Source organism: Aquarana catesbeiana, linkage group LG01 (assembly GCF_042186555.1).
Source record: "Aquarana catesbeiana isolate 2022-GZ linkage group LG01, ASM4218655v1, whole genome shotgun sequence".
Classification (NCBI taxonomy): domain Eukaryota; kingdom Metazoa; phylum Chordata; class Amphibia; order Anura; family Ranidae; genus Aquarana; species Aquarana catesbeiana.
This window is the reverse complement of record NC_133324.1, coordinates 842,248,973-842,320,496: the sequence shown is the minus strand read 5'-3', so window position 1 is coordinate 842,320,496 and position 71,524 is coordinate 842,248,973.

Below are 71,524 nucleotides of genomic sequence, written 5' to 3'. Positions count from 1 at the left end.
CAGGTGCCTATTTAACTTGTTGTAGGACTCAGTCTGAGCGTGCTCAGTTTGAAGCTGTGGAGCTTGGTGTAAGTGGAGCTGGATTAAGTGGGAGTTAAAAACAAGAGTTAGAGTATACAAGTCTTGCTGTCTGTTGGTGTGTGTTGCTGTCTGTTGGTGTGTGTTGCTGTCTGTTGGTGTGTGTTGCTGTCTGTTGCTGTGTGTTGCTGTCTGTTGCTGTGTGTTTGCTGTCTGTTGGTGTTTGCTGGGTTGCATTTTGGGGACTTTTCCTTTTAGTTTTTAATTTGCCTTTTGCTGTCACTTTTTAAATAGCTTTTTTTTTTTTTTTTCTTGTTTCATCAGTCTATCAATTAAGGGGTGTGGTTAATTGCTCACAGGTGCCTATTTAACTTGTTGTAGGACTCAGTCTGAGCGTGCTCATTTTGAAGCTGTGGAGCTTGGTGTAAGTGGAGCTGGATTAAGTGGGAGTTAAAAACAAGAGTTAGAGTATACAAGTCTTGCTGTCTGTTGGTGTGTGTTGCTGTCTGTTGGTGTGTGTTGCTGTCTGTTGGTGTGTGTTGCTGTCTGTTGGTGTGTGTTTGCTGTCTGTTGGTGTTTGCTGGGTTGCATTTTGGGGACTTTTCCTTTTAGTTTTTAATTTGCCTTTTGCTGTCACTTTTTAAATAGCTTTTTTTTTTTTTTTCTTGTTTCATCAGTCTATCAATTAAGGGGTGTGGTTAATTGCTCACAGGTGCCTATTTAACTTGTTGTAGGACTCAGTCTGAGCGTGCTCAGTTTGAAGCTGTGGAGCTTGGTGTAAGTGGAGCTGGATTAAGTGGGAGTTAAAAACAAGAGTTAGAGTATACAAGTCTTGCAGTCTGTTGGTGTGTGTTGCTGTCTGTTGGTGTGTGTTGCTGTCTGTTGGTGTGTGTTGCTGTCTGTTGGTGTTTGCTGGGTTGCATTTTGGGGACTTTTCCTTTTAGTTTATAATTTGCCTTTTGCTGTCACTTTTTAAATAGCTTTTCTTTTTCTTTTTTTTTTTTCTTGTTTCATCAGTCTATCAATTAAGGGGTGTGGTTAATTGCTCACAGGTGCCTATTTAACTTGTTGTAGGACTCAGTCTGAGCGTGCTCAGTTTGAAGCTGTGGAGCTTGGTGTAAGTGGAGCTGGATTAAGTGGGAGTTAAAAACAAGAGTTAGAGTATACAAGTCTTGCTGTCTTTTGGTGTGTGTTGCTGTCTGTTGGTGTGTGTTGCTGTCTGTTGGTGTGTGTTGCTGTCTGTTGGTGTGTGTTTGCTGTCTGTTGGTGTTTGCTGGGTTGCATTTTGGGGACTTTTCCTTTTAGTTTTTAATTTGCCTTTTGCTGTCACTTTTTAAATAGCTTTTTTTCTTTTTTTTTTTTCTTGTTTCATCAGTCTATCAATTAAGGGGTGTGGTTAATTGCTCACAGGTGCCTATTTAACTTGTTGTAGGACTCAGTCTGAGCGTGCTCAGTTTGAAGCTGTGGAGCTTGGTGTAAGTGGAGCTGGATTAAGTGGGAGTTAAAAACAAGAGTTAGAGTATACGAGTCTTGCTGTCTGTTGGTGTGTGTTGCTGTCTGTTGGTGTGTGTTGCTGTCTGTTGGTGTGTGTTGCTGTCTGTTGGTGTTGCTGACTGTTGGTGTGTGTTGCTGTCTGTTGGTGTTTGCTGGGTTGCATTTTGGGGACTTTTCCTTTTAGTTTTTAATTTGCCTTTTGCTGTCACTTTTTAAATAGCTTTTTTTTTTTTTTTTCTTGTTTCATCAGTCTATCAATTAAGGGGTGTGGTTAATTCCTCACAGGTGCCTATTTAACTTGTTGTAGGACTCAGTCTGAGCGTGCTCAGTTTGAAGCTGTGGAGCTTGGTGTAAGTGGAGCTGGATTAAGTGGGAGTTAAAAACAAGAGTTAGAGTTTACAAGTCTTGCTGTCTGTTGGTGTGTGTTGCTGTCTGTTGGTGTGTGTTGCTGTCTGTTGGTGTGTATTTGCTGTCTGTTGGTGTTTGCTGGGTTGCATTTTGGGAACTTTTCCTTTTAGTTTTTAATTTGCCTTTTGCTGTCACTTTTTAAATAGCTTTTTTTTTTTTTTTCTTGTTTCATCAGTCTATCAATTAAGGGGTGTGGTTAATTGCTCACAGTTGCCTATTTAACTTGTTGTAAGACTCAGTCTGAGCGTGCTCAGTTTGAAGCTGTGGAGCTTCGTGTAAGTGGAGCTGGATTAAGTGGGAGTTAAAAATAAGAGTTAGAGTATACAAGTCTTGCTGTCTGTTGGTGTGTGTTGCTGTCTGTTGGTGTGTGTTGCTGTCTGTTGGTGTGTGTTTGCTGTCTGTTGGTGTGTGTTGCTGTCTGTTGGTGTTTGCTGGGTTGCATTTTGGGGACTTTTCCTTTTAGTTTTTAATTTGCCTTTTGCTGTCACTTTTTAAATAGCTTTTTTTTTTTTTTTCTTGTTTCATCAGTCTATCAATTAAGGGGTGTGGTTAATTGCTCACAGGTGCCTATTTAACTTGTTGTAGGACTTAGTCTGAGCGTGCTCAGTTTGAAGCTGTGGAGCTTGGTGTAAGTGGAGCTGGATTAAGTGGGAGTTAAAAACAAGTGTTAGAGTATACAAGTCTTGCTGTCTGTTGGTGTGTGTTGCTGTCTGTTGGTGTGTGTTGCTGTCTGTTGGTGTGTGTTTGCTGTCTGTTGGTGTGTGTTTGCTGTCTGTTGGTGTGTGTCTGCTGTCTGTTGGTGTTTGCTGGGTTGCATTTTGGGGACTTTTCCTTTTAGTTTTTAATTTGCCCTTTGCTGTCACTTTTTAAATAGCTTTTTTTTTTTTTTTTCTTGTTTCATCAGTCTATCAATTAAGGGGTGTGGTTAATTGCTCACAGGTGCCTATTTAACTTGTTGTAGGACTCAGTCTGAGCGTGCTCAGTTTGAAGCTGTGGCGCTTGGTGTAAGTGGAGCTGGATTAAGTGGGAGTTAAAAACAAGTGTTAGAGCATACAAGTCTTGTTGTCTGTTGGTGTGTGTTGCTGTCTGTTGGTGTGTGTTGCTGTCTGTTGGTGTGTGTTTGCTGTCTGTTGGTGTTTGCTGGGTTGCATTTTGGGGACTTTTCCTTTTAGTTTTTAATTTGCCTTTTGCTGTCACTTTTTAAATAGCTTTTTTTTTTTCTTGTTTCATCAGTCTATCAATTAAGGGGTGTGGTTAATTGCTCACAGGTGCCTATTTAACTTGTTGTAGGACTCAGTCTGAGCGTGCTCAGTTTGAAGCTGTGGAGTTTGGTGTAAGTGGAGCTGGATTAAGTGGGAGTTAAAAATAAGTGTTAGTGTATACAAGTCTTGCTGTCTGTTGGTGTGTGTTGCTGTCTGTTGGTGTGTGTTGCTGTCTGTTGGTGTGTGTTGCTGTCTGTTGGTGTGTGTTTGCTGTCTGTTGGTGTTTGCTGGGTTGCATTTTGGGGACTTTTCCTTTTAGTTTTTAATTTGCCTTTTGCTGTCACTTTTTAAATAGCTTTTTTTTTTCTTGTTTCATCAGTCTATCAATTAAGGGGTGTGGTTAATTGCTCACAGGTGCCTATTTAACTTGTTGTAGGACTCAGTCTGAGCGTGCTCAGTTTGAAGCTGTGGAGCTTGGTGTAAGTGGAGCTGGATTAAGTGGGAGTTAAAAACAAGAGTTAGAGTAGACAAGTCTTGCTGTCTGTTGGTGTGTGTTGCTGTCTGTTGGTGTGTGTTGCTGTCTGTTGGTGTGTGTTGCTGTCTGTTGGTGTGTGTTTGCTGTCTGTTGGTGTTTGCTGGGTTGCATTTTGGGGACTTTTCCTTTTAGTTTTTAATTTGCCTTTTGCTGTCACTTTTTAAATAGCTTTTTTTTTTTTTTTTCTTGTTTCATCAGTCTATCAATTAAGGGGTGTGGTTAATTGCTCACAGGTGCCTATTTAACTTGTTGTAGGACTCAGTCTGAGCGTGCTCAGTTTGAAGCTGTGGAGCTTGGTGTAAGTGGAGCTGGATTAAGTGGGAGTTAAAAACAAGAGTTAGAGTATACAAGTCTTGCAGTCTGTTGGTGTGTGTTGCTGTCTGTTGGTGTGTGTTGCTGTCTGTTGGTGTGTGTTGCTGTCTGTTGGTGTTTGCTGGGTTGCATTTTGGGGACTTTTCCTTTTAGTTTATAATTTGCCTTTTGCTGTCACTTTTTAAATAGCTTTTCTTTTTCTTTTTTTTTTTCTTGTTTCATCAGTCTATCAATTAAGGGGTGTGGTTAATTGCTCACAGGTGCCTATTTAACTTGTTGTAGGACTCAGTCTGAGCGTGCTCAGTTTGAAGCTGTGGAGCTTGGTGTAAGTGGAGCTGGATTAAGTGGGAGTTAAAAACAAGAGTTAGAGTATACAAGTCTTGCTGTCTTTTGGTGTGTGTTGCTGTCTGTTGGTGTGTGTTGCTGTCTGTTGGTGTGTGTTGCTGTCTGTTGGTGTGTGTTTGCTGTCTGTTGGTGTTTGCTGGGTTGCATTTTGGGGACTTTTCCTTTTAGTTTTTAATTTGCCTTTTGCTGTCACTTTTTAAATAGCTTTTTTTCTTTTTTTTTTTTCTTGTTTCATCAGTCTATCAATTAAGGGGTGTGGTTAATTGCTCACAGGTGCCTATTTAACTTGTTGTAGGACTCAGTCTGAGCGTGCTCAGTTTGAAGCTGTGGAGCTTGGTGTAAGTGGAGCTGGATTAAGTGGGAGTTAAAAACAAGAGTTAGAGTATACGAGTCTTGCTGTCTGTTGGTGTGTGTTGCTGTCTGTTGGTGTGTGTTGCTGTCTGTTGGTGTGTGTTGCTGTCTGTTGGTGTTGCTGACTGTTGGTGTGTGTTGCTGTCTGTTGGTGTTTGCTGGGTTGCATTTTGGGGACTTTTCCTTTTAGTTTTTAATTTGCCTTTTGCTGTCACTTTTTAAATAGCTTTTTTTTTTTTTTTTCTTGTTTCATCAGTCTATCAATTAAGGGGTGTGGTTAATTCCTCACAGGTGCCTATTTAACTTGTTGTAGGACTCAGTCTGAGCGTGCTCAGTTTGAAGCTGTGGAGCTTGGTGTAAGTGGAGCTGGATTAAGTGGGAGTTAAAAACAAGAGTTAGAGTTTACAAGTCTTGCTGTCTGTTGGTGTGTGTTGCTGTCTGTTGGTGTGTGTTGCTGTCTGTTGGTGTGTATTTGCTGTCTGTTGGTGTTTGCTGGGTTGCATTTTGGGAACTTTTCCTTTTAGTTTTTAATTTGCCTTTTGCTGTCACTTTTTAAATAGCTTTTTTTTTTTTTTCTTGTTTCATCAGTCTATCAATTAAGGGGTGTGGTTAATTGCTCATAGTTGCCTATTTAACTTGTTGTAAGACTCAGTCTGAGCGTGCTCAGTTTGAAGCTGTGGAGCTTCGTGTAAGTGGAGCTGGATTAAGTGGGAGTTAAAAATAAGAGTTAGAGTATACAAGTCTTGCTGTCTGTTGGTGTGTGTTGCTGTCTGTTGGTGTGTGTTGCTGTCTGTTGGTGTGTGTTTGCTGTCTGTTGGTGTGTGTTGCTGTCTGTTGGTGTTTGCTGGGTTGCATTTTGGGGACTTTTCCTTTTAGTTTTTAATTTGCCTTTTGCTGTCACTTTTTAAATAGCTTTTTTTTTTTTTTTCTTGTTTCATCAGTCTATCAATTAAGGGGTGTGGTTAATTGCTCACAGGTGCCTATTTAACTTGTTGTAGGACTTAGTCTGAGCGTGCTCAGTTTGAAGCTGTGGAGCTTGGTGTAAGTGGAGCTGGATTAAGTGGGAGTTAAAAACAAGTGTTAGAGTATACAAGTCTTGCTGTCTGTTGGTGTGTGTTGCTGTCTGTTGGTGTGTGTTGCTGTCTGTTGGTGTGTGTTTGCTGTCTGTTGGTGTGTGTTTGCTGTCTGTTGGTGTGTGTCTGCTGTCTGTTGGTGTTTGCTGGGTTGCATTTTGGGGACTTTTCCTTTTAGTTTTTAATTTGCCTTTTGCTGTCACTTTTTAAATAGCTTTTTTTTTTTTTTTTCTTGTTTCATCAGTCTATCAATTAAGGGGTGTGGTTAATTGCTCACAGGTGCCTATTTAACTTGTTGTAGGACTCAGTCTGAGCGTGCTCAGTTTGAAGCTGTGGCGCTTGGTGTAAGTGGAGCTGGATTAAGTGGGAGTTAAAAACAAGTGTTAGAGCATACAAGTCTTGTTGTCTGTTGGTGTGTGTTGCTGTCTGTTGGTGTGTGTTGCTGTCTGTTGGTGTGTGTTTGCTGTCTGTTGGTGTTTGCTGGGTTGCATTTTGGGGACTTTTCCTTTTAGTTTTTAATTTGCCTTTTGCTGTCACTTTTTAAATAGCTTTTTTTTTTTCTTGTTTCATCAGTCTATCAATTAAGGGGTGTGGTTAATTGCTCACAGGTGCCTATTTAACTTGTTGTAGGACTCAGTCTGAGCGTGCTCAGTTTGAAGCTGTGGAGTTTGGTGTAAGTGGAGCTGGATTAAGTGGGAGTTAAAAATAAGTGTTAGTGTATACAAGTCTTGCTGTCTGTTGGTGTGTGTTGCTGTCTGTTGGTGTGTGTTGCTGTCTGTTGGTGTGTGTTGCTGTCTGTTGGTGTGTGTTTGCGGTCTGTTGGTGTTTGCTGGGTTGCATTTTGGGGACTTTTCCTTTTAGTTTTTAATTTGCCTTTTGCTGTCACTTTTTAAATAGCTTTTTTTTTTTCTTGTTTCATCAGTCTATCAATTAAGGGGTGTGGTTAATTGCTCACAGGTGCCTATTTAACTTGTTGTAGGACTCAGTCTGAGCGTGCTCAGTTTGAAGCTGTGGAGCTTGGTGTAAGTGGAGCTGGATTAAGTGGGAGTTAAAAACAAGAGTTAGAGTAGACAAGTCTTGCTGTCTGTTGGTGTGTGTTGCTGTCTGTTGGTGTGTGTTGCTGTCTGTTGCTGTGTGTTGCTGTCTGTTGGTGTGTGTTTGCTGTCTGTTGGTGTTTGCTGGGTTGCATTTTGGGGACTTTTCCTTTTAGTTTTTAATTTGCCTTTTGCTGTCACTTTTTAAATAGCTTTTTTTTTTTTTTTCTTGTTTCATCAGTCTATCAATTAAGGGGTGTGGTTAATTGCTCACAGGTGCCTATTTAACTTGTTGTAGGACTCAGTCTGAGCGTGCTCAGTTTGAAGCTGTGGAGCTTGGTGTAAGTGGAGCTGGATTAAGTGGGAGTTAAAAACAAGAGTTAGAGTATACAAGTCTTGCTGTCTTTTGGTGTGTGTTGCTGTCTGTTGGTGTGTGTTGCTGTCTGTTGGTGTTTGCTGGGTTGCATTTTGGGGACTTTTCCTTTTAGTTTTTAATTTGCCTTTTGCTGTCACTTTTTAAATAGCTTTTTTTTTTTTTCTTGTTTCATCAGTCTATCAATTAAGGGGTGTGGTTAATTCCTCACAGGTGCCTATTTAACTTGTTGTAGGACTCAGTCTGAGTGTGCTCAGTTTGAAGCTGTGGAGCTTGGTGTAAGTGGAGCTGGATTAAGTGGGAGTTAAAAACAAGTGTTAGAGTATACAAGTCTTGCTGTCTGTTGGTGTGTGTTGCTGTCTGTTGGTGTGTGTTGCTGTCTGTTGGTGTGTGTTGCTGTCTGTTGGTGTGTGTTTGCTGTCTGTTGGTGTTTGCTGGGTTGCATTTTGGGGACTTTTCCTTTTAGTTTTTAATTTGCCTTTTGCTGTCACTTTTTAAATAGCTTTTTTTTTTCTTGTTTCATCAGTCTATCAATTAAGGGGTGTGGTTAATTGCTCACAGGTGCCTATTTAACTTGTTGTAGGACTCAGTCTGAGTGAGCTCAGTTTGAAGCTGTGGAGCTTGGTGTAAGTGGAGCTGGATTAAGTGGGAGTTAAAAACAAGAGTTAGAGTACACAAGTCTTGCTGTCTGTTGGTGTGTGTTGCTGTCTGTTGGTGTGTGTTGCTGTCTGTTGGTGTGTGTTGCTGTCTGTTGGTGTGTGTTGCTGTCTGTTGGTGTTTGCTGGGTTGCATTTTGGGGACTTTTCCTTTTAGTTTTTAATTTGCCTTTTGCTGTCACTTTTTAAATAGCTTTTTTTCTTTTTTTTTTTTCTTGTTTCATCAGTCTATCAATTAAGGGGTGTGGTTAATTGCTCACAGGTGCCTATTTAACTTGTTGTAGGACTCAGTCTGAGCATGCTCAGTTTGAAGCTGTGGAGCTCGGTGTAAGTGGAGCTGGATTAAGTGGGAGTTAAAAACAAGAGTTAGAGTATACAAGTCTTGCTGTCTGTTGGTGTGTGTTGCTGTCTGTTGGTGTTTGCTGGGTTGCATTTTGGGGACTTTTCCTTTTAGTTTTTAATTTGCCTTTTGCTGTCACTTTTTAAATAGCTTTTTTTTTTTTTTTTTTTCTTGTTTCATCAGTCTATCAATTAAGGGGTGTGGTTAATTGCTCACAGGTGCCTATTTAACTTGTAGTAGGACTCAGTCTGAGCGTGCTCAGTTTGAAGCTGTGGAGCTTGGTGTAAGTGGAGCTGGATTAAGTGGGAGTTAAAAACACGAGTTAGAGTATACAAGAATTGCTGTCTGTTGGTGTGTGTTGCTGTCTGTTGGTGTGTGTTGCTGTCTGTTGGTGTGTGTTGCTGTCTGTTGCTGTGTGTTTGCTGTCTGTTGGTGTTTGCTGGGTTGCATTTTGGGGACTTTTCCTTTTAGTTTTTAATTTGCCTTTTGCTGTCACTTTTTAAATAGCTTTTTTTTTTTTTTTTTTTTCTTGTTTCATCAGTCTATCAATTAAGGGGTGTGGTTAATTGCTCACAGGTGCCTATTTAACTTGTTGTAGGACTCAGTCTGAGCGTGCTCAGTTTGAAGCTGTGGAGCTTGGTGTAAGTGGAGCTGGATTAAGTGGGAGTTAAAAACAAGAGTTAGAGTATACAATTCTTGCTGTCTGTTGGTGTGTGTTGCTGTCTGTTGGTGTGTGTTGCTGTCTGTTGGTGTGTGTTGCTGTCTGTTGGTGTTTGCTGGGTTGCATTTTGGGGACTTTTCCTTTTAGTTTTTAATTTGCCTTTTGCTGTCACTTTTTAAATAGCTTTTTTTTTTTTTTTTTTTCTTGTTTCATCAGTCTATCAATTAAGGGGTGTGGTTAATTGCTCACAGGTGCCTATTCAACTTGTTGTAGGACTAAGTCTGAGCGTGCTCAGTTTGAAGCTGTGGAGCTTGGTGTAAGTGGAGCTGGATTAAGTGGGAGTTAAAAACAAGTGTTAGAGTATACAAGTCTTGCTGTCTGTTGGTGTGTATTGCTGTCTGTTGGTGTGTGTTGCTGTCTGTTGGTGTGTGTTTGCTGTCTGTTGGTGTTTGCTGGGTTGCATTTTGGGGACTTTTCCTTTTAGTTTATAATTTGCCTTTTGCTGTCACTTTTTAAATAGCTTTTCTTTTTTTTTTTTTTTTTTCTTGTTTCATCAGTCTATCAATTAAGGGGTGTGGTTAATTGCTCACAGGTGCCTATTTAACTTGTTGTAGGACTCAGTCTGAGCGTGCTCAGTTTGAAGCTGTGGAGCTTGGTGTAAGTGGAGCTGGATTAAGTGGGAGTTAAAAACAAGAGTTAGAGTATACAAGTCTTGCTGTCTGTTGGTGTGTGTTGCTGTCTGTTGGTGTGTGTTTGCTGTCTGTTGGTGTGTGTTGCTGTCTGTTGGTGTTTGCTGGGTTGCATTTTGTGGACTTTTCCTTTTAGTTTTTAATTTGCCTTTTGCTGTCACTTTTTAAATAGCTTTTTTTTTTCTTGTTTCATCAGTCTATCAATTAAGGGGTGTGGTTAATTGCTCACAGGTGCCTATTTAACTTGTTGTAGGACTTAGTCTGCGCGTGCTCAGTTTGAAGCTGTGGAGCTTGGTGTAAGTGGAGCTGGATTAAGTGGGAGTTAAAAACAAGTGTTAGAGTATACAAGTCTTGCTGTCTGTTGGTGTGTGTTGCTGTCTGTTGGTGTGTGTTGCTGTCTGTTGGTGTGTGTTTGCTGTCTGTTGGTGTGTGTTTGCTGTCTGTTGGTGTGTGTCTGCTGTCTGTTGGTGTTTGCTGGGTTGCATTTTGGGGACTTTTCCTTTTAGTTTTTAATTTGCCTTTTGCTGTCATTTTTTAAATAGCTTTTTTTTTTTTTTTTCTTGTTTCATCAGTCTATCAATTAAGGGGTGTGGTTAATTGCTCACAGGTGCCTATTTAACTTGTTGTAGGACTCAGTCTGAGCGTGCTCAGTTTGAAGCTGTGGCGCTTGGTGTAAGTGGAGCTGGATTAAGTGGGAGTTAAAAACAAGTGTTAGAGCATACAAGTCTTGCTGTCTGTTGGTGTGTGTTGCTGTCTGTTGGTGTGTGTTTGCTGTCTGTTGGTGTTTGCTGGGTTGCATTTTGGGGACTTTTCCTTTTAGTTTTTAATTTGCCTTTTGCTGTCACTTTTTAAATAGCTTTTTTTTTTTTTTCTTGTTTCATCAGTCTATCAATTAAGGGGTGTGGTTAATTGCTCACAGGTGCCTATTTAACTTGTTGTAGGACTCAGTCTGAGCGTGCTCAGTTTGAAGCTGTGGAGCTTGGTGTAAGTGGAGCTGGATTAAGTGGGAGTTAAAAACAAGAGTTAGAGTATACAAGTCTTGCTGTCTTTTGGTGTGTGTTGCTGTCTGTTGGTGTGTGTTGCTGTCTGTTGGTGTTTGCTGGGTTGCATTTTGGGGACTTTTCCTTTTAGTTTTTAATTTGCCTTTTGCTGTCACTTTTTAAATAGCTTTTTTTTTTTTTCTTGTTTCATCAGTCTATCAATTAAGGGGTGTGGTTAATTCCTCACAGGTGCCTATTTAACTTGTTGTAGGACTCAGTCTGAGTGTGCTCAGTTTGAAGCTGTGGAGCTTGGTGTAAGTGGAGCTGGATTAAGTGGGAGTTAAAAACAAGTGTTAGAGTATACAAGTCTTGCTGTCTGTTGGTGTGTGTTGCTGTCTGTTGGTGTGTGTTGCTGTCTGTTGGTGTGTGTTGCTGTCTGTTGGTGTGTGTTTGCTGTCTGTTGGTGTTTGCTGGGTTGCATTTTGGGGACTTTTCCTTTTAGTTTTTAATTTGCCTTTTGCTGTCACTTTTTAAATAGCTTTTTTTTTTCTTGTTTCATCAGTCTATCAATTAAGGGGTGTGGTTAATTGCTCACAGGTGCCTATTTAACTTGTTGTAGGACTCAGTCTGAGTGAGCTCAGTTTGAAGCTGTGGAGCTTGGTGTAAGTGGAGCTGGATTAAGTGGGAGTTAAAAACAAGAGTTAGAGTACACAAGTCTTGCTGTCTGTTGGTGTGTGTTGCTGTCTGTTGGTGTGTGTTGCTGTCTGTTGGTGTGTGTTGCTGTCTGTTGGTGTGTGTTGCTGTCTGTTGGTGTTTGCTGGGTTGCATTTTGGGGACTTTTCCTTTTAGTTTTTAATTTGCCTTTTGCTGTCACTTTTTAAATAGCTTTTTTTCTTTTTTTTTTTTCTTGTTTCATCAGTCTATCAATTAAGGGGTGTGGTTAATTGCTCACAGGTGCCTATTTAACTTGTTGTAGGACTCAGTCTGAGCATGCTCAGTTTGAAGCTGTGGAGCTCGGTGTAAGTGGAGCTGGATTAAGTGGGAGTTAAAAACAAGAGTTAGAGTATACAAGTCTTGCTGTCTGTTGGTGTGTGTTGCTGTCTGTTGGTGTTTGCTGGGTTGCATTTTGGGGACTTTTCCTTTTAGTTTTTAATTTGCCTTTTGCTGTCACTTTTTAAATAGCTTTTTTTTTTTTTTTTTTTCTTGTTTCATCAGTCTATCAATTAAGGGGTGTGGTTAATTGCTCACAGGTGCCTATTTAACTTGTAGTAGGACTCAGTCTGAGCGTGCTCAGTTTGAAGCTGTGGAGCTTGGTGTAAGTGGAGCTGGATTAAGTGGGAGTTAAAAACACGAGTTAGAGTATACAAGAATTGCTGTCTGTTGGTGTGTGTTGCTGTCTGTTGGTGTGTGTTGCTGTCTGTTGGTGTGTGTTGCTGTCTGTTGCTGTGTGTTTGCTGTCTGTTGGTGTTTGCTGGGTTGCATTTTGGGGACTTTTCCTTTTAGTTTTTAATTTGCCTTTTGCTGTCACTTTTTAAATAGCTTTTTTTTTTTTTTCTTGTTTCATCAGTCTATCAATTAAGGGGTGTGGTTAATTGCTCACAGGTGCCTATTTAACTTGTTGTAGGACTCAGTCTGAGCGTGCTCAGTTTGAAGCTGTGGAGCTTGGTGTAAGTGGAGCTGGATTAAGTGGGAGTTAAAAACAAGAGTTAGAGTATACAATTCTTGCTGTCTGTTGGTGTGTGTTGCTGTCTGTTGGTGTGTGTTGCTGTCTGTTGGTGTGTGTTGCTGTCTGTTGGTGTTTGCTGGGTTGCATTTTGGGGACTTTTCCTTTTAGTTTTTAATTTGCCTTTTGCTGTCACTTTTTAAATAGCTTTTTTTTTTTTTTTTTTTCTTGTTTCATCAGTCTATCAATTAAGGGGTGTGGTTAATTGCTCACAGGTGCCTATTCAACTTGTTGTAGGACTAAGTCTGAGCGTGCTCAGTTTGAAGCTGTGGAGCTTGGTGTAAGTGGAGCTGGATTAAGTGGGAGTTAAAAACAAGTGTTAGAGTATACAAGTCTTGCTGTCTGTTGGTGTGTATTGCTGTCTGTTGGTGTGTGTTGCTGTCTGTTGGTGTGTGTTTGCTGTCTGTTGGTGTTTGCTGGGTTGCATTTTGGGGACTTTTCCTTTTAGTTTATAATTTGCCTTTTGCTGTCACTTTTTAAATAGCTTTTCTTTTTTTTTTTTTTTTTTCTTGTTTCATCAGTCTATCAATTAAGGGGTGTGGTTAATTGCTCACAGGTGCCTATTTAACTTGTTGTAGGACTCAGTCTGAGCGTGCTCAGTTTGAAGCTGTGGAGCTTGGTGTAAGTGGAGCTGGATTAAGTGGGAGTTAAAAACAAGAGTTAGAGTATACAAGTCTTGCTGTCTGTTGGTGTGTGTTGCTGTCTGTTGGTGTGTGTTTGCTGTCTGTTGGTGTGTGTTGCTGTCTGTTGGTGTTTGCTGGGTTGCATTTTGTGGACTTTTCCTTTTAGTTTTTAATTTGCCTTTTGCTGTCACTTTTTAAATAGCTTTTTTTTTTCTTGTTTCATCAGTCTATCAATTAAGGGGTGTGGTTAATTGCTCACAGGTGCCTATTTAACTTGTTGTAGGACTTAGTCTGCGCGTGCTCAGTTTGAAGCTGTGGAGCTTGGTGTAAGTGGAGCTGGATTAAGTGGGAGTTAAAAACAAGTGTTAGAGTATACAAGTCTTGCTGTCTGTTGGTGTGTGTTGCTGTCTGTTGGTGTGTGTTGCTGTCTGTTGGTGTGTGTTTGCTGTCTGTTGGTGTGTGTTTGCTGTCTGTTGGTGTGTGTCTGCTGTCTGTTGGTGTTTGCTGGGTTGCATTTTGGGGACTTTTCCTTTTAGTTTTTAATTTGCCTTTTGCTGTCATTTTTTAAATAGCTTTTTTTTTTTTTTTCTTGTTTCATCAGTCTATCAATTAAGGGGTGTGGTTAATTGCTCACAGGTGCCTATTTAACTTGTTGTAGGACTCAGTCTGAGCGTGCTCAGTTTGAAGCTGTGGCGCTTGGTGTAAGTGGAGCTGGATTAAGTGGGAGTTAAAAACAAGTGTTAGAGCATACAAGTCTTGCTGTCTGTTGGTGTGTGTTGCTGTCTGTTGGTGTGTGTTTGCTGTCTGTTGGTGTTTGCTGGGTTGCATTTTGGGGACTTTTCCTTTTAGTTTTTAATTTGCCTTTTGCTGTCACTTTTTAAATAGCTTTTTTTTTTCTTGTTTCATCAGTCTATCAATTAAGGGGTGTGGTTAATTGCTCACAGGTGCCTATTTAACTTGTTGTAGGACTCAGTCTGAGCGTGCTCAGTTTGAAGCTGTGGAGTTTGGTGTAAGTGGAGCTGGATTAAGTGGGAGTTAAAAATAAGTGTTAGTGTATACAAGTCTTGCTGTCTGTTGGTGTGTGTTGCTGTCTGTTGGTGTGTGTTGCTGTCTGTTGGTGTGTGTTGCTGTCTGTTGGTGTGTGTTGCTGTCTGTTGGTGTGTGTTTGCTGTCTGTTGGTGTTTGCTGGGTTGCATTTTGGGGACTTTTCCTTTTAGTTTTTAATTTGCCTTTTGCTGTCACTTTTTAAATAGCTTTTTTTTTTTCTTGTTTCATCAGTCTATCAAATAAGGGGTGTGGTTAATTGCTCACAGGTGCCTATTTAACTTGTTGTAGGACTCAGTCTGAGCGTGCTCAGTTTGAAGCTGTGGAGCTTGGTGTAAGTGGAGCTGGATTAAGTGGGAGTTAAAAACAAGAGTTAGAGTATACAAGTCTTGCTGTCTGTTGGTGTGTGTTGCTGTCTGTTGGTGTGTGTTGCTGTCTGTTGGTGTGTGTTGCTGTCTGTTGCTGTGTGTTGCTGTCTGTTGGTGTGTGTTTGCTGTCTGTTGGTGTTTGCTGGGTTGCATTTTGGGGACGTTTCCTTTTAGTTTTTAATTTGCCTTTTGCTGTCACTTTTTAAATAGCTTTTTTTTTTTTTTCTTGTTTCATCAGTCTATCAATTAAGGGGTGTGGTTAATTGCTCACAGGTGCCTATTTAACTTGTTGTAGGACTCAGTCTGAGCGTGCTCAGTTTGAAGCTGTGGAGCTTGGTGTAAGTGGAGCTGGATTAAGTGGGAGTTAAAAACAAGAGTTAGAGTATACAAGTCTTGCTGTCTTTGGGTGTGTGTTGCTGTCTGTTGGTGTGTGTTGCTGTCTGTTGGTGTTTGCTGGGTTGCATTTTGGGGACTTTTCCTTTTAGTTTATAATTTGCCTTTTGCTGTCACTTTTTAAATAGCTTTTTTTTTTTTTTTTTTTTTCTTGTTTCATCAGTCTATCAATTAAGGGGTGTGGTTAATTGCTCACAGGTGCCTATTTAACTTGTTGTAGGACTCAGTCTGAGCGTGCTCAGTTTGAAGCTGTGGAGCTTGGTGTAAGTGGAGCTGGATTAAGTGGGAGTTAAAAACAAGAGTTAGAGTATACAAGTCTTGCTGTCTGTTGGTGTGTGTTGCTGTCTGTTGGTGTGTGTTGCTGTCTGTTGGTGTGTGTTGCTCTCTGTTGCTGTGTGTTGCTGTCTGTTGGTGTGTGTTTGCTGTCTGTTGGTGTTTGCTGGGTTGCATTTTGGGGACTTTTCCTTTTAGTTTTTAATTTGCCTTTTGCTGTCACTTTTTAAATAGCTTTTTTTTTTTTTTTCTTGTTTCATCAGTCTATCAATTAAGGGGTGTGGTTAATTGCTCACAGGTGCCTATTTAACTTGTTGTAGGACTCAGTCTGAGCGTGCTCAGTTTGAAGCTGTGGAGCTTGGTGTAAGTGGAGCTGGATTAAGTGGGAGTTAAAAACAAGAGTTAGAGTATACAAGTCTTGCTGTCTGTTGGTGTGTGTTGCTGTCTGTTGGTGTGTGTTGCTGTCTGTTGGTGTGTGTTGCTGTCTGTTGCTGTGTGTTGCTGTCTGTTGCTGTGTGTTTGCTGTCTGTTGGTGTTTGCTGGGTTGCATTTTGGGGACTTTTCCTTTTAGTTTTTAATTTGCCTTTTGCTGTCACTTTTTAAATAGCTTTTTTTTTTTTTTTCTTGTTTCATCAGTCTATCAATTAAGGGGTGTGGTTAATTGCTCACAGGTGCCTATTTAACTTGTTGTAGGACTCAGTCTGAGCGTGCTCAGTTTGAAGCTGTGGAGCTTGGTGTAAGTGGAGCTGGATTAAGTGGGAGTTAAAAACAAGAGTTAGAGTATACAAGTCTTGCTGTCTGTTGGTGTGTGTTGCTGTCTGTTGGTGTGTGTTGCTGTCTGTTGGTGTTTGCTGGGTTGCATTTTGGGGACTTTTACTTTTAGTTTTTAATTTGCCTTTTGCTGTCACTTTTTAAATAGCTTTTTTTTTTTTTTCTTGTTTCATCAGTCTATCAATTAAGGGGTGTGGTTAATTGCTCACAGGTGCCTATTTAACTTGTTGTAGGACTCAGTCTGAGCGTGCTCAGTTTGAAGCTGTGGAGCTTGGTGTAAGTGGAGCTGGATTAAGTGGGAGTTAAAAACAAGAGTTAGAGTATACAAGTCTTGCTGTCTGTTGGTGTGTGTTGCTGTCTGTTGGTGTGTGTTGCTGTCTGTTGGTGTGTGTTTGCTGTCTGTTGGTGTTTGCTGGGTTGCATTTTGGGGACTTTTCCTTTTAGTTTTTAATTTGCCTTTTGCTGTCACTTTTTAAATAGCTTTTTTTTTTTTTTTCTTGTTTCATCAGTCTATCAATTAAGGGGTGTGGTTAATTGCTCACAGGTGCCTATTTAACTTGTTGTAGGACTCAGTCTGAGCGTGCTCAGTTTGAAGCTGTGGAGCTTGGTGTAAGTGGAGCTGGATTAAGTGGGAGTTAAAAACAAGAGTTAGAGTATACAAGTCTTGCTGTCTGTTGGTGTGTGTTGCTGTCTGTTGGTGTGTGTTGCTGTCTGTTGGTGTGTGTTTGCTGTCTGTTGGTGTTTGCTGGGTTGCATTTTGGGGACTTTTCCTTTTAGTTTTTAATTTGCCTTTTGCTGTCACTTTTTAAATAGCTTTTTTTTTTTCTTGTTTCATCAGTCAATCAATTAAGGGGTGTGGTTAATTGCTCACAGGTGCCTATTTAACTTGTTGTAGGACTCAGTCTGAGCGTGCTCAGTTTGAAGCTGTGGAGCTTGGTGTAAGTGGAGCTGGATTAAGTGGGAGTTAAAAACAAGAGTTAGAGTAGACAAGTCTTGCTGTCTGTTGGTGTGTGTTGCTGTCTGTTGGTGTGTGTTGCTGTCTGTTGGTGTGTGTTGCTGTCTGTTGCTGTGTGTTGCTGTCTGTTGGTGTGTGTTTGCTGTCTGTTGGTGTTTGCTGGGTTGCATTTTGGGGACTTTTCCTTTTAGTTTTTAATTTGCCTTTTGCTGTCACTTTTTAAATAGCTTTTTTTTTTTTTTTTTCTTGTTTCATCAGTCTATCAATTAAGGGGTGTGGTTAATTGCTCACAGGTGCCTATTTAACTTGTTGTAGGACTCAGTCTGAGCGTGCTCAGTTTGAAGCTGTGGAGCTTGGTGTAAGTGGAGCTGGATTAAGTGGGAGTTAAAAACAAGAGTTAGAGTATACAAGTCTTGCTGTCTTTTGGTGTGTGTTGCTGTCTGTTGGTGTGTGTTGCTGTCTGTTGGTGTTTGCTGGGTTGCATTTTGGGGACTTTTCCTTTTAGTTTATAATTTGCCTTTTGCTGTCACTTTTTAAATAGCTTTTTTTTTTTTCTTGTTTCATCAGTCTATCAATTAAGGGGTGTGGTTAATTGCTCACAGGTGCCTATTTAACTTGTTGTAGGACTCAGTCTGAGCGTGCTCAGTTTGAAGCTGTGGAGCTTGGTGTAAGTGGAGCTGGATTAAGTGGGAGTTAAAAACAAGAGTTAGAGTATACAAGTCTTGCTGTCTGTTGGTGTGTGTTGCTGTCTGTTGGTGTGTGTTGCTGTCTGTTGGTGTGTGTTGCTGTCTGTTGCTGTGTGTTGCTGTCTGTTGGTGTGTGTTTGCTGTCTGTTGGTGTTTGCTGGGTTGCATTTTGGGGACTTTTCCTTTTAGTTTTTAATTTGCCTTTTGCTGTCACTTTTTAAATAGCTTTTTTTTTTTTTTTCTTGTTTCATCAGTCTATCAATTAAGGGGTGTGGTTAATTGCTCACAGGTGCCTATTTAACTTGTTGTAGGACTCAGTCTGAGCCTGCTCAGTTTGAAGCTGTGGAGCTTGGTGTAAGTGGAGCTGGATTAAGTGGGAGTTAAAAACAAGAGTTAGAGTATACAAGTCTTGCTGTCTTTTGGTGTGTGTTGCTGTCTGTTGGTGTGTGTTGCTGTCTGTTGGTGTTTGCTGGGTTGCATTTTGGGGACTTTTCCTTTTAGTTTATAATTTGCCTTTTGCTGTCACTTTTTAAATAGCTTTTTTTTTTTTCTTGTTTCATCAGTCTATCAATTAAGGGGTGTGGTTAATTGCTCACAGGTGCCTATTTAACTTGTTGTAGGACTCAGTCTGAGCGTGCTCAGTTTGAAGCTGTGGAGCTTGGTGTAAGTGGAGCTGGATTAAGTGGGAGTTAAAAACAAGAGTTAGAGTATACAAGTCTTGCTGTCTGTTGGTGTGTGTTGCTGTCTGTTGGTGTGTGTTGCTGTCTGTTGCTGTGTGTTGCTGTCTGTTGGTGTGTGTTTGCTGTCTGTTGGTGTTTGCTGGGTTGCATTTTGGGGACTTTTCCTTTTAGTTTTTAATTTGCCTTTTGCTGTCACTTTTTAAATAGCTTTTTTTTTTTTTTTCTTGTTTCATCAGTCTATCAATTAAGGGGTGTGGTTAATTGCTCACAGGTGCCTATTTAACTTGTTGTAGGACTCAGTCTGAGCGTGCTCAGTTTGAAGCTGTGGAGCTTGGTGTAAGTGGAGCTGGATTAAGTGGGAGTTAAAAACAAGAGTTAGAGTATACAAGTCTTGCTGTCTGTTGGTGTGTGTTGCTGTCTGTTGGTGTGTGTTGCTGTCTGTTGCTGTGTGTTGCTGTCTGTTGCTGTGTGTTTGCTGTCTGTTGGTGTTTGCTGGGTTGCATTTGGGGACTTTTCCTTTTAGTTTTTAATTTGCCTTTTGCTGTCACTTTTTAAATAGCTTTTTTTTTTTTTCTTGTTTCATCAGTCTATCAATTAAGGGGTGTGGTTAATTGCTCACAGGTGCCTATTTAACTTGTTGTAGGACTCAGTCTGAGCGTGCTCAGTTTGAAGCTGTGGAGCTTGGTGTAAGTGGAGCTGGATTAAGTGGGAGTTAAAAACAAGAGTTAGAGTATACAAGTCTTGCTGTCTGTTGGTGTGTGTTGCTGTCTGTTGGTGTGTGTTGCTGTCTGTTGGTGTTTGCTGGGTTGCATTTTGGGGACTTTTCCTTTTAGTTTTTAATTTGCCTTTTGCTGTCACTTTTTAAATAGCTTTTTTTTTTTTTTCTTGTTTCATCAGTCTATCAATTAAGGGGTGTGGTTAATTCCTCACAGGTGCCTATTTAACTTGTTGTAGGACTCAGTCTGAGCGTGCTCAGTTTGAAGCTGTGGAGCTTGGTGTAAGTGGAGCTGGATTAAGTGGGAGTTAAAAACAAGTGTTAGAGTATACAAGTCTTGCTGTCTGTTGGTGTGTGTTGCTGTCTGTTGGTGTGTGTTGCTGTCTGTTGGTGTGTGTTTGCTGTCTGTTGGTGTTTGCTGGGTTGCATTTTGGGGACTTTTCCTTTTAGTTTTTAATTTGCCTTTTGCTGTCACTTTTTAAATAGCTTTTTTTTTTCTTGTTTCATCAGTCTATCAATTAAGGGGTGTGGTTAATTGCTCACAGGTGCCTATTTAACTTGTTGTAGGACTCAGTCTGAGCGAGCTCAGTTTGAAGCTGTGGAGCTTGGTGTAAGTGGAGCTGGATTAAGTGGGAGTTAAAAACAAGAGTTAGAGTACACAAGTCTTGCTGTCTGTTGGTGTGTGTTGCTGTCTGTTGGTGTGTGTTGCTGTCTGTTGGTGTGTGTTGCTGTCTGTTGGTGTGTGTTGCTGTCTGTTGGTGTTTGCTGGGTTGCATTTTGGGGACTTTTCCTTTTAGTTTTTAATTTGCCTTTTGCTGTCACTTTTTAAATAGCTTTTTTTTTTCTTGTTTCATCAGTCTATCAATTAAGGGGTGTGGTTAATTGCTCACAGGTGCCTATTTAACTTGTTGTAGGACTCAGTCTGAGCATGCTCAGTTTGAAGCTGTGGAGCTCGGTGTAAGTGGAGCTGGATTAAGTGGGAGTTAAAAACAAGAGTTAGAGTATACAAGTCTTGCTGTCTGTTGGTGTGTGTTGCTGTCTGTTGGTGTGTGTTGCTGTCTGTTGGTGTTTGCTGGGTTGCATTTTGGGGACTTTTCCTTTTAGTTTTTAATTTGCCTTTTGCTGTCACTTTTTAAATAGCTTTTTTTTTTTTTTTTTTCTTGTTTCATCAGTCTATCAATTAAGGGGTGTGGTTAATTGCTCACAGGTGCCTATTTAACTTGTAGTAGGACTCAGTCTGAGCGTGCTCAGTTTGAAGCTGTGGAGCTTGGTGTAAGTGGAGCTGGATTAAGTGGGAGTTAAAAACACGAGTTAGAGTATACAAGAATTGCTGTCTGTTGGTGTGTGTTGCTGTCTGTTGGTGTGTGTTGCTGTCTGTTGGTGTGTGTTGCTGTCTGTTGGTGTGTGTTGCTGTCTGTTGGTGTTTGCTGGGTTGCATTTTGGGGACTTTTCCTTTTAGTTTTTAATTTGCCTTTTGCTGTCACTTTTTAAATAGCTTTTTTTTTTTTTTTTTCTTGTTTCATCAGTCTATCAATTAAGGGGTGTGGTTAATTGCTCACAGGTGCCTATTTAACTTGTTGTAGGACTCAGTCTGAGCGAGCTCAGTTTGAAGCTGTGGAGCTTGGTGTAAGTGGAGCTGGATTAAGTGGGAGTTAAAAACAAGAGTTAGAGTACACAAGTCTTGCTGTCTGTTGGTGTGTGTTGCTGTCTGTTGGTGTGTGTTGCTGTCTGTTGGTGTGTGTTGCTGTCTGTTGGTGTGTGTTGCTGTCTGTTGGTGTTTGCTGGGTTGCATTTTGGGGACTTTTCCTTTTAGTTTTTAATTTGCCTTTTGCTGTCACTTTTTAAATAGCTTTTTTTCTTTTTTTTTTTCTTGTTTCATCAGTCTATCAATTAAGGGGTGTGGTTAATTGCTCACAGGTGCCTATTTAACTTGTTGTAGGACTCAGTCTGAGCATGCTCAGTTTGAAGCTGTGGAGCTCGGTGTAAGTGGAGCTTGATTAAGTGGGAGTTAAAAACAAGAGTTAGAGTATACAAGTCTTGCTGTCTGTTGGTGTGTGTTGCTGTCTGTTGGTGTGTGTTGCTGTCTGTTGGTGTTTGCTGGGTTGCATTTTGGGGACTTTTCCTTTTAGTTTTTAATTTGCCTTTTGCTGTCACTTTTTAAATAGCTTTTTTTTTTTTTTTTTTTTTCTTGTTTCATCAGTCTATCAATTAAGGGGTGTGGTTAATTGCTCACAGGTGCCTATTTAACTTGTAGTAGGACTCAGTCTGAGCGTGCTCAGTTTGAAGCTGTGGAGCTTGGTATAAGTGGAGCTGGATTAAGTGGGAGTTAAAAACACGAGTTAGAGTATACAAGAATTGCTGTCTGTTGGTGTGTGTTGCTGTCTGTTGGTGTGTGTTGCTGTCTGTTGGTGTGTGTTGCTGTCTGTTGCTGTGTGTTTGCTGTCTGTTGGTGTTTGCTGGGTTGCATTTTGGGGACTTTTCCTTTTAGTTTTTAATTTGCCTTTTGCTGTCACTTTTTAAATAGCTTTTTTTTTTTTTTTCTTGTTTCATCAGTCTATCAATTAAGGGGTGTGGTTAATTGCTCACAGGTGCCTATTTAACTTGTTGTAGGACTCAGTCTGAGCGTGCTCAGTTTGAAGCTGTGGAGCTTAGTGTAAGTGGTGCTGGATTAAGTGGGAGTTAAAAACAAGAGTTAGAGTATACAAGTCTTGCTGTCTGTTGGTGTGTGTTGCTGTCTGTTGGTGTGTGTTGCTGTCTGTTGGTGTGTGTTGCTGTCTGTTGGTGTTTGCTGGGTTGCATTTTGGGGACTTTTCCTTTTAGTTTTTAATTTGCCTTTTGCTGTCACTTTTTAAATAGCTTTTTTTTTTTTTTTTTTTTTTTTTCTTGTTTCATCAGTCTATCAATTAAGGGGTGTGGTTAATTGCTCACAGGTGCCTATTCAACTTGTTGTAGGACTAAGTCTGAGCGTGCTCAGTTTGAAGCTGTGGAGCTTGGTGTAAGTGGAGCTGGATTAAGTGGGAGTTAAAAACAAGTGTTAGAGTATACAAGTCTTGCTGTCTGTTGGTGTGTGTTGCTGTCTGTTGGTGTGTGTTGCTGTCTGTTGGTGTGTGTTTGCTGTCTGTTGGTGTTTGCTGGGTTGCATTTTGGGGACTTTTCCTTTTAGTTTATAATTTGCCTTTTGCTGTCACTTTTTAAATAGCTTTTCTTTTTTTTTTTTTTTTTTCTTGTTTCATCAGTCTATCAATTAAGGGGTGTGGTTAATTGCTCACAGGTGCCTATTTAACTTGTTGTAGGACTCAGTCTGAGCGTGCTCAGTTTGAAGCTGTGGAGCTTGGTGTAAGTGGAGCTGGATTAAGTGGGAGTTAAAAACAAGAGTTAGAGTATACAAGTCTTGCTGTCTGTTGGTGTGTGTTGCTGTCTGTTGGTGTGTGTTTGCTGTCTGTTGGTGTGTGTTGCTGTCTGTTGGTGTTTGCTGGGTTGCATTTTGGGGACTTTTCCTTTTAGTTTTTAATTTGCCTTTTGCTGTCACTTTTTAAATAGCTTTTTTTTTTCTTGTTTCATCAGTCTATCAATTAAGGGGTGTGGTTAATTGCTCACAGGTGCCTATTTAACTTGTTGTAGGACTTAGTCTGAGCGTGCTCAGTTTGAAGCTGTGGAGCTTGGTGTAAGTGGAGCTGGATTAAGTGGGAGTTAAAAACAAGTGTTAGAGTATACAAGTCTTGCTGTCTGTTGGTGTGTGTTGCTGTCTGTTGGTGTGTGTTGCTGTCTGTTGGTGTGTGTTGCTGTCTGTTGATGTGTGTTTGCTGTCTGTTGGTGTGTGTTTGCTGTCTGTTGGTGTGTGTCTGCTGTCTGTTGGTGTTTGCTGGGTTGCATTTTGGGGACTTTTCCTTTTAGTTTTTAATTTGCCTTTTGCTGTCACTTTTTAAATAGCTTTTTTTTTTTTTTTCTTGTTTCATCAGTCTATCAATTAAGGGGTGTGGTTAATTGCTCACAGGTGCCTATTTAACTTGTTGTAGGACTCAGTCTGAGCATGCTCAGTTTGAAGCTGTGGCGCTTGGTGTAAGTGGAGCTGGATTAAGTGGGAGTTAAAAACAAGTGTTAGAGCATACAAGTCTTGCTGTCTGTTGGTGTGTGTTGCTGTCTGTTGGTGTGTGTTTGCTGTCTGTTGGTGTTTGCTGGGTTGCATTTGGGGGACTTTTCCTTTTAGTTTTTAATTTGCCTTTTGCTGTCACTTTTTAAATAGCTTTTTTTTTTCTTGTTTCATCAGTCTATCAATTAAGAGGTGTGGTTAATTGCTCACAGGTGCCTATTTAACTTGTTGTAGGACTCAGTCTGAGCGTGCTCAGTTTGAAGCTGTGGAGTTTGGTGTAAGTGGAGCTGGATTAAGTGGGAGTTAAAAATAAGTGTTAGTGTATACAAGTCTTGCTGTCTGCTGGTGTGTGTTGCTGTCTGTTGGTGTGTGTTGCTGTCTGTTGGTGTGTGTTGCTGTCTGTTGGTGTGTGTTTGCTGTCTGTTGGTGTTTGCTGGGTTGCATTTTGGGGACTTTTCCTTTTAGTTTTTAATTTGCCTTTTGCTGTCACTTTTTAAATAGCTTTTTTTTTTCTTGTTTCATCAGTCTATCAAATAAGGGGTGTGGTTAATTGCTCACAGGTGCCTATTTAACTTGTTGTAGGACTCAGTCTGAGCGTGCTCAGTTTGAAGCTGTGGAGCTTGGTGTAAGTGGAGCTGGATTAAGTGGGAGTTAAAAACAAGAGTTAGAGTATACAAGTCTTGCTGTCTGTTGGTGTGTGTTGCTGTCTGTTGGTGTGTGTTGCTGTCTGTTGGTGTTTGCTGGGTTGAATTTTGGGGACTTTTCCTTTTAGTTTATAATTTGCCTTTTGCTGTCACTTTTTAAATAGCTTTTTTTTTTTTTTTTTTTTTCTTGTTTCATCAGTCTATCAATTAAGGGGTGCGGTTAATTGCTCACAGGTGCCTATTTAACTTGTTGTAGGACTCAGTCTGAGCGTGCTCAGTTTGAAGCTGTGGAGCTTGGTGTAAGTGGAGCTGGATTAAGTGGGAGTTAAAAACAAGAGTTAGAGTATACAAGTCTTGCTGTCTGTTGGTGTGTGTTGCTGTCTGTTGGTGTGTGTTGCTGTCTGTTGGTGTGTGTTGCTGTCTGTTGCTGTGTGTTGCTGTCTGTTGGTGTGTGTTTGCTGTCTGTTGGTGTTTGCTGGGTTGCATTTTGGGGACTTTTCCTTTTAGTTTTTAATTTGCCTTTTGCTGTCACTTTTTAAATAGCTTTTTTTTTTTTTCTTGTTTCATCAGTCTATCAATTAAGGGGTGTGGTTAATTGCTCACAGGTGCCTATTTAACTTGTTGTAGGACTCAGTCTGAGCGTGCTCAGTTTGAAGCTGTGGAGCTTGGTGTAAGTGGAGCTGGATTAAGTGGGAGTTAAAAACAAGAGTTAGAGTATACAAGTCTTGCTGTCTGTTGGTGTGTGTTGCTGTCTGTTGGTGTGTGTTGCTGTCTGTTGCTGTGTGTTGCTGTCTGTTGCTGTGTGTTTGCTGTCTGTTGGTGTTTGCTGGGTTGCATTTTGGGGACTTTTCCTTTTAGTTTTTAATTTGCCTTTTGCTGTCACTTTTTAAATAGCTTTTTTTTTTTTTTCTTGTTTCATCAGTCTATCAATTAAGGGGTGTGGTTAATTGCTCACAGGTGCCTATTTAACTTGTTGTAGGACTCAGTCTGAGCGTGCTCAGTTTGAAGCTGTGGAGCTTGGTGTAAGTGGAGCTGGATTAAGTGGGAGTTAAAAACAAGAGTTAGAGTATACAAGTCTTGCTGTCTGTTGGTGTGTGTTGCTGTCTGTTGGTGTGTGTTGCTGTCTGTTGGTGTTTGCTGGGTTGCATTTTGGGGACTTTTCCTTTTAGTTTTTAATTAGCCTTTTGCTGTCACTTTTTAAATAGCTTTTTTTTTTTTCTTGTTTCATCAGTCTATCAATTAAGGGGTGTGGTTAATTGCTCACAGGTGCCTATTTAACTTGTTGTAGGACTCAGTCTGAGCGTGCTCAGTTTGAAGCTGTGGAGCTTGGTGTAAGTGGAGCTGGATTAAGTGGGAGTTAAAAACAAGAGTTAGAGTATACAAGTCTTGCTGTCTGTTGGTGTGTGTTGCTGTCTGTTGGTGTGTGTTGCTGTCTGTTGGTGTTTGCTGGGTTGCATTTTGGGGACTTTTCCTTTTAGTTTTTAATTTGCCTTTTGCTGTCACTTTTTAAATAGCTTTTTTTTTTTTTTTCTTGTTTCATCAGTCTATCAATTAAGGGGTGTGGTTAATTCCTCACAGGTGCCTATTTAACTTGTTGTAGGACTCAGTCTGAGCGTGCTCAGTTTGAAGCTGTGGAGCTTGGTGTAAGTGGAGCTGGATTAAGTGGGAGTTAAAAACAAGAGTTAGAGTATACAAGAATTGCTGTCTGTTGGTGTGTGTTGCTGTCTGTTGGTGTGTGTTTGCTGTCTGTTGGTGTTTGCTGGGTTGCATTTTGGGGACTTTTCCTTTTAGTTTTTAATTTGCCTTTTGCTGTCACTTTTTAAATAGCTTTTTTTTTTTTTCTTGTTTCATCAGTCTATCAATTAAGGGGTGTGGTTAATTGCTCACAGGTGCCTATTTAACTTGTTGTAGGACTCAGTCTGAGCGTGCTCAGTTTGAAGCTGTGGAGCTTGGTGTAAGTGGAGCTGGATTAAGTGGGAGTTAAAAACAAGAGTTAGAGTATACAAGTCTTGCTGTCTGTTGGTGTGTGTTGCTGTCTGTTGGTGTGTGTTGCTGTCTGTTGGTGTGTGTTGCTGTCTGTTGGTGTTTGCTGGGTTGCATTTTGGGGACTTTTCCTTTTAGTTTTTAATTTGCCTTTTGCTGTCACTTTTTAAATAGCTTTTTTTTTTTTTTTTTTTTTCTTGTTTCATCAGTCTATCAATTAAGGGGTGTGGTTAATTGCTCACAGGTGCCTATTTAACTTGTTGTAGGACTCAGTCTGAGCGTGCTCAGTTTGAAGCTGTGGAGCTTGGTGTAAGTGGAGCTGGACTAAGTGGGAGTTAAAAACAAGTGTTAGAGTATACAAGTCTTGCTGTCTGTTGGTGTGTGTTGCTGTCTGTTGGTGTGTGTTGCTGTCTGTTGGTGTGTGTTGCTGTCTGTTGGTGTGTGTTTGCTGTCTGTTGGTGTTTGCTGGGTTGCATTTTTGGGACTTTTCCTTTTAGTTTTTAATTTGCCTTTTGCTGTCACTTTTTAAATAGCTTTTTTTTTTTTTTTTCTTGTTTCATCAGTCTATCAATTAAGGGGTGTGGTTAATTGCTCACAGGTGCCTATTTAACTTGTTGTAGGACTCAGTCTGAGCGTGCTCAGTTTGAAGCTGTGGAGCTTGGTGTAAGTGGAGCTGGATTAAGTGGGAGTTAAAAACAAGAGTTAGAGTATACAAGTCTTGCTGTCTGTTGGTGTGTGTTGCTGTCTGTTGGTGTGTGTTGCTATCTGTTGGTGTGTGTTGCTGTCTGTTGGTGTGTGTTGCTGTCTGTTGGTGTTTGCTGGGTTGCATTTTGGGGACTTTTCCTTTTAGTTTATAATTTGCCTTTTGCTGTCACTTTTTAAATAGCTTTTCTTTTTTTTTTTTTTTTTTCTTGTTTCATCAGTCTATCAATTAAGGGGTGTGGTTAATTGCTCACAGGTGCCTATTTAACTTGTTGTAGGACTCAGTCTGAGCGTGCTCAGTTTGAAGCTGTGGAGCTTGGTGTAAGTGGAGCTGGATTAAGTGGAAGTTAAAAACAAGAGTTAGAGTATACAAGTCTTGCTGTCTTTTGGTGTGTGTTGCTGTCTGTTGGTGTGTGTTGCTGTCTGTTGGTGTGTGTTGCTGTCTGTTGGTGTGTGTTGCTGTCTGTTGGTGTGTGTTGCTGTCTGTTGGTGTGTGTTTGCTGTCTGTTGGTGTTTGCTGGGTTGCATTTTGGGGACTTTTCCTTTTAGTTTTTAATTTGCCTTTTGCTGTCACTTTTTAAATAGCTTTTTTTTTTTTTCTTGTTTCATCAGTCTATCAATTAAGGGGTGTGGTTAATTGCTCACAGGTGCCTATTTAACTTGTTGTAGGACTCAGTCTGAGCGTGCTCAGTTTGAAGCTGTGGAGCTTGGTGTAAGTGGAGCTGGATTAAGTGGGAGTTAAAAACAAGACTTAGAGTTTACAAGTCTTGCTGTCTGTTGGTGTGTGTTGCTGTCTGTTGGTGTGTGTTGCTGTCTGTTGGTGTGTGTTGCTGTCTGTTGGTGTTGCTGACTGTTGGTGTGTGTTGCTGTCTGTTGGTGTTTGCTGGGTTGCATTTTGGGGACTTTTCCTTTTAGTTTTTAATTTGCCTTTTGCTGTCACTTTTTAAATAGCTTTTTTTTTTTTTTTTTTCTTGTTTCATCAGTCTATCAATTAAGGGGTGTGGTTAATTGCTCACAGGTGCCTATTTAACTTGTTGTAGGACTCAGTCTGAGCGTGCTCAGTTTGAAGCTGTGGAGCTTGGTGTAAGTGGAGCTGGATTAAGTGGGAGTTAAAAACAAGACTTAGAGTTTACAAGTCTTGCTGTCTGTTGGTGTGTGTTGCTGTCTGTTGGTGTGTGTTGCTGTCTGTTGGTGTGTGTTGCTGTCTGTTGGTGTTTGCTGGGTTGCATTTTGGGGACTTTTCCTTTTAGTTTTTAATTTGCCTTTTGCTGTCACTTTTTAAATAGCTTTTTTTTTTTTTTTCTTGTTTCATCAGTCTATCAATTAAGGGGTGTGGTTAATTGCTCACAGGTGCCTATTTAACTTGTTGTAAGACTCAGTCTGAGCGTGCTCAGTTTGAAGCTGTGGAGCTTCGTGTAAGTGGAGCTGGATTAAGTGGGAGTTAAAAATAAGAGTTAGAGTATACAAGTCTTGCTGTCTGTTGGTGTGTGTTGCTGTCTGTTGGTGTGTGTTTGCTGTCTGTTGGTGTGTGTTGCTGTCTGTTGGTGTTTGCTGGGTTGCATTTTGGGGACTTTTCCTTTTAGTTTTTAATTTGCCTTTTGCTGTCACTTTTTAAATAGCTTTTTTTTTTTTTTTTTTCTTGTTTCATCAGTCTATCAATTAAGGGGTGTGGTTAATTGCTCACAGGTGCCTATTTAACTTGTTGTAGGACTTAGTCTGAGCGTGCTCAGTTTGAAGCTGTGGAGCTTGGTGTAAGTGGAGCTGGATTAAGTGGGAGTTAAAAACAAGTGTTAGAGTATACAAGTCTTGCTGTCTGTTGGTGTGTGTTGCTGTCTGTTGGTGTGTGTTGCTGTCTGTTGGTGTGTGTTGCTGTCTGTTGGTGTGTGTTTGCTGTCTGTTGGTGTGTGTTTGCTGTCTGTTGGTGTGTGTTTGCTGTCTGTTGGTGTGTGTCTGCTGTCTGTTGGTGTTTGCTGGGTTGCATTTTGGGGACTTTTCCTTTTAGTTTTTAATTTGTCTTTTGCTGTCACTTTTTAAATAGCTTTTTTTTTTTTTTTTTTTTTCTTGTTTCATCTGTCTATCAATTAAGGGGTGTGGTTAATTGCTCACATGTGCCTATTTAACTTGTTGTAGGACTCAGTCTGAGCGTGCTCAGTTTGAAGCTGTGGCGCTTGGTGTAAGTGGAGCTGGATTAAGTGGGAGTTAAAAACAAGTGTTAGAGCATACAAGTCTTGCTGTCTGTTGGTGTGTGTTGCTGTCTGTTGGTGTGTGTTGCTGTCTGTTGGTGTGTGTTTGCTGTCTGTTGGTGTTTGCTGGCTTGCATTTTGGGGACTTTTCATTTTAGTTTTTAATTTGCCTTTTGCTGTCACTTTTTAAATAGCTTTTTTTTTTCTTGTTTCATCAGTCTATCAATTAAGGGGTGTGGTTAATTGCTCACAGGTGCCTAGTTAACTTGTTGTAAGTCTCAGTCTGAGCGTGCTCAGTTTGAAGCTGTGGAGTTTGGTGTAAGTGGAGCTGGATTAAGTGGGAGTTAAAAACAAGTGTTAATGTATACAAGTCTTGCTGTCTGTTGGTGTGTGTTGCTGTCTGTTGGTGTGTGTTGCTGTCTGTTGGTGTGTGTTTGCTGTCTGTTGGTGTCTGCTGGGTTGCATTTTGGGGACTTTTCCTTTTAGTTTTTAATTTGCCTTTTGCTGTCACTTTTTAAATAGCTTTTTTTTTTTTTTTTCTTGTTTCATCAGTCTATCAATTAAGGGGTTTGGTTAATTGCTCACAGGTGCCTATTTAACTTGTTGTAGGACTCAGTCTGAGCGTGCTCAGTTTGAAGCTGTGGAGCTTGGTGTAAGTGGAGCTGGATTAAGTGGGAGTTAAAAACAAGTGTTAGAGTATACAAGTCTTGCTGTCTGTTGGTGTGTGTTGCTGTCTGTTGGTGTGTGTTGCTGTCTGTTGGTGTGTGTTGCTGTCTGTTGGTGTGTGTTTGCTGTCTGTTGGTGTTTGCTGGGTTGCATTTTGGGGACTTTTCCTTTTAGTTTTTAATTTGCCTTTTGCTGTCACTTTTTAAATAGCTTTTTTTTTTTTTTTCTTGTTTCATCAGTCTATCAATTAAGGGGTGTGGTTAATTGCTCACTGGTGCCTATTTAACTTGTTGTAGGACTCAGTCTGAGCGTGCTCAGTTTGAAGCTGTGGAGCTTGGTGTAAGTGGAGCTGGATTAAGTGGGAGTTAAAAACAAGAGTTAGAGTATACAAGTCTTGCTGTCTGTTGGTGTGTGTTGCTGTCTGTTGGTGTGTGTTGCTGTCTGTTGGTGTTTACTGGGTTGCATTTTGGGGACTTTTCCTTTTAGTTTATAATTTGCCTTTTGCTGTCACTTTTTAAATAGCTTTTTTTTTTTTTTTTTTTTTCTTGTTTCATCAGTCTATCAATTAAGGGGTGTGGTTAATTGCTCACAGGTGCCTATTTAACTTGTTGTAGGACTCAGTCTGAGCGTGCTCAGTTTGAAGCTGTGGAGCTTGGTGTAAGTGGAGCTGGATTAAGTGGGAGTTAAAAACAAGAGTTAGAGTATACAAGTCTTGCTGTCTGTTGGTGTGTGTTGCTGTCTGTTGGTGTGTGTTGCTGTCTGTTGGTGTGTGTTGCTGTCTGTTGCTGTGTGTTTCTGTCTGTTGGTGTGTGTTTGCTGTCTGTTGGTGTTTGCTGGGTTGCATTTTGGGGACTTTTCCTTTTAGTTTTTAATTTGCCTTTTGCTGTCACTTTTTAAATAGCTTTTTTTTTTTTTTTCTTGTTTCATCAGTCTATCAATTAAGGGGTGTGGTTAATTGCTCACAGGTGCCTATTTAACTTGTTGTAGGACTCAGTCTGAGCGTGCTCAGTTTGAAGCTGTGGAGCTTGGTGTAAGTGGAGCTGGATTAAGTGGGAGTTAAAAACAAGAGTTAGAGTATACAAGTCTTGCTGTCTGTTGGTGTGTGTTGCTGTCTGTTGGTGTGTGTTGCTGTCTGTTGGTGTGTGCTGGGTTGCATTTTGGGGACTTTTCCTTTTAGTTTTTAATTTGCCTTTTGCTGTCACTTTTTAAATAGCTTTTTTTTTTTTTTCTTGTTTCATCAGTCTATCAATTAAGGGGTGTGGTTAATTGCTCACAGGTGCCTATTTAACTTGTTGTAGGACTCAGTCTGAGCGTGCTCAGTTTGAAGCTGTGGAGCTTGGTGTAAGTGGAGCTGGATTAAGTGGGAGTTAAAAACAAGAGTTAGAGTATACAAGTCTTGCTGTCTGTTGGTGTGTGTTGCTGTCTGTTGGTGTGTGTTGCTGTCTGTTGGTGTGTGCTGGGTTGCATTTTGGGGACTTTTCCTTTTAGTTTTTAATTTGCCTTTTGCTGTCACTTTTTAAATAGCTTTTTTTTTTTTTTTTCTTGTTTCATCAGTCTATCAATTAAGGGGTGTGGTTAATTGCTCACAGGTGCCTATTTAACTTGTTGTAGGACTCAGTCTGAGCGTGCTCAGTTTGAAGCTGTGGAGCTTGGTGTAAGTGGAGCTGGATTAAGTGGGAGTTAAAAACAAGAGTTAGAGTATACAAGTCTTGCTGTCTGTTGGTGTGTGTTGCTGTCTGTTGGTTTGTGTTGCTGTCTGTTGGTGTGTGTTGCTGTCTGTTGGTGTGTGTTGCTGTCTGTTGATGTTTGCTGGGTTGCATTTTGGGGACTTTTCCTTTTAGTTTATAATTTGCCTTTTGCTGTCACTTTTTAAATAGCTTTTCTTTTTTTTTTTTCTTGTTTCATCAGTCTATCAATTAAGGGTTAATTGCTCACAGGTGCCTATTTAACTTGTTGTAGGACTCAGTCTGAGCGTGCTCAGTTTGAAGCTGTGGAGCTTGGTGTAAGTGGAGCTGGATTAAGTGGGAGTTAAAAACAAGAGTTAGAGTATACAAGTCTTGCTGTCTGTTGGTGTGTGTTGCTGTCTGTTGGTGTGTGTTGCTGTCTGTTGGTGTGTGTTGCTGTCTGTTGGTGTGTGTTTGCTGTCTGTTGGTGTGTGTTTGCTGTCTGTTGGTGTTTGCTGGGTTGCATTTTGGGGACTTTTCCTTTTAGTTTTTAATTTGCCTTTTGCTGTCACTTTTTAAATAGCTTTTTTTTTTTTTTTCTTGTTTCATCAGTCTATCAATTAAGGGGTGTGGTTAATTGCTCACAGGTGCCTATTTAACTTGTTGTAGGACTCAGTCTGAGCGTGCTCAGTTTGAAGCTGTGGAGCTCGGTGTAAGTGGAGCTGGATTAAGTGGGAGTTAAAAACAAGAGATTAAAACAGGAGGTTATATCAGGGGTCATGTATAGTATGAGTATCTGAGTGTTGTCTGAGTAGTGTGTGTGGATCGTTAGTACCTGTGTATTGTGTACCTGTGTATTGTCTTGAGTATTAGTGCCAGGAAGCTAGTTGTTAGGTAATTTGGACAGGGTAAAATCCCCAAATCCTCACCAAATTTAATAGGTACGATGCCCGGCGGGTGTGGAGAGGCGACTCTTTGTACATCTTGCCGCATGTATGCGTTCCTTGATCATCCGATCGAGGGCGAATACTGCTGTGCAAAATGTAAGCACGTTGTTTCCCTGGAAGCCCAGGTTCTGAATCTGGGGAAGAAACTGTCAGCACTGAGAAGTCCCTCCATACTAAAGGTGAGCCAGGAACGTACACGGCAGGTGCCAGCAGGGGCCAGCACAGAGGCGGGTGGAGACAAAGAGGTGCAGGCACTAGCAAAGAGTAGATGGGTGACAGTCAGGAGGGGTAGAGGGGGAAGTGCCAGGGAGGCTGATCCAGGACTGGAGCATCCCAATAAGTACGCTCCATTGAGTGACATTGGTGTAACCAGTCAGGGACCAGCACTGCTGGAGATGAGGGACTCTCCTAGCTGCCAGGGGAAGAACTCCTCCAGTGAGAGTGGGGGGGCAGCAAAGGGAAAGGAAAGACAGATTCTGGTGGTAGGGGACTCAATTCTTAGAAGGACAGAGAGGGCAATCTGTAACCAAGACCTGAAGCGCCGAACAGTATGTTGTCTTCCGGGCGCTCGGGTTCGGCACATCACGGATCTTGTGGACAGATTAATGGGAGGGGCTGGGGAAGACCCGGCTGTCATGGTGCACGTTGGCACCAATGACAAAGTCAGAGGCAGATGGAGTGTCCTAAAGAACGATTTTAGGGACTTAGGAGCTAAATTGAGGAAAAGGACCTCCAAGGTAGTGTTCTCAGGAATACTACCGGTACATCGAGCCACATCAGAGAGGCAGAGGGAGATTAGGGAAGTAAACAAGTGGCTGAAGAGCTGGTGTAGTAAGGAGGGGTTTGGGTTCCTGGAGGACTGGGCCGACTTCTCAGTCGGTAACCGGTACTATAGAAGGGACGGACTGCACCTAAATGAGGAGGGTGCAGATCTGCTGGGAATGAAGATGGCCAAAAAGTTAGAGGGGTTTTTAAACTAGGCAATGGGGGGGAGGGTCCAGAGACAGTGATAGCCAGCGCGGAAGATATTCCAGAGGGTAGTATTGGGGGCATTAGTGGTAGGTTAACCAAAGCACAAAAACACAAGGTGAGTATAGTAGCAAGTCCAAGTTGCAATCTTGAAACACCCAATACGAGGACAATATGCGACCGGTCTAAACTATGTGGCATGTTCACCAATGCCAGGAGCCTGGCGGACAAGATGGGTGAACTAGAGATACTGTTGTACAAGGAGGATTTGGATTTTGTGGGAATTTCAGAGACCTGGTTCAACAGCTCTCATGATTGGCTGGCAAACATTCAAGAGTATACCCTATACCGCAAGGACAGAGAGGGTAAAAAAGGGGGAGGGGTATGCCTATATATCAAGAATAATGTACAAGTGAATGTGAGAGATGACATCACTGAGGGGGCTAGGGAGGAGGTGGAATCTTTATGGGTAGAGCTCCAAAGGGATGAAGCTAAGGGGAAAATAATACTGGGAGTATGCTATAGGCCCCCTAACCTGAGGGAGGAAGTGGAGACGGATCTCCTATCACAAATTGGATTAGCAGCAAGGATGGGAAGTGTTATCATAATGGGGGATTTTAATTATCCAGACATAGACTGGGCGGAGGGAACCGCGCATTCATTTAAGGCTCGCCAGTTCCTTAGTGTCTTGCAGGACAATTTTTGGGTCAGATGGTAGACGCACCAACTAGAAATAAAACATTACTAGATCTACTGATTACCAACAATACAGACCTGATAACAGATGTGGAAATACGGGGCAATTTAGGTAACAGCGATCACAGGTCAATTAGTTTCAGTATAAATCACACAAATAGGAGACATGAAGGGAACACAAAGACACTGAATTTCAAAAGAGCCAACTTCCCTAAACTACAAACCTTGCTAAAAGGCATAAATTGGGATAAAATATTAGGAACAAAGAATACGGAGGAGAGATGGGTTTGCTTTAAGAGCATATTAAATAAGGGCATTAGCCAATGTATCCCATTGGGTAATAAATTTAAAAGAGCGAACAAACATCCTGGATGGCTTAACTCCAATGTAAAAATGCATATAAAAGCAAAGGAGAAGGCCTTCAAAAAATACAAGGTTGAGGGATCATCCACAGCATTCAGAATTTATAAAGAATGCAATAAGAAATGTAAGGGTGCAATTAGGTTGGCTAAGATAGAACATGAAAGACACATAGCGGAGGAGAGCAAAAAAAATTCTTTAAGTATGTAAACAGTAAAAAAGGGAGGACAGACCATATTGGCCCCATAAAGAATGAGGAAGGACATCTGGTTACAAAGGATGGGGAGATGGCAAAGGTATTGAATTTATTCTTCTCCTCAGTCTTCACGAGTGAATCGGGGGGCTTCAGTAACCAAAACTGCAGTGTTTATCCTCATGACACAACACAGGAAGCACCTACATGGTTAACAGAGGACGGAATTAAAATTAGACTTGAGAAACTTAACATTAATAAATCACCGGGACCAGATGGCTTGCATCCGAGGGTACTTAGGGAACTCAGTCAGGTGATTGCCAGACCGTTGTTCCTAATTTTTACAGACAGTCTATTGACTGGAATGGTACCAGCTGATTGGAGAAAAGCCAATGTAGCACCAATATTTAAAAAGGGCCCAAAAAACATCCCTGGGAATTACAGACCAGTTAGCCTAACATCAATAGTATGTAAACTCTTGGAGGGGATGATAAGGGACTATATACAAGATTTTAGTAATAAGAATGATATCATTAGCAGTAATCAGCATGGATTCATGAAGAATCGTTCTTGCCAAACCAATCTATTAACCTTCTATGAGGAGGTGAGTTGCCATCTAGATAAAGGAAGGCCCGTAGACGTGGTGTATCTGAATTTTGCAAAAGCATTTGACACAGTTCCCCGTAAACGTTTACTGTACAAAATAAGGTGCGTTGGCATGGACCATAGGGTGAGTACATGGATTGAAAACTGGCTACAAGGGTGTGTTCAGAGGGTGGTGATAAATGGGGAGTACTCAGAATGGTCAGGGGTGGGTAGTGGGGTTCCCCAGGGTTCTGTGCTGGGACCAATCCTATTTAATTTGTTCATAAACGACCTGGAGGATGGGATAAACAGTTCAATCTCTGTATTTGCAGACGATACTAAGCTAAGCAGGGCAATAACTTCTCCGCAGGATGTGGAAATCTTGCAAAAAGACCTGAACAAATTAATGGGGTGGGCGACTACATGGCAAATGAGGTTCAATGTAGAAAAATGTAAAATAATGCATTTGGGTGGCAAAAATATGAATGCAATCTATACACTGGGGGGAGAACCTCTGGGGGAATCTAGGATGGAAAAGGACCTGGGGGTCCTAGTGGATGATAGGCTCAGCAATGGCATGCAATGCCAAGCTGCTGCTAATAAAGCAAACAGAATATTGGCATGCATTAAAAGGGGGATCAACTGCAAAGATAAAACGATAATTCTCCCGCTCTACAAGACTCTGGTCCGCCCGCACCTGGAGTATGCTGTCCAGTTCTGGGCACCAGTCCTCAGGAGGGACGTACTGGAAATGGAGCGAGTACAAAGAAGGGCAACAAAGCTAATAAAGGGTCTGGAGGATCTTAGTTATGAGGAAAGGTTGCGAGCACTGAACTTATTCTCTCTGGAGAAGAGACGCTTGAGAGGGGATATGATTTCAATTTACAAATACTGTACTGGTGACCCCACAATAGGGATAAAACTTTTTCGCAGAAGAGAGTTTAATAAGACTCGTGGCCACTCATTACAATTAGAAGAAAAGAGGTTTAAACTTAAACTACGTAGAGGGTTCTTTACTGTAAGAGCGGCAAGGATGTGGAATTCCCTTCCACAGGCGGTGGTCTCAGCGGGGAGCATTGATAGCTTCAAGAAACTATTAGATAATCACCTGAATGACCGCAATATACAGGGATATGTAATGTAATACTGACACATAATCACACACATAGGTTGGACTTGATGGACTTGTGTCTTTTTTCAACCTCACCTACTATGTAACTATGTAACTATGTATTATGCTTATTATTATTTACTGTAGCAAAACATCACATCACATGGTATTGCATAACAGTGGTGTGCGGTGCACTACAATGCATGTACATTGCTTAGTGTCTTGGGTGCTATTGAAAATGAATAATACTGTAATGTGCTAACATGTGACAATACCTTGCTGTGGGTTGCTTCAACTCATACACTATATTACCAAAAGTGCCTTTACATGCACATGAACTTTAATGGCATCCCAGTCTTAGTCCGTAGGGTTCAATATTGAGTTGGCCCAACCTTTCCAGCTTTAACAGCTTCAACTCTTCTGGGAATGCTGTCCACAAGGAGTATGTCTATGGGAATGTTTGACCATTTCACCAGAAGCGCATTTGTGAGGTCAGGCACTGATGTGGACAAGAAGGCCTGGCTCACAGTCTCTGCTCTAATTCATCCTCAATGTGTTCTATTGGGTTGAGGTCAGGACTCTGTACAGGCAAGTCAAGTTCCTCCACCTCAAAACTCGCTCATCCATGTCTTTACAAAAACACTCCCCCCATGCTGGCTCCCGCTGCTCTGTGAGCTCCGGTGTCTAACAGTTCTTATATAGCTATGGGGCGTGGCCATAAGGTGACTTTAATCTGACACCCACCCCTTGTGACTTCACGGACCCAGGCATGATGGGTTTGTGATGTCACAAGGGGCAGGGTCTCAGGGTGACTTCACCTGATGGCCATGCCCCATAGTTATATAAGAACTGTCAGACAGCGGAGCTCACAGAACAGTGGGAGCCAGAATCGGTGGAGGAGTGTTTTATTTTTTATTTTATTCAGCGGGTCGGCAGCAGAGACGGCGGAGGAAGAAGTCATCAGTGGAGGAACTGGAGAAAGAAGACATCAGCGGAGAAAGAAGGCATCGTGCTTGACGTTGGTTCTATGATCAGGAAAATTCTTCATTTGTAAGGACTTGTCAAAAATCGTCTTTTTTTTTGTAACACTACACTGCTATTTTTTGGTGAATGGGTAGGGGTACAATGTACCACATAATCATTCACAAAGGGGGGCTGGGATCTGGGGGCTCCCTTTCTGAAAGGGGGATTCCAGATTCAGATAAACTCCCTGCAGACCCCTACAATTACCAGCCAGGGTTGTGGGGAAGAGGCCCTTGTCCCCATCAACAAAGCACTCACCCCCCCATGTTGAGGGCATGTGACCTGGTAGGGTTCAGGAGGGGGGAGCACTCACCATTTACCAAAGGGTCTGGTATTTTTTTAGGGGATTTTACATTGCTAACATTGCATACACGTGATCTCAGAGCACAAGTCACATGCCACAAGTCGGATCAGTAAAGATGATGATTTGACTTGGATGCGACTTCAACTCAAATCAAGTGGCTGAAATCATGCCCAAGTCAGACCAAAGTGGTGCAGGAACCTTTTTCAAAGTCAGACTGACATAAGTTGGGCCTGGTAAAACAGCTCTCATAGGGAATCATTGATTTTGACATGTAATGCGACTTGTGCTCTCAAAGTCGGAGGGCATGTCGGACCAGTGTGAACCAGCCCTCAGTCTGACAGTTTTCAATGGAAATTTTATAGTCAAACCAAAATTAGGGATGAAGCATTCTCTTACACAGACCTCTTCATTCTGAATACTCACCTGTGTATTCTACAGTCTACACAGTTCTACTCTGCACACTGTGCTGTATGCTTGGTACTCCACTCTGAAGACTATGCTATATATACAGTATTTTATGTTCCTTATAACTCTGCTCTATACACAGAGCTGTACAATACATAATTCTCATCAATCCTCCCTGTACACTGTGATGTCTCCCCATTCTGTACACTGTACTATACATCATATGCTTCATATCACTCCTCCCTTTACACTGTGTTGTATAGTCAATATTCTACAGGGGTCCACCCTTCACACTGTGTTATAAATGTTGTATGCTTCATTCCACTATTCTCTGTACACTGTGGTAAACAATACATACTTCACATGATTCCTCTATGTTAGTTGTTATACATATACTGTGTTTCACTTAATATTAACTTTATATTGTCTAATATTTAATTTACATTGCTCCACTCCATGAGCTGTATCATACATTATATATCCCACATTGCTTCACCCTTTACTTTGTGCTGTACTTCGTAGGTTCCACAGCAGTCTACTCTGTACACCATACTGTGCAATATACAATCCACCCTGCTGAAATCAGTACACAGTGCTGTACACTATACTGCACACTGCCACCATCACTGAACCCCTCTGAGCTGATATGCTTTTGACAGCTTATTGTTTACATATGGGGTCATTACATGCTGGACAGTTAATTCAAGCTCCATTATTAGTTTTTTCTAGACTTTTTAGATGTTTTTGCAATACCTTGCCTTCCAGATGGACACCAAAAACATGTCAGCAGAGGTATTTGACCTATCCAGGTTGCAAGCCATAATTTATAAACTGTCTTGTACATTTCCCTTCCATAGTTCCTACAGTGTCTATTCCTGATGTTGCTATCTCTGCTTAAGTCTCTTCTTTTGCTGGCCACCTAGCCAGAGTTTATTTAGCAACTGTTGGTTTGAACTGGTGTATCATTGAAGGGTATTCCTAGTGATATGACTTGATAAAGCTGGTTTGCCATTTTTATTAATTACAAGGTGTATCTGCATGTTCTGGTGCACTTTCTTCTGTGTTTCCACCCAATAAATGGTGGTGTACAGTACATTGTTTACTATGCACTGCTTCATTCTATAAATTGTCCTATATGCTTAATACTCAACACACAGCTCTCACAATACACACTGCTGTATGTTATAATGTCTACCCTTCTCCTACTGTATTGCCCATACCCTGACAAAAGTCTGTTGTCTCCCTTCAGGTTCACCACACAGCAGATTGCATTCATAGCCACAAAGCCTACTGAGCCCAAGTGGTACAATTTTATTATAAATGGTAAAGAAGTTTCCAATGTGAGCTGGAATTGTTCCAGCAATGTAGTTGAAATGATTTGGAAGTAGCTATGGGGAAAAAAAGTCTTTTAGTTGTAACTGTAATGCCCCGTACACACGGTCAGATTTTCCGATGGACAATGTCCGATCGGAGCGTGTTGTCGGAAATTCCGACCGTGTGTGGGCGCCATCGGACATTTTCCATCGGATTTTCCGACACACAAAGTTGGACAGCAGGAGATAAAATTTTCCGACAACAAAATCCGATCGCGTCAATTCCGACCGTGTGTGGCCTGTTCCGACGCACAAAGTGCCACGCATGCTCAGAAGAAATTCCGACACGGGACAGCTCGTTTTGGTAAACTTAGCGTTCGTAATGGATAAAGCACTTTCGTCACGCTGCAATGTTCAAAATGGTTTAATACAGCGCACTCTCTTCTTCTTTATAATGTGACAAGAATTAAGTTGTTTTGATGCTCATATTCACACACACTTCTCACAAACTTTTTTCATTACTATTTATCGGGATTCCCTTAATATATTTTGATTTCTCACATCTGACAACATATTTTTTTTTTTTTTTACTTTAATGTAGAATCTTTTTTTGTGTTTCTCTTTTTATTTATTTTTTTTTTGGTGATTTTGATTTGTACTCCCGAAAATGTTTGTGTGTTTTTTGTGACAAGTTCCCACAACACCATTGATATGTTGTTCTATTTAATCTGTAGGAGGAGATTGTTTGGTGTTGTTGTCCCTTGTTAATTTCACATTGTACTTTAGAAATGTACCTGAATACTCACCAACAAACTGTCCTTTTTGGATGAAAACACACACAGGAGAGTAGAATTTACCTAAAAATATTTTATTAAGGGGTCACAACTAAACAAAGAGGGAGGCAACGCTGGAGAAACTGCAGAAGTGGGTGAAGCCTTGGACTCCCAGGGCAGACATCAATTATTTAAAAGCAAAATTGGTGGCCTGAGGAGTCCATATCTAAGGGAGGGCAGTCTGGTCCAGAAGTCCCAGAGATCTGGAAAGCAGCAGATGACATCTCTGTCCCCAGGCTGTGGTCATACGAGAGACTGCATCTTCTGTCAGACCAGACTGAACCCAGGGCAATCACTCTTTGGTCTTCCTTCCACGCTTCCTTCCAGCCTTTGGCTGTGGTGGTGGAGTTGTGGCAGCAGGAGGAGGAGGAGGAGGAGGAGGAGGAGGAGGATGGTCCATCTCAATGACATCCGTCTTGGGTGTCAGTTCCCCACTCTCCCCCTTACGAAGGACTTTATAAATCAGGTCCTCAGAAATCTTGCGTTGGCCCTCCTGCATGCCCTGCAATTTGGTGGCAGCCATGCAGGTAAAGGCCTCTTCAGGACTGGGGAAGGCTCTGAGGGACGCCGAAGCCTCCTGGATCAGCCTGTACGCTGAATCCTGCACAGGACTGGGAGTGGCCTTCCTGGCCCTTTTATATGGCAGGCGGAGGGGAGGGACCTGAGACTCAGTCAGGCTGCGACTTGTCCCTGGCTTCTCTTGGCTGACACTTAGCCCCGCCTCCTCCTGGCTGCCACTAATCCCTGCCTCCTCCTGACTGCCACATTCCACAGCCTCCTCCTGGCTGAGGTCTTCCTGTGTATGAAAAAGGGACATAGTTTTAGTATTGTTTTCATCAATCACACACAATTTTCACCTCCTGACTGCTGCAAATTCAATGTTAACAAATATAACAGACTATCCTTCTGAGCCCAGCATTTTGCATTCTTGTCCCAATTTTGGGTGCCCACTACTGTGTATTGATATGTAAAACACTTTCAAGCAGCAATTAGTGATCAATAATAACATCTAGTAAACATCATTTATTTATTGCCCAGAAATCTGTAGAAGAATGCTATACCTGACTCCAGCTGGGCTCACTTCTTCCTGGCTGGAAGGCCCAGGTTGGACATCAGAAGCCTCAGCTGGTGTGGAAGGAAGCGTGGAAGGAAGAGTAGAGAGTGATTCCCTGACTTCAGTGTGGTCTGACAGAAATCGCAGTCTCTCATAGTACCACAGCCTGGGGACATAAACGTCATCTGCTGCAGCTCCGGACCTCTGGGAATCTGTGACCTTCTTGCGCTCCCTAAGATAAGTGCTCCTCAGGCCACCAATTTTGGCTTTTAAATAAGGGATGGTTGCTGTGGGGACCACCGGCTTCACCAACTCCAGCAGTTTCTCCAGCGCTGCCTGCCTCTTCTGTTTGTGGTTATAGTGGGGGTGTCTGACCTGCCACAGACAGGGCAGCTCTCTGTACTTGTCAATAAACAGGGGCAGGAAATTGTGGTCGTTGAACCCATCCATTTTCTCTGCAAGACACAACACAAGACAAACCCTAATGTCAGTTACAAACCCTAATCTTGTTACAATATAGGCTTCAATTTCGAAGCAGTATAGGCCCAAGTTTAGATCCTACCTTCGTTAGCACGGTCGGCGTCTCCGATGCTCCTTCCTCTGCTCACAGATCGTACGTAAGACGCGCACGTTACGATTTATACACACTGCGCATGCGTATGACTCCGCCCGCCCCTGACGTTCTTTCTATTCTATTCCCCGCCCCTTTTTGTTCGGCGCAGTGGAGGAAGAGCACATGGCGGATAGACAGCAGGATCGTGCTAATTACAGCAACGAGGAGGAGGAGGAGGAAAGGCCGGAGCCTGAAACGTCCCCATCCAGAAGGAGATTAAAGGACTCAAATATGTCCTTTGGGGAGATGTTGGAGATGGTGGACATCCTGAAGAAGGCCGACTATGATGGAAAGTATGGGCCTTACCCCAACCACAATGTCCGAAAGGCCAAGATCATGGCGAAAGTGGTCAGGAGTCTGCACCGGAAATTCAGGGTACGACGATCGAAAGATCAGCTCAGGAAGCGGTGGTCGGACCTGAAATTACGAGAACATGAGCAGTACAGAAAGATCCGGAGAGTGCTGCAAAAAAGTAAGTAGTTGTGCTGTGTTCCTATTGTTCTTGTGTTTATTACGTTCGTGCTGCTCCATGTGCTTTTAGGAACTGTTGTACAGTTTAAAATGGCAACTTTCATGTTCATGGGCACATTATTCGTTCGGATCACACATTTTTTTTTCGGACTATAAAATACCATTGTTTAGCCCATATGCATTTGGCCACCATTTTGAGGCCCTATACTTGTCTTCAAAGAATTGGGTTGTGTAGATGGCTTTGTTACTAGAATGAAATGCAAATTAGATTCTGTGTAAGGAGAGGACACTGAGCAGCTGTTTTCACATCTGGACACTGGAGCACTAGTGTGGGACCCCAGAACACCCTTTTTATTAGGGGGGCCACACAGGTGCTCCAGTGTATACTATAGGGGGGTCTCCATCTGTGAAGCTTGTACAAAACAGGTAAAGTATTGCAGCTTGACAAAGGACACTAAAAAAGCTACATCTTGGAACTCGGCTAAAATAGACAATTGTACCCCACTTCCAAGCAATGTTTCATCTTTAGAGTTCTGCCATCAAATATCTGTGTGCTAATTATACCATTTTTGTTTTACATAGGGGAGAAAAGACTCGGAGGACACCCCTCATCCGAGGAGACCAGAGCCCCCCCCCTCTGGAAGAAGGGGAAATCCCCCCAACACAAGATGAGCAGGAGGATGAAGACGTGGTGGAACTAGTCACCACAACAGGTGAGTGTCTGCGACCACAGGCTCAGATAAGAGATGGATGGCGGCATTTTTTTTAGACCTAATTTATTTTGGGTTTCCTTTCTTTTTAGGTGATCGTGAGGTTGTGGATGAAGATCCTTTCACATTCGAAAGTGCCCAGATCGTGATCGGGGAGATCATGGGGTGTAATTTACAATTGGAAAACATCAAGCAAAACATCAATGATGTTATTCCAAAATATAAAAACATCATTGATGTTTTGGGGCGAGTTTAAAGCCCCTCAAAATCACTTTCTTCTTTTGTCTGCTACAATGTGCGAAATGTTTTTGTGATTTTTCCCAAAGCCAAATTTGGAGGATGCACACAGTGTGCCAACATGTGCTATCTGCCATCACGGGAGATCAATGGACGCGTTTTGGGGGTGCAACCCCTTCCTCAATAATAAAGTAATGGTGAGGAAGGGCTTTCTCCCCCAAAACACATCCCTTGATCCCCCCTGATGGCAGATAGCACATGTTGACATTGGGAAATTTGTGTGCATCTTCCAAATTTGGCTTTTTCAGGGGTGATTTCCCCTCATCTGAACGCAATATCAAACACAGTTCCTAAATACTCATGTCTGATATTGCCTTCAAGTTCTACCAAATGTGAACTTTGTAAGATCAAGATTTGTGTCTTTCTTGTGGGTTTTACACAGGCCTGTTTTCTATAAAATGCACATTTTGATTTTGGATAATGACACCACAAAAATTGGTATACAACAAACATGTTGGTTTGTCAGAAAAACCTTTGGTAAATGCACATGTGATTGTGCTGGTATTAAAAAGATTGTTCATCAAGAATGTGTGGATTATTGTCTCAACGCTACAACACTTTTGGGGTGATGTAATTGTTGTTTGATGAGAAAATGGGGGTAATTTCCTAAGGGCAAATCCACTTTGCACTACAAGTGCAGTTTCAGTGCAGTTGCAAGTGCACTTGTAGTGAAAAGTGTCTTTGCATTTAGTAAATAACAGCCAACAGTGCTTTGTATAAGGTTACACAATCACGACATTTTCTGGACTCCACACATTTCTGTCAGGTTCAGCTAAAACAAACACAAGCAGTAAATGTCCACCAAGAAGAGCCTGGGGGGAGATGCCTGTCGAGAACTTGAGGTCCTGCAGGCTTCTCCCTGTGGCCAAATACCGCAGGGTAGCGACGAGCCTCTGCTCCGGAGTGATGGCTTGCCTCATGCAGGTATCCTGCCTGCTGATATAAGGGGTCAGCGAAGCCAACAAACGGTGAAATACGGGGTCAGTCATCCTGAGAAAATTCCTGAAATCACCAGGATTATTCTCACGGATCTCACGGAGCAAAGGCATATGACAGAACTGGTCACGCTGAAGCAACCAATTCTTGGTCCATGAACTCCTCCTCGCCCTGTTCATGGACTGGACTTGTGTCAAGGTCAGGACCCCAACACCAAGCCCCCGCACAGCACGAACTGTACGAGGAGTACGCATACGAAACATGGCTAGAAAACGGTCGGCTGCTCAGAACGAAGTAACAGAACGCACTGAAGAACAGCAAGGCCTGTGAAGAGCGACCTGAAAAACAGCAACGAGCGGACAAGATCGCACAGAAAACTCCGATACGAACTGACTGCACGCACTGAAGAGCAAATACAAACCCACAAGCACAAACTGAACGGCAGAAAACGATCTGAAAGCCACGAGTCTGAAAAAGCGCGAATCGTCTCTCACCAAACTTTTACTAACACGAGATTAGCAAAAGGAGCCCAAAGGGTGCCGCGCTTGGTTCTGAACCGGCCTTTTCTAGTCTCGTCGTACGTGGTGTACGTGACCGCGTGGTTGTCGATCGAAAATTCCGACAACTTTGTGCGACCGTTTGTAGGCAAAACAAGTTTGAGCCAACATCCGTCGGAAAAAATCCTAGGATTTTGTTGTCGGAATGTCCGAACAAAGTCCGACCGTGTGTACGGGGCATTAGAGTAGAATTTTCAGGTTTATCTAACTTATCTTAAAAAATGCTCACTCACCTCTCCTAACATCTATTTTGAATAACCAGTGTAAGAAAGTGTAAGACCACGTGACTGTGCCAGAATGGCCTGAAAGAATAGGTGTTAGGAGAGGGAGGGGACATTTCTAAGATTAGTTAGGTATAACATGGAATTCTAGTGATGGGTGTAGAGGGGAACACACAGCCATCAGGGGCAAAGGATGACAGAATAGGTTTTAAACACGGGGTCATGAAACTCATTTTCAAATAGATACAATATGATTTTTTGCAGATCTTCTCTGAATGAAGGGATGGGAAAGCTGAGGATACTGCATTAACAGTGCCGTTATACTTTCACATTCTTCTGGAGTTCTACTTTAAGAAAAATAAAATACACACCTCTGTAACCTCACACATGATCAGCAAACCCAGAACTATGCACTAAGTCTCTTTCTTTTGGTTCTTTCTTTTGGTTCAGTAGTTCATTCTGATTGAATAAAGAGTGCAGAATGTGCTGAAACATGTAAAATGCAATAATGGTACATTTAAACCTTCATGTATTTCTGCAAGCTGAATTGGCAGGGAACATTCTCATGCAAAACAAGGGCAAAATGTTTATAGTCTTTCCTCTAGTGGCAATGAAATAACACTATTGTTGAATGCAATCTTTTTTTAATGTAGGATGGCTTGTTGGATAAAAGGTAAAAGACGGCAAAAATTGTATAGTTTTAAACACAGATGACAGAAAAACAAGATAGATGGATTTTTTGCAGATAATCCATTCATATAAACAAAAGCTATGCGAATGCTTAAAAAGGGGGAAAAAAGAGTTTTTTTCCCTTTTCTTTAAGTAAATTGGAAATGTACAATACACAGATAAGAAACCAAACTAAGCAGTTTTAGAGGTCAATCATTAGTCTCTCTATAAATATTTAATACTCTTTCAGCTCCACTGGATATATACACAGTTCTTTGGAGACGAGAATATTGTAATAAGATATTAAAATTTTATACAATGCCACAGCTGAGGTGATTGTCAGAGTGAATGTGTGATTTTTTTTTGAGGCACTTTAAAAGTTTGCTGAATTAAAAAAAAAAATCACCTACAGTACAGCTTAAGAGAGGTTGTGAGAGAATAAGGTGAGGAGATTTTGAAAATGAGCGGATACCCAAAATACATACTATATTAAAAAAAAAACTACACCCTATATTTACTGTAATAGAAGAAAACAGGGAGTAAAATAGAGTTTTAGCATTTACATTTTTCTAGAGATTACATATGAAAAATAATAATAATGAGTGTTCAATTGTTTAGGAGAGAGAAGTGATATATTTATATAATATTGCATACATTTTGTGGTGTTGAATTTCATATCAAATAAAGATAAAAGAATAAAAGAATACATGTGGATGTTGGGCCTATTGAAAATGGCTACTGCATTGAAGTTCTGTAATAATGGAGGTAGTAGGTGTGTTAGTGTTTGGCATTTGACTGCCTCTCATCCCAAGTGTGCACCTCCTCTACACACATAATGGGGTTGATTTACTAAAGGAGAATAAGCTGTTCACTTTGCAAGGGATGTTGCAGATTGCAAGTGACTTTTTCCTAGAGCTTAGTGAATGTAGTAAAGTTTCACATTGCAAAGTATACCCAAATATGTGCAAAAATGTATTTCTTACATGTGATTGGAAGTCAGCAGAGCTTCACTGCATGCTCTAGGGAAAATACCCTTCCAAAATGAAACTTCTTTTGCTAAGTGAACTGTCTATGTGACACTAGTAAATCAACTCCAAGGTGTACAGAGCCCCCAGAGGACAGGGGACAGAGTAGCCTCTACAGGCTGCACTGGGGAGGAGATGATATTACCAGAGAGAGAAAGTGGGCAGAAAGCCCAGAAACTACAGGCTCAGCTTTTTTTCCTCTCTGCCTGTCCTTTGACAAAGCAAATTATGAATTAACCACTTCCTGGCCGACCACTGTATATATATGGTTAGGTGGGACAAGTGTCATTCTGGACGGACATACCCATATTTCCTCCCAAAAGTGTGCCAGATCACTGTACTCCACCCTGATACCATGTGGTCCATGTGACCACATCAATCACAGCAATCACATGTCTAGTCATTCATGACACCATTGATTAATAATGTGATTTATGTGATTGGTCACAGTGATGATATGATATGAGGCCAATCACAGCGGCCCTGTGTCATGTGATAGCTGTGATCAGTCACAACTATCACAATAGTAAAGAATGGCATTGTAAATCAATGCCATTACACAGTGTAAATGATTGTTTATACAGTAATCGTCACTGTAATAAGCAATCATAGTGTGAAAAAAATTCCTGACCACCTCCCCAGAGTGGTACAGTGGCACTATGGTGACACTGCACTGATCTGGTGACAGTATGTAAAAAAACTGTAAACAAAAGCAATAAAAAATTACTAATTTTTTTACAGCAGTACAATGTCACCAGACCAGTGCTGCGAGTCAATATCCCTAATCACTGTTGCACCATTCAGTGCTCCTAATCATCGCCACCCACTCACAGCATCCCTAATCACAGATGAATCACTTACAGTGTCCCTGATGACTATCACACCAGTCATATTGTCCCTGATCACTGCCACACCAGTTACAGTATCCTTGATCACTGCCACATCAGTCCCAGTCCAAATTCATTTATTGATGTTGTGTTAAAAGACAACCAACACATTTCAGGGGGCAAAAGGAACTCCTGGCCAGCAGTATCTGCATCAGCAGTCCAAAAAAATGCAGATACTGCTAGCTGATGCAGATACTGCTGGCCAGGAATCCTAATCCAGCAATCAGCTTCCCTGCACAGATTCAAACAGGAAAGCCTTACTTTAAGTCCACTCAAGATTCTCATTTTTAACTGAAGCCCTGATAAAGGAGGAGTTCCTTTGACCCCCAAAATATGGTGGCTGTCTTTTAACACAATATCAATACATTCATTTGGACTCTTATCTTTTGGTCTGGAGCTCCTTCAATATATGCATGTCTTTTCCTGGTAATCTGCTGGAGTACCCACAGTAGGGTAGCCTTGACTGTTGTGAGCAGCCTAACCTGAGGCAGTGGGCTCTTCAAATGTTTCTTGCCCTCTCACTACCTTGTTTAAACTCATATCACAGTTTCAGCACCTCTTGGATGACCTTTTTATTTACATCAGTCCCAGTGTCACAGTGCTCCTTATTACCGGCACACCATTCACAGTGTCACCAGTAGTGATGGGCGAACGGTTTGGCCCGAGCATAAGTTCAGAGCAAATTTTTGCTGTACGGGCATTCTCAAACACCTAAACAAATGGGTCATTCGACTGTTTGTTCAGCCCCACGAACCGATCACAATGCATTGCGGCTCTGAACAGTGCATTGCAAACCCTGATTGGCTGAAGCAGTGAAATCTTCAGCAATCAGGGCACAGAGCACTGTCAGAGTCTTGATTGGACACTATCATCATAACTTTATCCAATCATGGCTCATTCCTGCCCCACAGTATAAAAGAATTCTTTCAATGGCAGCCATTTTCAGTGTGATTTTGGCGTGGAGAGAGATAGAACAGGGCTCTGTTCAGTGCTATTAGTTAGTTAGTGTACTATACTGTGCTATTTTTCTTCAATTGTCAGTGTAGAATATTAGTTTAGTGTCAGTTTAGGGATAGTGTGAGTGTAGTGAGGAGGACCATCATACAGCTTTGCATAGTGTGCAGCTAGAGTAGGGACAGCTCAAATAGTTTCACTGTAGTGTAGCGAGACCATGTCATTCATATATACATTAGTGTAGAGTAGGGACAGCTCAGATAGTTTCAGTGTAGTGTAGTGAGACCGTGTCAGTAATCTTTACAATAGTGTATAGCTAGAGTAGGAACAGTTCAGATAGCGTCAGTGTAGTGACAGTTGAACGCCATCTATTTGATTTGGTTGCTGCCAGTTTAACGCCGTTTACTTCTATTTACTTCTGTGTGCGTCACTGCCAGTTTAACACCATATAGTTTTGTGCGCGTTACTGCCAGTTTAACTCCATATAGTTCTGTGTGCGTTACTGCCAGTTTAATGCCATTTACTTTTGTGTGCATTACTGCCAGTTTAATGCCATATACTTCTGTGTGTCACTGTACGTTTGGCGCATTATATTGCAGTATAATATAGTGTATCCGTGGAATGTGTCTGTGTAGTGTGAGTACTCAAATTAAAGTGCAACAAACAACTCTTTACATTGATTAACCACTTCAGCCCCAGAAGATTTGGGTGCTCAATGACCAGAGCACTTTTAACTCCATATAGTTCCGTGTACATTACTGCCAGTTTAACGCCATATAGTTTTATGCATTACTGCCAGTTTAACGCCATTTACTTCTGTGTGCATTACTACCAATTTAACGCCATATAATTATGTGTGAGTTACTGCCAGTTTAACGCCATTTACTTCTGTGTGCGTTACTGCCAGTTTAATGCTATTTATTTCTGTGTGCATTACTGCCAATTTAACGCCATTTACTTCTGTGTGTGTTACTGCCAGTTTAACACCATATAGTTTTGTGTGCGTTAATGCCAGTTTAACGCCATTTACTTCTGTGTGCGTTACTGCCAGTTTAACGCCATATAGTTCTGTGTGCATTACTGTCAGTTTAACGCCATATAGCTTTGTGTGCATTACTGCCAGTTTAATGCCATATAGTTTTGTGTGCGTTACTGCCAGTTTAACGCCATATAGTTCTGTGTGCGTTACTGCCAGTTTAACATCATATAGTTCTGTGTGCATTACTGCAAGTTTAATGCTATTTACTTTTGTGTGCATTACTGCCAGTTTAACGCCATATACTTCTGTGTGTCACTGTACGTTTGGCGCATTATATTGCAGTATAATATAGTGTATCCGTGGAGTGTGTCTGTAGTGTGAGTACTCAAATTAAAGTGCAACAAACACCTCTTTACATTGATTAACCACTTCAGCCCCAGAAGATTTGGCTGCTCAATGACCAGAGCACTTTTTAAATTTGGCATTGTGCTACTTTGACTGGTAATTGCGCAGTCATGCAATGCAGTACCCAAACAAAGTTTGTGCCCCCTTTTTTCCACAAATAGAGCTTTCGTTTGATGCTATTTGATTGCCTCTGTGATTTTTATTTTTTGCGATATAAGTGGAAAAACTGACATTTATAAAAAAATATTTTCTACTTTTTGTTATTAAAAAAATCCAATAAACTCAATTTTAGTCATACATTTAGGCCAACATGTATTCAGCCACATGTTTTTGGTAAAAAAAATGTCACTAAGGTATATTTATTGGTTTGCGCAAAAGTTATAGCGTCTACAAACTAGGGTTCATTTTCTGGAATTTACGCAGCTTTTAGTTTATCACAGATTATGAATTCTTGAGGTGCTAAAATGGCAGGGCAGTACAACCCCCCCCCCATTGACCCCATTTTGGAAAGTAGACATCATAAAGGAAATTGCTGAAAGGCATGTTGAGCCCATTGAATATTTTATTTTTTGGTCACTAGTGATTGAAAAATGACAAAAAAAAAAAAAATTACACAAAGTTGTCACTAAATGATATATTGCTCACACATGCCTTGGTTATATGTGGAATTACACCCCAAAAAACATTCTACTGCTTCTCCTGAGTATGGGGATACCACATGTGTGAGACTTTTTGGGAGCCTAGCTGCGTACAGGACCCAGAAAACCAAGCACTGCCTTCAGGATTTCCAAGGGCATACATTTTTGATTTCACTGCTCACTACCTATCACAGTTTCAAATGCCAAAAAATGCCAAGATAGCACAACCTCCCCCCCCAAATTACCCCATTTTGGAAAGTAGACACCCCAAGCTATTTGCTGAGAGGCATTTTGAGGTTTTGGAATATTTTATATTTTGCCACAAGTTGTGAGAAAATCACAAACTTTTTTTTTTTGCACAAAATTGTCACTAAACGATATATTGCTCAAACATGGCATGGTTATATGTGGAATTACACCCCAAAATACATTCTGCTGCTTCTCCTGAGTATGGGGATACCACATGTGTGAGAATTTTTGGGAACCTAGCCGTATACAGGACCCCGAAAACCAATCATAGCCTTCAGGCTTTCTAAGGGAGTAAAATGGTAATTTCACTTCCTCACTACCTATCACAGTTTCAGAGGCCATGAAATGTCCATATAGCACAAACCACCCCAAATGACCCAATTTTGGAAAAAAGACACTTCAAGCTATTTGCTGAGAGGCATGTTGAGTCTATGGAATATTTTATATTTTGCCACAAGTTTCGGCGGGAACATTATTAGTATTATTTATGATATATTGTTCAAACATGGCATGGTTATATGTGGAATTACACCCCAAAATACATTCTGTTGCTTCTTCTGAATATGGGGGTACCACTTGTGTAGGACTTTTTGGCAGTTAAGTGCGTACAGGACCCTGAAAACCAATCACTGCCTTCAGGCTTTCTAAGGACCTAAACTTTTGATTTCACTCCTCACTGCCTATTACAGTTTTGGAAGCCATGAAATGCCCAGATAGCACCCCCCCCAATTTACCCCATTCAGGAAAGTAGACACCCCAAGCTACTTGCTGAGAGACATGTTGAGTATTTTGCAGATCTCACTATTTGTCACAAAGTTTTGCAAATTTAAAAAAAAATTTTCAAAAACAAATGAGAGCTGCAAAATACTCACCATGCTTCTTAGCAAATACCTTGGGGTGTCTACTTTCCAAAATTGGGTCATTTGGGGGCGGGGTTTGTGCATTTCTGGGCTTCCCTAACTGTGATAGGTAGTGAGGAGTAAAATCACAATTTTGCACCTTTACAAAGCATGAAGTCAGTGCTTGGTTTTTGGGGTCCTGTACGTGGCTAGGCTCCCAAAAATTCTTACACATTTGATATCCCCATACATAAGAGAAGCAGCAAAATGTATTTTAGGGTGTAATTACACATATAACCATGCCATGTTTGAACAATATATCATTTAGTGACAACTTTGTGTAAAAAAAAAAAAAAAAAATTAATTTTCCCAAAACTTGTGGCAAAATATAAAATATTCCATGGACACAACATGCCTCTCCACAAATAGCTTGAAGTGTCTACTTTCCAAAATGGGGTCCTTGGGGGGGCGGGGGTGCTATCTTGACATTTCATGGCCTCCAAAACTGTGATAGGTAGTGAGAAGTAAAATCACCATTTTAAGCCCTTAGAAAGCCTGAAGGCAGTGATTGGTTTTCAGGGTCCTGTACATGGTTAGGCTCCCAAAAAGTCTCACACATGTGGTATCCCCGTAGAAGCAGCAGAATGTATTTTGGGGTGAAATTTTGCATATGCCCATGGCATGTTTGAGCAATATATCATTTAGTGACAACTTTGTAAAAAAAAAAAGTTTGTATTTTTCCTAAAACTTGTGGCAAAATATAAAATATTCCATGGACTTAACATGGCTATCAGCAAATAGCCTGGAGCGTCTACTTTCCAAAAAGGGGTCATTTGGGGGGGGGGGTTGAACTGTCCTGGCATTTTATACACAACATTAGAAGCTTATGCCACACATCACCTACTCTTCTAACCACAAGACAAAGCCTTTTCTGACATTTTTTGTTTACATGAAAAAATATTTTTTTTTTGCTAGAAAATTACTTTGAACCCCCCAAAATTATATATTTTCTAAAGCAAAGGCCCTGTAGATTAAAATGGTGGGTGTTGCAATTTTTTTTTCAACACAGAATTTGTGAAGCGATTTTTCAAATGCAATTTTTTGAAAAAACCCCACTTTTTTTAATTTTAATGCATTAAAAAAAACATGCTATATTACCCAAATGTTTGATGAAATAAAAAAGATGATCTTAGGCCGAGTACATGGATACCAAACACGACATGCTTTAAAATTGTGCACAAACGTACAGCGGCGACAAACTACATACATTTTAAAAAGCCTTTAAAATCCTTTACAGGTTACCATTTTATATTTACAGTGGAGGTCTATTGCTAAAATCTCTGCCCTCAATCTGACCTATGCAGTGATACCTCACATGCATAGTGAAATTGCTGTTTACATATGACACCAGACCGATGCTTGCATTTGCCTTTGTGAGTGAGCACGCAGGGGAGAGGGGTGCTTTTTTTTATTATTATTTATTTTGCTTTTTTATTTTATTTTTAAACTGTTCCCTTCATTTATTTTTTTTAAATAATTTTAATTGTTATCTCAGGGAATGCAGATATCCCCCATGATAGCATATCTATATAGACCCTAGATCTCTCCTCTGCCCTCAAAGCATCTGACCACACCAAGATCGGTGTGATAAAATGCTTTCCCAATTTCCCAATGGCACTGTTTATATCCGGTGAAACCAAAGTCATGAAATGCTTGTAGCTTCTGGTTTCTTAGGCCATTGAGATGATTGGAGCCATTCTGGTCTCTGATTAGCTCTATGGTCAGCTGGCAGAACCACCAGCTGCATTCTCGTGTTCCCTGTTGGAACAGGAGAGCCTGAGAAAACCATGGAAGATGGTGGGGGGTGTTCCCTCCCACTGCTTGTAAAAGCAGTCTACAGGCTAATTAGCCACTAGGATTGCTTTTACATGAAAGTCGACCGCTGGCTGAAAAGAATGATACCAAGATGATACCTAAACCTGTAGGCATCATTCTAATATAAACACTCAAAATCCAGCAACGTACGTTGCTGGTCCTTGTTGGGCATATATTGTAATGTTCTTTTTTTCATGCAGACTGTGGGCTGAACGAAAAAAAACAGATTGGGTATGCCCACCGTTAGAATACCACCCTTCATCCACCCACTTCTAATGATGGGCATACATGCACCATTTGTTTTTAACTGTGGTGGAGAAATCACCTCCTACAGCGCTAGAGTCGCTAATTGACTTATCATAAGAGCAATTGCTGTTGCTGTCAAGATAAATAAATCAGTGCTGCAGCTGAATGGTGTACCTGAAAAGCAAACTCAATAAAACAACTTGATTTTTTAACGCAATCTGTGCCTAAAAAATATGTCGAAACATGGGGGCAATCCACCCCTAATGTTAGGAGCAAATCGTTCCTCCACCCCTGCCCCCATGTTTCAGCATATATTCTCTTTTTTTAACTGTGGTGGTAAAATCACCTCCTACAGTGCTGGAGTCACGGCTTTACGTATCGTGGGGGCAAACGCTGTTGCTTTCAGAATAAATAAACCCATGCTGCAGCTGAATGGCGTATCTGCTAAGCAAATGATGGTTAACAATAAAACAAAGTAACATTACAGTATAACAGTTATGCCCTATACACACGGTCGGATTTTCCGATGGAAAATGTATGATCAGCGCTTGTTGTCGGAAATTCCGACCGTGTGTGGGCTCCATCGGACTTTTTCTATCGGATTTTCTGACACACAAAGTTTGAGAGCAGGCTATAAAATTTTCCGACAACAAAATCCGATCGCGTCAATTCCGACCGTGTGTGGACAATTCTGACGCACAAAGTGCCACACATGCTCAGAAGTAGGGATGAGCTTCGAGTTCGAGTCGAACTCATGTTCGACTCGAACATTGGCTGTTTGCCAGTTTGCCGAACAGTGAACAATTTGGGGTGCTCGCGGCAAATTCGAATGCCGCGGAACACTCTTTAAAAGTCTATGGGAGAAAGCAAAAGTGCTAATTTTAAAGGCTTATATTCATGGTATTGTCATAAAAAGTGTTTGGGGACCTGGGTCCTGCTCCAGGAGACATGGATCAATGCAAAAAAAAGTTTTAAAAACGGCCGTTTTTTCGGGAGCAGTGATTTTAATAATGCTTAAAGTGAAACAATAAAAGTGCAATATCCCTTTAAATTTTGTACCTAGGGGGGTGTCTATAGTATGCCTGTAAAGGGGCGCATGTTTCCCGTTTTTAGAACAGTCTGACAACAAAATGACATTTCAAAGGAGAAAAAGTCATTTAAACTACTTGCAGCTATTAATGAATTGCCGGTCCGACAATACACATAAAAGTTCATTGATAAAAACAGCATGGGAATTCCCCACAGGGGAACCCCGAACCAAAAATGTAAAAAAACTGACGTGGGGTCCCCCTAAATTCCATACCAGGCCCTTCAGGTCTGGTATGGATTTTAAGGGTAACCCCGGCCAAAATAAAAAAAAATGGCAAAGGGTCCCCCCAAAAATCTATACCAGACCCTTATCCGAGCACGCAACCTGGCAGGCCGCAGGAACAGAGGGGGGACGAGAGAGTGCCCCCCTCCTGAACCGTACCAGGCCACATGCCACAGGCCACATGCCCTCAACATTGGGAGGGTGCTTTGGGGTAGACCCCCAAAACACCTTATCCCCATGAGAAGCATCACACAGCGGGAGCCTCCCTCCATGCCATCATGGATGCAGAGCGGGCCGAGAAGAAGAAGGGAAGAAGACGTCAACGCCGCGGAGGAAGATGCCAGACGAGAACACCCGGAGGAAGAACCGGAAGAACCAGAAGAAGAAGAAGATGGAGGAAGAAACCGAAGGAAGACAGAAGATAGAAGAAAGAAGATAGAAGAAAGAAGAAGCATTTAAATAAAGGAATTGTCAAAAACTGTCTCTTATCATTTTTAACATTTTTGACAGTTTTTTTGTGAAATGGTAGGGGTACTTTTGTACCCCCTTACCATTTCACACAGGGGGGAGGGCCGGGATCTGGGGGTCCCCTTGTTAAAGTGGGCTTCCAGATTCCGATAAGCCCCCCCGCCCGCAGACCCCCACAACCACCGGCTGAAGGTTGTGGGGACGAGGCCCTTGTCCTCATCAACATGGGGACAAGGTGTTTTGGGGGGCTACCAATGTTGAGGGCATGTGGCCTGGTACGGTTCGGGGGGGCGCTCTCTCGTCCCTTCTATTTTCCTGTGGCCTGCCAGGTTGCATGCTCGGATAAGGGTCTGGTATGGATTTTTAGGGGGACCCCACACTATTTTTTTTTAAATTTTGGCGCAGGGTTCACCTTAAAATCCATACCAGACCTGAAGGGTCTGGTATAGATTTTGAGGGGGGCCCCACGCCATTTTTTTTTTTAATTTTGGCCGGGGTTCCCCTGTGGGGAATTCCCATGCCATTTTTATCAATTAACTTTTATGTGTATTGTCGGACCGGCAATTCATTAATAACCGCGAGTAGTTTTAAATGACTTTTTTTCCTTTGAAATGTCATTTTGCTGTCAGACTGTTCTAAACACGGGAAACATGTGCCCCTTTACAGGCATACTATAGACACCCCCCCAGGTATGAAATTTAAAGGGATATTACACTTTTATTGTTTCACTTTAAGCATTATTAAAATTACTGCTCCCGAAAAAACGTCTGTTTTTAAAACTTTTTTTGCATTGATCTATGTCTCCTGGGGCATGAACCAGGTCCCCAAACACTTTTTATGACAATAACTTGCATATAAGCCTTTAAAATTAGCACTTTTTATTATTCATGTTCGTGTCCCATAAACTTTAACGGTGTTCGCAAGTTCTGGTGCGAACCGAACAGGGGGGTGTTCAGCTCATCCCTACTCAGAAGAAATTCTGAGACGGAACTGCTCAGTCTGGTAAACTTTAGTCAGGCTGCAATGTTTTAAATAGTTTAATGCAGCGCACTCTCTTCTTCTTTATAATGTGAGAAGAAGGAAGTAGTTTTGCTGCTGATATTCACACAGACTTCTCACAAACTTCTTTCTTTATTATTTCTCGTGATTTCATCAATATAATATTTTATTTGTCACATCTGACTCAAAAATGTTTTTTTTGGGGTTATTATTTTTTTCAAGCCTGATTTTTATATTTTTTTTACTCCAGAATATTTTTGGGTGTGTTTTGTGTGTCAAGTTACCACAACACCATTATTATCTTGTATTATTTAATCTCAAGGAGATTGTTTGGTGTTGGTGTCTCTTTTTAATTTCACATTGTATATTTGAAATGTACCTGTCTCCTCACAAACAAACTTTCCTTTTTGAAGGAAAACACACATAGGCGAGTGTAATTGAAACCAAAAAACCTTTATTAAGGGATCCGAACCAAACAAAGAGGGCGGCAATGCTGGAGAAAAATCCGAAATTGGTGAAGCCTTTGGCCCCCAGGGCACACATCAATTATTTCCTGCCAAAATTGGTGGCCTGAGGAGTCCATATATAAGGGAGTGCAGTCTGGTCCAGAAGTCCAAGAGATCATGAACAGCAGCAGATGACATGTATGTCCACAGGCTGTGGTCATACACGAGCCTGCATCTTTTGTCAGACCAGACTGAACCCAGGTCATCACTCTCTGGTCTTCCACCCACGTTTCCTTCCACGCTGTGGCTCTGGTGGTGGAGTTGTGGCAGGAGGAGGAGGAGGATGGTCCAACTCACACAGGTAGGTATTGGATGTGATTTTGCCCCTCACCCCCTTAGTTAAGGCTTTATAAAGGATGTCCTCACGCATGAGGCGTTGACCCTCCTGCATGCCCTGCAGTTTTGTGGCAGCCATGGAGGCAAAGGCCTCTTCAGGAGTGGGGAAGGCTCTGAGGGATGCAGAAGCCTCCTGAATCAGCCTGAGTGCTGAATCCTGCACGTTACTCCCCTTCCTGGGTCTTTTGTTTGGAAGACGGAGGGAGGGACCTGCGATTCTGTCAGGCTCCTACTGGGCCCGGCCTTCTCCTGGCTGCCACTTAGCCCCGCCTCCTCCTGGCTGCCACTAACCCCTGCCTCCTCCTGGCTGCCACATTCCACAGCCTCCTCCTGTGTACCACATTCCACAGCCTCCTCCTGGCTGAGGTCTTCCTGTGTATGAAAAAGGGACATCGTTTTAGTTTTTTATTCATCAATCACACACAATTTTCAGCTCATGACTGTTGCAAATTGAATGTTAACAAATATAACAGACTATCATTCTGAGGCCAGCATTTTTCATTCTTGTCCCAATTATTTTTGCCCACTACTGTCTATTGATATGCAAAACACTTTATTAAATCAGCAATTAGTGATCAATAATAACATCTAGTAAGCATCATTTATTTATTTGCCCAGAAATCTGTAGAAGAATGCAATACCTGGCTCCAGCTGGGCTCCTCCACTTCTTCCTGGCTGGAAGTCCCAGGTTGGACATCGGAAGCCTCAGCTGGGGTGGAAGATAGGGTGGAAGGAAGAGTGGAAGGAAGGGTTGAGAGGGATTCCCTGGCATCAGTCTGGTCTGACATAGTTACATAGTTACATAGTAGGTGAGGTTGAAAAAAGACACAAATCCATCAAGTCCAACCTATGTGTGTGATTATGTGTCAGTATTACATTATATATCCCTGTATGTTGCAGTCATTCAGGTGATTATCTAATAGTTTCTTGAAGCTATCAATGCTCCCCGCTGAGACCACCGCCTGTGGAAGGGAATTCCACATCCTTGCCGCTCTTACAGTAAAGAACCCTCTACGTAGTTTAAGGTTAAACCTCTTTTCTTCTAATTGTAATGAGTGGCCACGAGTCTTATTAAACTCTCTTCTGCGAAAAAGTTTTATCCCTATTGTGGGGTCACCAGTACAGTATTTGTAAATTGAAATCATATCCCCTCTCAAGCGTCTCTTCTCCAGAGAGAACAAGTTCAGTGCTTGCAACCTTTCCTCATAACTAAGATCCTCCAGACCCTTTATTAGCTTTGTTGCCCTTCTTTGTACTCTCTCCATTTCCAGTACATCCTTCCTGAGGACTGGTGCCCAGAACTGGACAGCCTACTCCAGGTGCGGCCGGACCAGAGCCTTGTAGAGTGGGAGAATTATCATGTTATCTCTTGCGTTGATCCCCCTTTTAATGCATGCCAATATTCTGTTTGCTTTATTAGCAGCAGCTTGGCATTGCATGCCATTGCTGAGCCTATCATCTACTACGACCCCCAGGTCCTTTTCCATCCTAGATTCCCCCAGAGGTTCTCCCCCCAGTGCATAGATTGCATTCATATTTTTGCCACCCAAATGCATTATTTTACATTTTTCTACATTGAACCTCATTTGCCATGTAGTCGCCCACCCCATTAATTTGTTCAGGTCTTTTTGCAAGGTTTCCACATCCTGCGGAGAAGTTATTGCCCTGCTTAGCTTAGTATGGTTTGCAAATACAGAGATTGAACTGTTTATCCCATCCTCCAGGTCGTTTATAAATAAATTAAATAGGATTGGTCCCAGCACAGAACCCTGGGGAACCCCACTACCCACCCCTGACCATTCTGAGTACTCCCCATTTATCACCACCCTCTGAACTCGCCCTTGTAACCAGTTTTCAATCCATGTACTCACCCTATGGTCCATGCCAACGGACCTTATTTTGTACAGTAAACGTTTATGGGGAACTGTATCAAATGCTTTTGCAAAATCCAGATACAACACGTCTACGGGCCTTCCTTTATCTAGATGGCAACTCACCTCCTCATAGAAGGTTAATAGATTGGTTTGGCAAGAACGATTCTTCATGAATCCATGCAGATTGCTGCTAATGATATCGTTCTTATTACTAAAATCTTGTATATAGTCTCTTATCATCCCCTACAAGAGTTTACATACTATTGATGTTAGGCTAACTGGTCTGTAATTCCCAGGGATGTATTTTGGGCCCTTTTTAAATATTGGTGCTACATTGGCTTTCTCCAATCAACTGGTACCATTCCAGTCAATAGACTGTCTGTAAAAATTAGGAACAACGGTCTGGCAATCCCTTGACTGAGTTCCCTAAGTACCCTCGGATGCAAGCCATCTGGTCCCGGTGATTTATTAATGTTAAGTTTCTCAAGTCTAATTTTAATTCTGTCCTCTGTTAACCATGGAGGTGCTTCCTGTGTTGTGTCATGAGAATAAACACTGCAGTTTTGGTTACTGAAGCCCCCCGATTCACTTGTGAAGACTGAGGAGAAGAATAAATTCAATACCTTCGCCATCTCCCCATCCTTTATAACCAGATGTCCTTCCTCATTCTTTATGGGGCCAATATGGTCTGTCCTCCCTTTTTTACTGTTTACATACTTAAAGAATTTCTTGGGATTTTTTTTGCTCTCCTCCGCTATGTGTCTTTCATGTTCTATCTTAGCCGTCCTAATTGCACCCTTACATTTCTTATTGCATTCTTTATAAAGTCTGAATGCTGAGGATGATCCCTCAACCTTGTATTTTTTGAAGGCCTTCTCCTTTGCTTTTACATGCATTTTTACATTGGAGTTAAGCCATCCAGGATTTTTGTTCGCTCTTTTAAATTTATTACCCAATGGGATACATTGGCTAATGCCCTTATTTAATATGCTCTTAAAGCAAACCCATCTCTCATCCATATTCTTTGTTCCTAATATTTTATCCCAATTTATGCCTTTTAGCAAGGTTTGTAGTTTAGGGAAGTTGGCTCTTTTGAAATTCAGTGTCTTTGTGTTCCCTTCATGTTTCCTATTTGTGTGATTTATACTGAAACTAATTTACCTGTTACGCTGTTACATAAATCGCAGTCTCTCATAGTACCAGAGCCTGGGGACATAAACGTCATCTGCTGCAGCTCCTGATCTCTGGGAATCTGTGACCTTCTTGTGCACCCTAAGGTGCTCCTCAGGCCACCAATTTTGGCTTTTAAATAGGGGATGGTTGCTGTGGGGACCACCGGCTTCACCAACTCCAGCAGTTTCTCCAGCGCTGCCTGCCTCTTCTGTTTAATATTGTATTGGGGGTGTTTGACCTGCCACAGACAGGGCAGCTCCCTGTATTTGTCTATGAACAGGGGGAGGAAGTTGTGGTCACTGAAGCCATCCATTTTATCTGCAAGACACAACACAAGATAAACCCTAAGGTTAGGCTAAAGTCTCCTAATCTTGTCCCAATATAGGCCTCAATCTAGAATCAGTATAGGCCCAAGTGTAAATGTTACCTTCGTTATCACAATCGGTGCTTCCGATACTCCTTCCTCCGCTCACAGATCGTACGTAAGACGCACGCGTGTTACACTTTATATACACTGCGCATGCGCGAAACTCCTCCCGCCCCTGATGTTCTTTCTAGTCTATTCCCCACCCCTTCTCGTTCGGCGCAGTGGGGGAAGAGCACATGGCTGAGACATAGCAGGTGCGTGCTAATTACATCAACGAGGAGGAGGAGGAGGAAAGCTCGGAGCCAGAAACCCAGAGGAGACGATTTAAGGCCTCAAATATTTCCTTTGGGGAGATGTTGGAGATGGTCGACATACTGAAGAGGGCCGACTATGACGGGAAGTATGGACCTTACCCCAACCCCAATGTCAGAAAGGCCAAGATCATGGCGAAAGTAGTCAAGAGTCTGCACAGGAATTTTGGTGTACAACGATCCAAGGATCAACTCAGGAAGCGGTCTTCGGACCTCAAATTAAGGGAGCAAGAGGAGTACAGAAGGATCAGGAGAGTGCTGCAAAAAAAGTAAGTAGTTGTGCTGTGTTCCTATTCTTTATTTTTCTAACGTTCGTGCTGCTCCATGTGCTTTTCTTTACTGTTGTACAGTTTAAAATGACACATTTCATGTTCATGGGCACATTATTCCTTCGTATAAAACATTGTTCGTTCTGCATAGAAAACACCATGTTTTGGACATATGCATTTTTAATACATTTTTGCTAGCCTAGTTCTCTACAAATAATTTTGGTGCCTAGATGGGTTTGTAACTAGAATGCAATGCAAACTAGATTCTGTGTAAGGAGAGGACACTCAGCAGATGTTTACACATCTGGATGCTGGAGCACTAGTGTGGGACACAAGAACACCCTTTTTATTAGGGGGTCCACACAGGTGCTCCAGTGTATACTATAGGGGTGACTCAATCTGCCAAAACAGACAATTGTACCCCACTTCCAAGCAATGTTTCATATTCCTATTTCTACCATCAAATATCTGTGTGCTAAGTATACCGATTTTTTTTACATAGGGGAGAAAAGACTTGGAGGACACCACTCATCCGAGGAGACCACAGACCCCCCACCTCAGGAAGGAGGATAAATCCCCCAAAGCCAACAGGAGGAGGAGGAAGGAGACGTAATCAAAATAGTCACCGCAACAGGTGAGTGTCTGCGACCACAGGCTCAGGTAAGAGATGGATGCATATTCATAATACATGGTGTGTTTTTGTTTCTATATTTTTAGGTGATAGTTGTGGATGAAGGACATTTCACCAGTGAAAGTGCCCAGATCCTGATCAGGGAGATCATGGGGTGTAATAGGGACTTGGAAAACATCCAGAAAAACATCAATGATGTTATAAACAAAATTAAGAACATCATTGATGTTTTAGGGAGAGTTTAAAACACCTCCAAATCCCTGACTTTTTTTTTGCTTTTTGAATGGAAACATTTTTGGCACCTTTTTTCACATATTCTCGAAAATCCAAATTTTGAAGATGCACGCAGTGTGTCAACATGTGCTATCTGCCATCACGCAGATCAATGGACGTGTTTTGTGGGTGCAAGCCCTTCCACAAAAATTAAGGTAGCTGAGAGGAAGGGGTTGCACCCCCAAAACACATCCCTTGATCCCCCATGATGCAACTGGCACATATTGACATTCAGCAATTTGTGTGCATCTTCAAAATTTGGCTTTTCCGGGGGTGACTTCACCCCATCTGCTGAACGCAATATTAAACACAGTTTATAAATACTCATGTCTGGTATTGCCTTCAATTTCTAACAAAGTTGAACTTTGTAAGTTCCAGATTTGTGTATTTCTTGTTCTTTTTAAACATGCCTGTTTTACCTTAAATGGACATTTCTACTTTTATTAATGTGACCCAAAAAATTGTTATACAACAAACATGTTGGTTTGTTTTAAAAACCTTTTATAAATGCACATGTGATTGTGCTTGTATTACAAAAATTGATAATCAAGAATGTGTGAATTCTTCTTTCAATGCTCCAAAACTTTTTTTGTGGTAAAATTGTTGTTTTCTGTGACAATGGGGTTATTTCCTAAGGGCAAATCCACTTTGCACTACAAGTGCAGTTTCAGTGCAGTCTCAAGTGCACTTGTAGTACAAAGTGTATTTTCCTTTAGTAAATAACTCACAACAGTGCTTTCTAATGTTACACAATCACGCCATTTTCACGACTACCCACATTTCATTCAGGGTCAGCTAAAAGAAAGACAAGCAGTAAATGTCAGCAAATATTTTAGTAGGTAAACTCATTTTTTTATTGAAAAAAAGGCTCAGACATTGTCTGGCATATTGATGGCCCCCCTACCTGCAAAGTATTCAAGGTATCTTAGACGGACCTCGCGGGCACTCAGGGGGGGCAAGCCAGGACGGCCAGCCTCAAGCGCCATCAGGTTTGGTTCATTTACATGAATTCCAGCCTCAGGCCCCACTGAGCCAGCATAGTTTTAGCGAAATTTGGTTGTACGCAAAGCACACAGCCAAATCTCCTGTTTCTAATCATAATAACAATTTCGTCTAATGATATAATACCATCTCACCTTTTGATCATATGTCTCTCCTCTGGTGTAGCTCATCCTCTGGTGTGTGCCTCATGCTTACAAATAGAATCACAACACATCCTTCTTACATTCCCATCTCAGCAAGACTGGCCTTTACAGCTCTGTCTGCCTCCTTTATTCAAAAGACCACAAAAGCAATCACAAACAGGAAGCCCTGGCCCCAACAGCCAATCGTTTCCTTCACAGGGTGTGACCTCACAGGATGTAAGTGACCATATAAGGATTTAACAACAGAATACAAAACAACCAATGAACAATGACTACAGGACATGATACAATATACTAAATGACGATGACTAAAGTTCCCTGTGCATGGGAGATTATCTGCAGGTATACGTCATGGCACCCCAAACATGTTGATCAGGCATACCAGGGGTGACAAGAGCAAAACACCTCTAAACCGATAATGTCTTTGCAGAGCGAACGCATCCCCACCAGACGATCGTTCTGTGCATTGCACAGGGGCCCTTTGCTGGCGGACATGTCCTCTCTCCGCAAACACTTCTCTCCAAACACCAGGAAGTTTTCCATTACCTAACAGGTCTCAGCCAGCATTGATCTGCCCCAGCCAGTTCTTTAGAACGGGCTGTGGTTGATCAGACACACTGGGAGACTTATGACAACACATTAATATAAAATTTTCCACAACAGTCCCTCCTCTTGTCATATGATCCCATGTGTCCCTCGATTAATCCTGATCTTCTTCTTAGTCCATAAAAAGTAAAACACGGCTTGACATGTAGACTCTGTTGGAGATGACATGGTGAGCTGTAGTAGTCGCCGGTCGGTCTGGGATCCTCTGTGTCTTGTACGTGGGTCGGGCTTCGGGGCATCTCATCAGGGAAGATGTGGTCATGTGCTCAGGCTCTGGTCACGCGTCCAATCAGGCAACAGGAGCACCTCATCATGGCATATAGAAGGAATAGAAACAAAAACAACATAAGTATATATACCCCACTTCCTTCACTATGATCTGCTGCAAGATAAAAATTAAATGTCCAACGATTCCCAAACCCTTAAAAAGGATTCCAACCTTCACTATCTATAGCTCTGGCTTTGCCTTGTAGGGATCTAAACCTTATCCATATGGGCCTGAACTTTGTCACTACTATCACCGATCCAGATATAACAATCTTTACTTATGAATTCCCAGAAACCCCCTTGGAATGTAGGAACTTCCTTGTAGCTTCAACCGTTACATGAAACATCCCATCCTCAATGGATGAGAAATTGTTCAAGCGTTTCATAAGCTCAAGCCCCCACCGTGTATAAGCAATTCCCTTCCAGCTGTCCCTGCCATTCTTACCTTCTCTCGTGCCATCAGATCCTCACGATCAGCCACGAAATAAGACGCTGGGATGAGTTTCATCAGCACACATGAACCTCTTGCCTTACGGGAAATTACCTTATAAAGCTGTAGATCCGCATTAATACCAAACTTCAGTTGTAGCACACTTGTGGGCTACCTCGTTATCCCGATACCAAAGCTGGCAAGAACCAGAGCTATTGTTAAAATTATAACTAATTTTACCCTCTAGAAATGTTTTGTTGTTAAGTTCTTTTGACAGGTGTCTGTTTGGATTTTACTAGTTTGTCAAAACTCCTCACACCAATATGAACGTCACATATAGCATGTACCGCCGTCATCGCTGGGGCACTAATACCCGACCATGTGTCCTGTTATCTTTCTTAGATGTTGGGATGCTTTTCATCGTTACCCTTGCCAAAATTTATTAAAAAAAATATATAAATCAACGAAGATACTTCTCTACTCTTTTGTGGTTGATCCGCTTCTTGCAGTGGCTGGCGTGGTCTCATCCCTCAAGCTTCTTTACAATGACCCAGTCACCTGGTTAGAAAGAATGTAAACTGGTTATTGTGTCAGGGTCCGGGATGGACTCGTGAACCCTGTGGTGGACCTTTTGAAGTTCATGTTATAATGAGTGCACCTACCCCATCAGCTGAGAATGTAGGTGACAGCTAATGAGGAAAGTACAACTCTGTTTTTGGATGACCTTCAAACAAACCTCATATGACAATAACCCAAACATCGGGACTGTGGTCACTGCATAACCTGTGCGTGGCTTACCATCCGGGGTGTAATACCTGGAACCAGTGACAAAAAGGTTCTTAGCATCTGGGATGGGAGCCTCTTTCACCAGACTGCTGCTTGCTGCTTCAAATTCCATCAAAGAAAGACAGTCTTGGCACAAACTTGGTTAGAATTAGAGCGGTTAGTATTGTTGGTTTGAAAATGTGTCATTCTCACCACTCTCATCCCCCCTTTTCTTCCCTCCTCATTACAAACTGGAGGAAGACATGCAGGGTTTGGAATGGTGCAGAATAAAACAGTGAAATAGCCTATGATACTTTTACCTTCTTATACACCTGTACACACACTTCCAGAAACTGGACCTGAAAAGATACTTATAAACAAAGGTTATTACTCTATCCTTCAAAGAAAGGTAAACAATACAACATTCATGTACATTGGTAAATTGTCACCGACATTCCACAAAATCGATAATAACTAAACCCTCTGTAAATCTTACTTACACGTTTTTTTTTTTTTTTTTTTTTCCTAAAATACAACAGCCACGACACGCAAGAGGGCTGTCACGGGAGGTTCAAACATCTTGTTACCAAATACAAACAATGAAACAAAGACAAACATTTAGATACAAATGTGGGGGAGATATTTCATAGTTCCCAAAAACGAAAAAATAAAAACGACCAGATGGAATGCTGCCTTCATTCTTTTAGCGATAGAAAAGAATACAATTTGAAAGGCACAAGAGCATTTCAAAATCTTTGCATGGACCAGCCACACAAAGTTCAAAAACAGGCCTGTGTATTTTTAATCACACAAATGTATACTACGCATCCCTCAACTCACTCAACATTACAGATTTCTGAAGCCACAGCTGAACTACTTCCAAGGTATTTTTATTCTGGGGTCTCGTACCTCCAGACATCAAAAGTACCTTCCAAAGGAATACACCTTACTGTACCCTCTGACCATATCTGCCAATCTTTAAGGGGTCTCATGTCCGGAGCCCCAGACACAGATCTCATGTGAAGTGCAGCTGTCTGACTGGTGTGGAGCCTCATTTTTTTCCTCCAACGCATGGACCAACATTACCCATGACGATTCGAATCGCTTATGACGGTCCCTGCGTCCAGGGCACCCTTGCACTAGTTTTCGGATCAGTACTGCTTAGTGACTATTTTTACAGTACTGGCACCCGGCGTTCTCCGATTATTTTACACGGCCTCCCGGTGTGCTAGCGTACCAATCCTCACATTTACATGCTCTACAACCGGTTATCGGCAGCCCTATAAATGTGTTGTCAGACAAACTACAAAGCACCATGAAATCCTTCACTATTCAAAACAATCTTATGGCTTCTCTCTGTACCTCGATATTACAACAATAACTTGGATGCCTCCTGTTTGCTCTCTACCCAAAACTGTATCACAGTATAAACCTTCATTTAATTTAAAAATAAAAATGATTTCGTCCTTTCAAACACAAGTCAAAAGACCCCAAGCCCCTCCCACCAACTTCCTGTTGCACACCTGAGTAGGAAGAGGGAGGGGGAGGGGAAGCCTCAAATAGCTTCATATTTTTTCTATCAAGACATTAGAAATCTTCACTAGAAACATAAACTTCTGGAATAAAAACCTAAATGATTCTACTGGAAATGGAATTCAGTACAAAACCAGAGATATTTCGCTCGAGACTAAAATCAGCAGAAACAAAAAGGCAGTTGCAGCAATCGAAAATCGGTCCACGGCAAAATGGTGAATGAAACCAGGACTACAGAAAAATGGCCCACATTAACAAATGACAAGAGACAAAGTTACATAAAACATCTTAAACAATACACGCTTGTCGCAAATACAACACAATATTTGACTCAGAGTTAGAACTCCCCCATGTTATTACCTAGAAACCAGAGACCCCCACAGGGTGTAAACAGCTCCTATTGTGATGTCCCAACAATGCATGGGCACTTGGATATGCATTTCAACTTAAAACCAATAATTCACAAAATGGTGCCTAAAAGCAAGATTGTAGCTTAAAGCACATGGCTTTGCACACACAAATGAATACACAATGGAGCACCTCCAGGGGGAGCTCACAGGTCTTCAAAATGGCAGCCGATGCACATGGTGACCACAACAAAGGCCAGACCCCAACAAAATGGCGCATTTTCCCGCCAAAACTGACCAAGATGGATAAACATTTCAAAGTTCACACACAAAGGAAAAGAAAATGGCCAACCGTAGTCACATGGTAGACAACAACAAGAGAACAAAAGGAAGTAGCAGACAAAAACCATTTTCCTGCCAAAACCAAAAATGTCTCCCCAAAAACTTACACATTTGAGATACTAAATGAACGCTTAGACAAACATTTAAAAGTGTTAAAGTTACAAAAAGCACAACTTCGGAACACATGCTATCCAACGAAACAACCAAGGCACATAACCCACAATTACACGGCTGTAACATACACTCAAACTCAGTTCACATCAGCTTTCACAGGAACAAGACACAGAGATACAGACAGTGAATGCCTTCATGTCTGTTCAGTACATTATAGTTCCCTTCCCCCAGGGCGTAGCCCCTTTCAACACAAACACAACAATGCCTGCCCCTTCACTAAACTCATCTTTACAAACAGGTTCAGCTACTTACAAAACTACTCAGCCACACACACACACATTGCAGGCTGCAAATAATATCAATTCATACATTTATATTTCTCATATGCATTACAAAAACTTGTTACACAGCATCAGTCTCACACACACACACACACACAGTCTCCTTACACAAAGATTCGAGATACAAATCACACACACACACACACACACACACACACACACACACACACACACGCAAACAGGCACACACACACACACAGAGGCACACACCAGACATACGATCAAACTTCCAGCATTATTTCAAAAGACGAAAATCATCTTAATGATCCGATTCTGAAGGAGGTTCTGTTCACTCCTACCTGGCTCGCCATGCTGTTAGCGAAATTTGGTTGTACGCAAAGCACACAGCCAAATCTCCTGTTTCTAATCATAATAACAATTTTGTCTAATGATATAATACCATCTCACCTTTTGATCATATGTCTCTCCTCTGGTGTAGCTCATCCTCTGGTGTGTGCCTCATGCTTACAAATAGAATCACAACACATCCTTCTTACATTCCCATCTCAGCAAGACTGGCCTTTACAGCTCTGTCTGCCTCCTTTATTCAAAAGACCACAAAAGCAATCACAAACAGGAAGCCCTGGCCCCAACAGCCAATCGTTTCCTTCACAGGGTGTGACCTCACAGGATGTAAGTGACCATATAAGGATTTAACAACAGAATACAAAACAACCAATGAACAATGACTACAGGACATGATACAATATACTAAATGACGATGACTAAAGTTCCCTGTGCATGGGAGATTATCTGCAGGTATACGTCATGGCACCCCAAACATGTTGATCAGGCATACCAGGGGTGACAAGAGCAAAACACCTCTAAACCGATAATGTCTTTGCAGAGCGAACGCATCCCCACCAGACGATCGTTCTGTGCATTGCACAGGGGCCCTTTGCTGGCGGACATGTCCTCTCTCCGCAAACACTTCTCTCCAAACACCAGGAAGTTTTCCATTACCTAACAGGTCTCAGCCAGCATCGATCTGCCCCAGCCAGTTCTTTAGAACGGGCTGTGGTTGATCAGACACACTGGGAGACTTATGACAACACATTAATATAAAATTTTCCACAACACATAGTTGGCAGAATTTTGCCTTAAAAAGTTGTGGAGAACACAGCACGCCAGGATCATATGATTCAGTTTATACTCCACCATGTGTATGGGTGTAAGAAATAGGCAGAACCGGCTGGCCATGATTCCAAACGTGTTCTCCACCACTCTTCTGGCTCTGGCCAGCTGGTAATTAAAAACCCTCTGGTCCGGGGTGAGGGTCCTCATGGGGAATGGCCGCATAAGATGGTCCCCCAGCGCAAATGCTTCATCCGCAACAAAGATGAATGGGAGTCCTTCCACGTTGTCTTCTGGAGGTGGCAAGTCCAAGCTGCCATTCTGGAGATGCCTGTAGAACTCTGTCTGGGCGATGACTCCACCATCTGACATCCGGCCATTCTTCCCCACGTCCACATACAGGAACTCATAAGTAGCCGACACCACCGCCAACATCACAATACTATTGAACCTCTTATAATTATAATAGTATGACCCCGAGTTGGGTGGTGGGACGATGTGGACGTGTTTCCCATCAATTGCCGCTCCGCAGTTAGGAAAGTCCCACCGCTGGGTAAAGTGGGAGGCCACAGTCTGCCATTCCTGTGGTGTGAAAGGAAACTGTGGAGTCAAACAAGAAAATAAAATGAATCATTTTGCACATAAACATGGAAAGCAGATTAGACACAAACATTCTTGGCCAACATCAGTATAACATTTATTTTAGGGAGTATTTAAAGACAAAGGTATAAGGTCCACCTATCAGTTTCCCCCCCCCTCTCATGGGCCATTTTATAAATTTTATGGGGGGAGGGAGATGTTTTGGACAGGTAACCCTCTCCACTTCATTGAGAGATGAATGCCTAAATAATGTGGATTACTTTGGTCAGCCCCTCCTTACTTTACACTATTGGCAGCCCACTGGACAGGTAAGAAGTGTCATAATACAAAGATATAAATACACACTGTACACATTTGAGCACATTTTTACATTCTGCTATTACCTATCAAGATAATAATAGGATACAAAAACTTGAAACAGTACCATTTGAAAGTATTCAGGCAGGCCCTTGCACTACATGCTTTTGGGAATTCATCCATAAATCTGACCACTAAAGAGGTGGGTATAGTGTGTATGGGTTTGGCAAAGTCAGCAGATAGAGGATTGGTATCAGCTGAGTTAGCAGTTGGGGGGAGGGAGCGTTCCAAAAGATTTTGGGAGACCAAAAAAAAAAGCCTCTGACACTCTGCCTGAATTTAAAGCACACATCACAAATTTACACATTTTAGGGGGTATTTAGGGTAAAGCACTACTATGGAGCTCACAAAATACATTGTTAAGTGACTACACAAGGTGGATATAGGCCCAGGAGAGCATGCTGGGGAGGTAAGTGAAGGCAAATATGTATGAAGGACAAAAAAATATATAAAAATCCAGCATGCATGAGGACAAAGGGGACATTCACAGCATATTACAATCATGGTAATTAGGGAATGAGGAAAGAAATACAATACATTAGCAAACATTAAATACAATAAAATGTGATGTTAAAGGATAAAAATCTTACCTTAATATAGTCCTTCTGCAGGACCTGAATGATGGCAGAACAGGTCTCTGGGATAATGATCTCCAGAGCCTTGGGGGAGATGCCTTGTCGAGAACTTGAGGTCCTGCAGGCTTCTCCCCATCATCAAGTACCGCAGGGTGGCGACTAACCTCTGCTCCGGAGTGATGGCTTGCCTCATGCAGGTATCCTGCCTGCTAATATAGGGGGTCAGCAAAGCCAACAAACGGTGAAATACGGGGTCCGTCATCCGGAGAAAGTTCCTAAAATTATCAGGATTATTCTCACGGATCTCACGGAGCATGTGACAGAACTGGTCACGCTGGAGCTACCAATTCTTGGTCCATGAACTCCTCCCCACCCTGTTCATGGATTGGGCTTGTGTCAAGGTAAGGACCCCAACACCAAGCCCCCGCACAGCACGAACTCTACGAGGAGTACGTATACGCAACATGGCTAGAAAACGGTCGGCTGCTTAGAACGAAGTAACAGAATGCACTGAAGAACAGCAAGACCTTCGAAGAGCGACCTGAAAAACAGTAACGAATGAACACGAACACAATGACAAGTCAATTGTACTCGCTGCACGCACTGAAGAACAGATACAAACCAACAAGCACAAACTGAACAGCAGAAAATGATCTGAAAGCCACGAGTCTGAAAAAGCGCGAATTGTCTCTCACCAAACTTTTACTAACATGAGATTAGCAAAAGGAGCCCAAAGGGTGCCGTGCTTGGTTCTGAACTGCCCTTTTATAGTCTCATCGTAAGTGGTGTACGTGACCGCGTTCTTGGCGATCAGAAAATCCGACAACTTTGTGCGACCATGTGTATGCAAAACAAGTTTGAGCCAACATCCGTCGGAAAAAATCCATGGATTTTGTTGTCGGAATGTCTGATCAATGTCTGATCATGTGTACGGGGCATTAGACATACCATACCTGCAAAGCAAATACAATAAAACATAGTAAAAATAAAACATTCTAAAATAGAATAACAATAGAGAGAGATTATTAGATATAGAACAATAGAGAGTAAACAATAGAGCAGACACTAGAGAGTGAACATAAGAGAGAGAACAATAGTTGGCAACTATTGTTGGCTTTTTTATTTTTATTTTTTTTTTTTTTGCACTTTTAGATAAACTGTAAACTGTAAATGTTCCAGATTAGGGTCTCTCAAAATGTGATGGCATCTCATCTTTCGAGACCCAGTGTAAGTGTGCCCTAAGACTGTGCAATGTTGTACCCTACGCTAATATTCCACTAGTGTGTGGTAGCGTTTGAAACAATCACCGATGCAGAAACCAGGTTGGTCAGGACAGGAGGGACAATAAAAGCGGGTGTCGTGCCTAAATCCGCATTTTCTGCAGACACAACACCTACTTTGGGGATTTCTTTGGGTAGGGGTACCAGGGAGGAAATATGGAAAATGCCTCATGCAGCTGGCTAACTGCATTTGTGTTGGGAAGGTGGGCCACAGCACCGTCTGGAAACAGA